This window comes from Chenopodium quinoa, unplaced genomic scaffold (genome assembly GCF_001683475.1).
Source record: "Chenopodium quinoa cultivar QQ74 unplaced genomic scaffold, ASM168347v1, whole genome shotgun sequence".
NCBI classification, from domain to species: domain Eukaryota; kingdom Viridiplantae; phylum Streptophyta; class Magnoliopsida; order Caryophyllales; family Amaranthaceae; genus Chenopodium; species Chenopodium quinoa.
Genome location: NW_018744825.1, coordinates 1,010,211 through 1,082,299, shown reverse-complemented (window position 1 = coordinate 1,082,299; position 72,089 = coordinate 1,010,211). Strand labels below are relative to the sequence as shown.

The window sequence follows — 72,089 nt, the reverse complement described above, 5'->3', positions numbered from 1 at the left end:
CCGTCCGCCTGAATATGACGAACCGGTTTCCTATTTCCTGTAGGATAACGGAATTTTGTGAAATCAAGGGCAGGTGGCTCCCGCTTCCTAGATTTAGGATGAGGAGTCGCCTCTCGCCCTTGAACTGGCTTCCTCTTCTATGAAGTGGAAGGTTTCTTGGCCGACTGCTCCTTGACTGAAGCAGGCGGCTTCTTGTTGATCAACTCTTGGATCTCTCCCTTGAAGTCCCTCATGAAGGTCATGAGTTCGTTCCTTGTGATGGGAGCAGACCCATCAGTCGGCTGTTGCCGAGCAGGCGGTGCGCCTGCTGGCTCGCTTCCTGTTTGAAGATGCTCCCGTTCCCTCCTTTCGGTATGACGGGTACGTCGGGCCCTTAGGGTCCCGTCTGGAGCTGTATGAGTTTCAACTTCAAATTCACTTTCGGTGTCATGGTCCGACTGAACTTGAGGGTCGTTTAGGGGACGCCTCTCTTCAGGAGTCGGTACAGACTTGGATGCCATCTCTGAAGTACTCTCCCCACAGACGGCGCCAAATGTTTTGGGGTTTTCTGATGTCCTGCGGGAGAGTTACAATTCCGAGACTGGAACCGGACGCCTGTACCTGCAAAATAACGGAGACTCCTGAGATCTCCGCCTCCAACGGTCAAGTTAGTACCTGATTAAGGAGTAATTAATACGGAAATTAAAGTAATAAGATCTCTCTAGGTGAGAGTGTTTAATGTTGGTAATCTGCTTTGTTAGCGAGATTAGCCGGTTATTAGTGTTCCGTAATGTTTCTGTTCTTCTCTGTTCTTCAGGTGAGATTAATTGCTTGATCAATTCCTCAATTGCTTGATGTTTGCTCGATGTTTTCTTGATCCTCTTTAATGAGGATTAATTAAGTATTTATAGTCTTGAGAAGCGTGCCACTCTCTAGGTTTAGGGTAAACCTAGGGCTGACCGGGCCTCTAGACAGGATTGGGCCTTGTTGGCCGGTTTTCCCATTTGGCATGGGTGGACACGTGGCGTGCCTCGATTGGTCCGTAGAGGACGTATCTGTGATTGACACGTGGCAGGCTCCTATTGGCCTACGTGAAGGACACGTGGCGGAACCTGGTTGGTCCACTTGTCAGACGGTGATTGGTGGATAAAAATCCCCTAATCAAATACCCTTTGGTTTCTTTTAGGTATCCCACAAATAAACACTTGTCTGATTTTGGGTGAAGTTTTTCAGAAATTAATCTTTTGACATATGCTTCGCAACCCCAAATCTTAAGAATAGACAACCTCGTAGGTTTCTTTGTCCATAATTCATATGGAGTCTTTTTGATAAGTCTATTATATATATATATATATTTTTATTCCCCGTCCCACGGTCATATTTGTGCTTATTTAAGCTCTGCGGAGCTATTTTTTTATTACTAATATACGTTTTCTAATGTTTTTGTAGAGTTGGTATTATTTTGTAGAATTTGCAGAATGATGATAATTCCCGAGCTTATTGAGCCACTACATGATATTGGAATTTGATCGTATTTTATAACATATTATTTTAAGCCCAAGGCCGAGTTAAAGGAATTTGATTCAGTGACTGAGGGCTCGATTAAGTGAAGAGGTCCAAAATTTTAATGGTTAATTATATCATGGACCAAACAAGTGTCACGGACCAAGTAGGAAAGAAAGAAGAAATTGCCCAAAGCAAAAGAAGGCCCAAGGCCCGATCGTGCACGCAAGCTTCGTTATCCTTGCTTAAGTCGGTTTTGTGAATAGGGATTGTGGGGTATATAAATACCCAACATTCACGCAGCTTGGGGGGAGCTTTTTAGGAGTTTGATTAGTTAACTTTAATTTTATGGAACTTTTGCTCAGTGTTTCTTTAGCTTTAGTTTTATTTACTTCCGTTAATTAGTTAGTTTGAGCATTGTTATAGTTTTTTTTTTATGGAGATTCTTAGTTTTGTTTTCTTAGACTACTTTTGCAGCTTTTGTGAGATTTTTAATTAACTTTATATACCTTGCCTTGCTTTTTTTTTTTTTTTTTTTTTTTTTGCTGAGTTTTATTTTATCCGTTATTCTTAGCTTTTCATTGTCATTGTTTTCATTCTAGTATTATTATTGTTATTACAGTTTTATTATTATTTTTATTATGTTTAATTTAATTACTTTGATTATTTTAATTTTAATTATGTATTAGTAGTTTAATACTAGGGTTGTGGGGATCCATAAATAATATGAAGGGGTAATTTATTATTGTTGATTATTGATGATTGATTAATTTCCTAGTGATTGATTTAATACTATGCAATTAGATTTGGCCAAGTTTAATTGTGTGAGTTTTGCAATATTGATTCTAGATTCGAGAGATGAGAATTGATGTTTAGGCTTAGTTTCAATAGGCATGTTAATTTATAAATGGTTAAGTCAAGATTCGAGAGATGCGATTTAATACCGGTAGATTAATTATGTGATTATAATACGTAGCGAAAGCCCTTTATGATCTGATTAATTTATGCATTGATGATTGATTGTTGTGTTTTACCCTGGAATATTATTTATTGGTGAGCCTATACCCTAGGCCTTTTATTATTGATTATTCCCTTAGTTAATTTGCTTAGTTTAATTATTCACAAAACCAATTTGGTTACTTGATAATTTAGATTATATTAATTGATTAGGAATAAAAAGACTTGTTTCCCTGTGGATTCGACCCTACTTCCCTATCTATTTTAGTAGTGTCTTTAGGAATTACTTTTGATTAGGTGATACGACTTTAGCCTGTCACTTTTCGATAGCTTTTGACGGAGCTCGGTTTAGTGTTAGTGTCGCGGTTAGAAGTGCATGTCCCCAGAAAGAGATAGGAAGTTCACTAAGACCCATCATAGATCGGACTATGTCTAACAAGGTTTGATTCCTTCGTTCGACACTCTGTTCCATTGTAGAGTTTCGGGAGGTGTCAATTCTGAAAGAATACCATTTTCTTTCAAGTGATCGTCGAATTCGTGGCTCAAATTACTCGCCACCTCGATTCGATCAAAGTGCTTTGATTTTATTGCCAAGCTGATTTTCAACTTCACTTTGAAACTCTTTTAATTTCTCAAAAGATTCATATTTGTTTGACATAAGGTAGACAAAGCCATATCTACTATAGTCGTCGGTGAAGGTAATGAAATATCGAAAACCTTGCCTTGCGGGTGTACTCATTGGTCCACATACATCCGTATGTATAAAGACTTAATAAGTCACTAGCCCTTTCTCCTAACTTGGAGAATGACTGCTTTATCATCTTGCCTAATAAACATCATTCGCAATTTTCAAACGACTCTAAGTCGAATGAGTCAAGAATACCTTTATGAAGAAATTTCTTGATGCGTTTGATGTTAATGTGGCCAAGACGATAATGCCAAAAGTAGGTTTGATTCGACTCAATGGTCTTAGCTCTTTTGGAGATATCGTTAATATTATAAGCTTATTTTTCTAATCATATGTAAAATATGCAATTTTCATAAAACATATAAACAAGACATTCGAAACAACCATTGTCATAGTCTTGTGATCAATATAACCCGGTGTCCAACACCATAGATCAAAGTATGTTCAAAAGCATGATAAACAAAGATTAGTTAATTACAAGCCATAAACAAAATGTGCCTACAAGCACGATCGAAAGACCATCTTTATCGTCCGCTGGTAGTGCACACCCACTTGTGAAGCCCTTTCACTTGGTCCCTGAAATAGGAGCATAGAGTGAGTTTAACACGGTATCCAATACCTATGAATAGATTTATACACAAGTGTTAATGAAGATACCTGAGGTAGATGAAACATTCCTCTCCTCCTCATCCTTTTAGAAGATCTTGCATTCCCTCTTGTAGTGGCCTTGCCCACCACAATAGAAGCATCGCATATTCGTCTTGTTCTTGAACTCTCTCTTCCTTGCTCTTAAGGGCCTTTCGGTTGTTCCATAGGAGGTGGCTTGGTGAAAAAGCTGCACCACCTCTCTTAAAGAGCGTGTCTCCTTTCTCGCAACTATATGCACTCTAAGTGCATCATAGGCCGAGTGGAGTGAAGCAAGCAAGATATGACCCGCCATCTCATCCTCCAATGAGATTCCGAGAAGCTCCATGTGCTTGAAGAGCCTAGTCATTCAAAGCACATGAGGTCGAAGGGGCATACCGGGTCTCAATTTCATATTGTAGACCCTTGACCAAAGCCGGTGCCTCTCCTTTGCAAGAAAACCTTCTTCCGGTGGCTTTATCTTTATGTTCGAGAATGACCTAGTCACATCAAACATGAGTCCATCATAGTTTCCATTCAGACTCTTGGTGACTGTCACATTGATAACGTCCTCAAGTGCTTTGAGGAACATGTCCGGAAAACAGAAGGAGAGCTTTTCCTTCCAAGCTTCCGGGATGGAATTAGCCATTAGTCGTGAGACTTTCTTGCAATCGGAAGACTGTGCATCATGAGTGTTTTGGGGTTTTCTAATGTCCTATGGGAGAGTTACAATTCCAGGACTGGTATCCTTGCGCTTTTACCTGCAAAACAACGGAGACTCCTTGTGGTGGGAGTTCCGCCTCCGACGATCAAGTTAGTACTTGTTTGAGGAGTGAATAGTGTGGAAAAGTAAAGGTTGGAAGATTAGATTCCCCTAGGTGAGGAGTGATCTGGGTGTTTATGTCCTCTAGGCGAGTGTAATTAATTGCTTTACCCCCTTTAATGAGGATTAATGAGTGTATTTATATGCCTTTGGAAGCGTGCCAGTCCTAGGTTTAGGTCAACCTAGGGCTGGTTGGGCTTCTTCTGAAGACTGGACCTAGGTGGCCGTTTTTCCCATTTGGCATAGGGGAGGCCATGTGGCGTGGCACAATTTTTCCTAGGTGGACTGATCAACACTTGACATGTGGCAGGCTCCAATTGGTCCATGTGGCAGACACATGGCGGGGCCTGAATGGTCCACGTGTCAGACGATGATTGGTTGAGGGAAAAATCCCCTAATCATTTGCCCCTCATAGGTGGCACGTGACTGGTCACATGTCACCTGTGACAGGTGTCGGCCTGTAACAGGCGACGACCTGCTACAGGGTGTTGCCCTATGATGGGCTGAGCGTTTTTCCCGCTCAATTTTTGAATTTGGAAGCGACTCTTCAACTTACATAGATTCTCTATATAAGGGCCTTGACCGAAAGTCTTGTTCTCACTTTGCATTTTCTAAAAGAGAACACTCGGACCTTTGCACTTGAGCTCTGACACTTTGCAACTTTTGAACTGCCGATTATTTCTGACAAGCCGACTGCTTTTTCCTTCTTTCCAGAACTCATATTACTCAGGTAACCGTCTGCTCTCTTGTGTTTTCTTTACTTTCTATTTGAAAATGAGACCTCAAAAGCATCCGGCGTGACCTAGGTTAGCAATCAGCCGGTCACCGGGGACGGCTGAGTCTAGGACTAGGGGTGCCGCCTGCGGTACTTCACAATTTGCGCAAGTCCCGGAATCCAACTGTCTTTGTATATATGCAGGACAGTATGGCAAAGAAAAAAAGAACAACGAGGAGTGAAAACTCTGATGGCTCTTTATTCCGAGTTCAAATTAGTGAGCTGTCGGACCAGCCGCCTGATACCGCAGGGACCCAAGGTGGCCCTGCTGCCGAGAGCTCTGAGGAGGGAGCTAAGGTGGCCCCTTCCCACTTCACTGTTGACCTGGCCAGTTAGCAGATGGCCCCTGAAGAAGAAGAGGGGTCGGCCCCCTCAGGGAGAGGGGAAGAGTCGGACTCTTCTGATAGTGAGTCTAACTCTAGCTCTTCAAGCCGCCTATCTATAAACTCAGAGGAAAGGCATTCTCGTTTGCATGAGGAGAGACTTTCTTATGCGACTGATAAGGGGGACAATTGGGCAGAACCATCCGCCTCCCATAGGGAGCTAAATACTCCTTACTACTGTCACGTTCCAAAGGGCCGAATCAAGGCCATGAAGGAACGAATAGACTCTTTTCTATCGGACCATGTGATGGGTCCTGATTTTCAAGTTTTTGTGCCGGATGCTAAAGATGCAGTCGTCTGGCCCGCGGGGCCTAGCTACGGGGACACCTGCTTTGGCTGCTACGAGGTGGCCTTAAGGCTGGTCTGCGATTTCCCTTGCATCCGGTCGTTCAACAAATCCTCGATGGATACGAGGTGGGGCCATGGCAATTAGCCCCGAATTCCTGGTTCAACATCCTTGGCTATGTAGCCGGATGTGAAATGCATGGGGTGGAGCCGAATTTTGAGGCGTTCACCCATATGAACTATCTTAGCCGGACCCCCAAAGCAAGCGGTACCGGTTGGTACCAAAATACGAGCCAAAAGGGCTATTTGATGACGAGGGGGAAGGAAAATAAATGGAAGGACTGGAGAAACACCTTCCTCATAATTGCCAGTCCGGACAAGCTGCTGAACAAGCGCTATAACAGGTGGAACAAGGATCTGCCTCTTCTAGCAGGCGGTCGCAGCATGCCGCTTGTCCCCCGCAAGGCTAGGGAAGAGATCCTTGACCGAGGACTCTTCAAAGTAGAGATTAGGGCAAACTCTGCTACTGGAGTACGAGAGCAGGTGCCCCTAAACTGCGTCCCTAAGTTTCAATGGCTCTATGACGAGTATTTTCTGGCCGCCTGCGGCCTTAGCAGTCGGTCCTCCAGAGGTAGTCGACCTCTTGAGCATATGTACGCATCTTTTGCTTTATTTTCGAATTTTTTCTAACTCTTTGTGGTTCTTATTTTTAGCTGAAGCTATGGACCACATCTCTGCGTCAAAGAAGGCGACCGCCTTGCTGCGGACCTCCATCATGCACCAGAAACGGACCTCTTCTAATTCTCCTGCCAAGGAGACGCCCATAGTGAGTTCTGAGCCTTCGAACTTGTCTTGGAAACCTGCTTTTATCAGTATTGACCATTCATCTTTTTCGCAGGCGGGCACTTCCAAACTCTCTTCCTCCCAACAGCCGGACTCAAAAGTTCGGAAGACGACTACTGGGAGTACACCTGGATATGCCAGGAAGCAGTTGGCTGACAAACTGTCGATCACCCCACAAAGTGTGGGTAAACCATCACAAGTCCTTAGGGATAGTCGGCCGCCAAGAGGTATAAAACTGGCTATGCTAGACTTAACTTCTTTCTTCATTGCTTTCTTCATGTTTTTGATGTTTCTCTTTTCTGGATGCAAGCGGCCCTCAAAAACCAGACTTGGTCCAAATGGCCAAGTCTATGATTAAGGCCGTCCCTTGACCTAGATGGCATCATGGGTCTCTCTTTTCCGAGGTAGACTTAGATTTTTTTTTTCTTTTTTCTTTTTTATTTTTATTTTTTTATTTTTCTTTTTAAACTTTGCCTGCCGTCTGTTATTTTCAAGTCTGACGCTTGTTTTCCCTTTTTCAGACTGTGCTGCTAGTACACGGCCTCCGCAGGCCGATCAGCGCCAATAACAAAGAGGTAAAGGCTGCTAAAGCTATGGCCTCCTTTGAAGTTGATAAGGCAATGTTTCAAATTACCCAAAATGAAATTTTGACAACTGATATTCTTTATTATCAAGCTCAGGCCACTTTGAAGATCAAGGGCAAGTTAGAGGCGGCCAACAAAAGGAACCAAGAGATGGAGCAGGCGGTCAAAAGCCTCAAAGATGAGCTGCGGCCCCTTAAAAACATCGCCCATAAGGCTGAAGGTCTGTAGACGTCTCTAGACACACTCAAGGAGCGCCTGGAGAAGTAGGAGGCGGCCATCACAAAAGAGCTCAAAGCTAAGGCCGAGTCTGAAAAGATGGCTTTAGCTTAAGCTATGATGGAGGACTCGGCTCAGATCATGAAGATGACCTGGACAACCCTCTTCCCAAAATCTCACTATGCCGCCTGGGATAAGAAGTTCAATGCTTGTACTGAAGAATACAATCGAATGATCATGCAGCAGGCGGTTGGTGAAGACGAGGCGGCCGACTCCAACTCTGAGGAGGAAGAAGAGGTGGTGGCGCTACAACCAATTAAGGTGGATGCATCTAAAGCTCCAGCCCCTGAAGACAAGACGACAAAGGAGGACGCTTTGAACAATCAAGCGCCCATTGTTGAGCTTGATTAGGCGGCAGTTAACACCGAAGCCCCTCCCAATGCTTAAAGCTTTATGTCTTCAAACTTTTCTCCGTCCTGCGTGCCGTTTGTTCTTGTATCACTTTACCCGGCCAAGGGGCCGGGGTTTATGAATATTTTGCTGGTCTTTATGGCCGGCTGTTTATATATGAATGTGGCGACCATCTTTCGGCCGTCTTTGTATACTGAATATTTGTTCATACTTTATTTTTGCCAAGTGTAGGGGATCCTTACTATCCGCTTGCATGTCATATTGAAAAATTTGTAACTTATTGCGAGCCAAAGATTGCGAACAGGTACTAGGTACCGACTGCCTATTCCCCTGGACGACTGATTGTCTTGGTTCCAGGTTAGACGATCAGTCGGCCATTTACCCAGTCGGATCCCCAACGTATTTTAGTAAACACGTTAGGTTTGTTTAACTTTTTCAAGTTAGAAAGGAACATGTTGTTTACGACCAGCCCGCCTGTTTGTTTAAATAAGAATAGTTCTTGAGTCCTTGTTTTCCAAAAACAGTCCACCCACGAACCAGCTTTTAAAACCTGTTTGGTTTGAGAAGAAATCATCTTAGTAGGGGTCGTGGTACGAGAGCTTTTGTTTGCCTTTGGACAGGCGGACTCTTCATACCTTTTTGGATTCTTAATAAGTATGAGAGAGTGACTTATGAGTAATCTTTGAGATTACTCATTCGTCAGCTTCTGAGCTTGAGTAGTAGAGGTACCAGGCGGCGGAGGCCGGCTGGTTCCCTTGATTCGCCAATTTTTGTTGGCTATTTACTCAAGAGGTACCGGCTGTACTTATCCCAAGTAATACAGTCGGCCATCCGACGCGGATGTTAACTGCTAACACTTGTTTGGTTTAGTATTAGAGTTATCCTTGTCTCAAAAACAACTACGTGGTTGCCCTTGGGGACAGTCGTCTAGGTGTTGTGTAATTAGTTTATAGAGCAATGTTCCACCCAAAAGGGAGTTTCTCTCTGCGATGAATTTCATCCGGAAGGATGCCGCCGGACGCCTGCTATGATTTTGGGACAGGTCGTATTAATTTAAAGATTGGATCAGTTGGCTTGGCGCCTGGTCTGATCATTCGGCCAAAGGCCTTAGGTAGTTCATGGTGAACTAAGTATAGGAGAGTAGCCGACTGTATAGCTACAGGCGACGTGCCCCTCTTAATTGAATGCATATTTGAGTAAAATGGAGAGTAGCCGACTATTTTACCAGTTGGCATGCCCCTCAACTGATGAGAAAATGGAGGGTAACCGGCTGCTATTGGAGTAGGCGGCATGCCTCTTAGTATACAATATAGATGAAGCAAAATAGCAAACTTTATTAGTAGCTCTCGGCTATTTACATCATTTAAAAATAATACTTCTTTATATTATCTACATTCCAGGTTCGAGGTCAGGGTTGGCCGTCTGGTGTTTCCAGGCGGTAGGTGCCGTCCCTGACCTCTTCACAGATTCGGTAGGGTCCTTCCCAGTTGGGAGTTAATTTGCCTGACTCATTAGCCCTACCGACTGCTTCCATCTTTCTCAGTACAAAGTCCCCCACTTTGAGTGGACGCCTATGTACTCTTTTGTTATATGACCTTGTCATTCTCAGGCGGTAGATTTCATGTCGTAGGGCTGCATTGCCCCTTCGTTCTGGAAGTGAATCCAATGCCAGGCGCATAGATTCCCAATTCGCCTCTTCGTCATACAACATTATCCGAAGAGTCGGCTCGTAGTGTTCAATTGGTATAACAGCTTCTGCCCCATAAGTTAGGAGGAATGGAGTCTCTCCAGTTGCCCCTTTTTCAATCGTCCTAATGGCCCAGAGAACATGTGGTAGTTCGTCTTCCCATAGGCCGCCTGCTCGTTCAATCTTCTTCTTTATACCGTCTGAGATGATCTTATTAAAAGCTTCTACTTGGCCCTTTGCTTGTGGTCGGCCGACTGATGCAAAGAAGTGTGAGATGCCTTGGTCTCCAAGCCAATTTTTGAGAACAGGTGTCTCAAATTGGGGACCATTATAATAAACTATAGACATGGGAATCCCAAACTGTGTGATGACATTTTTCCAGATGAATGAGATCACATCCTTCGTCTTAATTCCCTTTACAGCCTCTGCCTCTACCCATTTGGTGAAGTAGTCGACTGCCACAATTATGTACTTCCTGCCGCCTGTGGCAGGCGTATAGGGACCTAGGATATCCATGCCCCATTTAGAAAATGGGATGGGACTGTGGATGGCCGTTAGGTCGGTGGCCGGTTGATGGATTAACTTGCCAAACCTCTGGCCCTTGTCACATTTTTTCACCATCTCCATGGCGTCTGCTTCTAAGGTAGGCCAGAAGTAACCCTTTCGCCTTGCTCGTTTAGCAAGTGACCTGTCGCCTACGTGTGAAGCACAATACGCTGAATGTAGGTCTTCTAGAACCTGTCGTCCTCTTTTTGGGGTCACACACTTTAAGAGGGGCAGAAGATAACCCTTCTTAAAGAGCTCGCCCTTGCACATTTCGAAGTTGGACGCCCGTTATTTCAGTAGGGCAGCCTGGGATTGATCATTCGACAATTTGCCGTCTGTTAAATACGCCCTAATTGGGTCCATCCAGGTTGAACTTCGATCTAGAACTCCAACAGGTTCCTCTTCAATACTTCTCTTTTCCATAACTTCCCAGAAGACGGTTCTTGGAGTGTCACAGGAGGCCGAGGATGCCAACTTTGAGAGAGCATCCGCTTAGTTGTTTTCGGACCTGGGTACTTGAGTTAGATGAAATTCCTCAAGTGACCCGGCCGCCTATCGTACCGCCTGCAAATATTTAATCATGGCCGAATGGGTTGCTTCGTATTCGCCGTTATATTGACTCACTATCAATTGTGAGTCAGAGCAGGCGTCTATTCTTCTTGCCCCAGCCGCCTTACACATGCGGATACTGGCCAGTAAAGCTTCATATTCCGCCTTGTTGTTCGAGGCTTGGAAGTTAAAGTGTAGAGCATATTCGTACCTGTTGCCTTCTTGCGACTGACACAACCATTCGATGTGGAGCTCCCTTCCACATAGACCTTCTAGATTTGGTCTGGAATTTGAGAATCAGAGGGCCGAGTCATCTCTACAATAAAATCAGCAAATGCTTGCCCTTTTACTGCTTTTCTAGGCTCAAATGTGATTTCAAGGCTCTGAATCTCTATCGCCCATTTGATCATTCGGCCTGACGACTCCATGGTTGTTAGTGGCCGCTTGATAGGCTGATCTGTGTATACGACTACTGAATGTGCCAAAAAGTAAGGCTTCAATTTTCTAACTGCCATGAAGAGAGCAAGACCGAATTTTTCCACTAGGGGGTACCTCAACTCAGCATTTTTCAGCACATGACTGACAAAGTAGACCGGGAGCTGACAACCGTCTCTTTCAGCAAGGAGGATGGCACTTAGAGCATGGTCAGACACTGCGAGGTACATGTAGAGCACTTATTTGGGCAAGGGACTGACCAGCCTTGGTAAGGAGTGCAAATGAACTTTCAGTCTTTGGAAGGCCGCCTCAGCATCCGACCCCCATTCAAACCTAGATTTCTTCTTTATTGCCTGAAAAAAGTAAAGGCACTTATCGCCTGACCGGCTCAGAAATCTTCCCAGGGCCTCCAAACAACCTGTTAACTTCTGAACCTCTCGGATAGTGCGAGGCGACTGCATGTCGATGACCGCCTGCACTTTCTCAGGGTTCGCCTCTATACCTCTCTGCTTAATGAGAAATCCGAGAAACTTCCTAGACTCAACTTCGAAGACACATTTCTTGGGATTGAGCATGACATGGTGCCGCCTGAATGTGGTAAAGGTTTCTTGGAGGTTGGCTAGATGGTCCGTCTGAAGCTTAGATTTCACAATCATATCATCTATGTATGCCTCGACATTCCTTCCAATTTGGTAAAAGAAAACCGTGTTGATCATTCTTTGAAAGGTGGCTGGGGCGTTCTTCAAACCAAACGGCATGATAGTGTAGCAATACAACCCTTGATCAGTGACAAAGGCCGTCTTCTCTTGATCCTTCTTCCATAAAGGGATCTGATGAAAGCTAGAGTAGGCGTCCATGAAGCTCATTAAGGCGTGGCCGGCTGTTGAGTTGACCAGACTGTCGATCTTAGGCAATGGATAACTATCTTTGGGGCACGCCTTGTTTAAATCAGTGTAGTCCACACACATTTGTCAGGTACCATTCGGCTTCTTTACTAGTACAACGTTTGCAACCCAGTCAGGGAAATAACATTGCCGAATGAACCCTGCATCAAGCAACTTTTTAACCTCGGCGGAAGCCGCCTGACTTCTTTCTTCACCATGGTTTCGTTTCTTTTTCCGGACTGGCTTCTTTTTCGCATCCACAACTAGTTTATGCACTGCCAAGTTTGGACTGATACCTGGCATCTCATGTACCTCGAATGCAAAGATATCCTTGAATTCCTTCAAGAGTTGGTGAAGATCATCACCCAGCACTATAAGAGCAGTCGTCCCAACTTTGATTGTTCGGTCAGGACGCGAGTCGTCCAAGACGACATCCGTATGCTCACTAGCCGGTTGAGGGCGGAACTCGTCTGACCACCCCTCTGCCAGTGATTGTTATCGTTTTTCTTTTCTTTCGGCCCCCAGTTGGGCTGCCTTTCTTTTCTTGCCGCCTACTGCTGGCGCATTCTCCTTGATTTGTTCAAAGTCATTGTTCTCTTCACTTGGGCCAGCAGCCGCTACAGTGGGTTTAATATCAGAGAGATAACACTCTCGTGCCATCTTTTGATCTCCCCTTAGGGAGCCGACTGTTCCATCATCCTTCTCAAACTTGAGCAGCATAAGAGAAGGAATGATGACCGCTTTTGAGTTGTTCAGGGTGGGCCGCCCTAGTTACATGTTGTAGGTCGAGAGCTCTTCCACAACTAGGAATCGGACCACCATGTGACGGCCCTCCCCTTTCTCACCCAGGCGAATGGGTAAATCCACCTGTCCCACTGGGTGCACGACGCCTCCTCCAAACCTTACTAAAGGGTGAGATACCGGGTGTATGCAGTCAGTTTTATACTTGAGCTTTGCCAAGCACTTGTTGCTGATGAGATCAGAGGAACTGCCGGTATCTATGAGGATCCGACCAACTCTTTGGTTGGCCACTTTACATTCAATGACAATGGGGTCGTCATGCGACCCCCTAACCCCTCCCAGATCCTATTATGTGATGACAATTTATGGGAATGTACTCTTGGTGGTCCGTCCTTGATTGACGGAGCTAACATCCAACCGCCTGATGTTATCTTTGTTGCCCCTAATTGTGGGGTCGCCTCCTGCAAAGCCGCCTGCTATGGTATAGACAACGCCATCATCAGTATCAGAACTGTTAGCAACCTAGTGATTCTTCTTGGCCGACTGCTTTTGTTTGGGGGGAGCATTCCCCTTGGACTTCTTGACATATGAATCAAGATCGCCTTTTTCTTCCAGGCGGTCTAGGAAGCGCATGAGGCTTATACATTCATTGGTTTCATGACCAACGTCTTCGTGGAAATTACAGAATTTGTTTTGGTTCCGATTACTCGTAGAACCTTTCATGGGGACTCGCTTCTCAATTGTCATCCGGCCCTTGATTTCATTGAGGATAGCTTGGCTATCCTTGTTGATCGCATACTTGGGAGAGTATGGTTTGTATTCTTTCTTCTTTTTGCTGGGACGGCTGTTTAGAGGAGTCGGCCGCCCAGATTTCCTTTCTTTTCTTCTCATCTTTATTTTCCGACTGCTTTGGTCGGCTCTCTTTTTTGTCGGACCTCCTTCCGTCCGACTACTTCCTAGTGTTACAAAGGTCAGTCGCCTGTATGTAGGCTTCAGCCTCAATTAATGCTTCTTGGAGAGTGGCGACTCTCTTTCGGACCAAGTCAAACTTGAAGGTCGACCCATCCCTAAGACCTCTGAAAAAGTCAGCATAGGCTACCTCATCCGGCAGCCCTTGTATCTGAATCCTCATCAGGTTGAACCGCCTGATGTAGGAACGGAGTCCCTCCTTCTCTCCATGTTGTATGGTCCCTAAATCAAGGGTTGTCTTTTTAGCAGGGATGTTCATGGCAAAATTGGAGGTGAACAGGTAAGAAAGGGTCTAAAAATTATTCACACAACCAGTCGATAGGTTGCCGAACCATTGTTGAGCAATGCCCTTCAGAGTGGCTGGGAAGCACTTACACCATGTGGGATCATCCAACCCTTGGAGGTACATAAGGTTGGTGAACGCCATCAGATGGTCTTCAGGATTCATAGGGCCATCATAGGCGCCTACTAATACATTCTTTACTTTGGTCGGTTGGGCGGCCTCAATTATTTCCTAGGAGAAGGCGGACGGCTGCTCTCCAAGTCTAAGCAACCTAAGTTGCCAGTCCAAAGGCTGGACGTTTCTTGCCGCCTGTCCTCCAAACAGAGTAGGCTGCATGAAAGATTGAGGTTACGGCACGTATGGTTGGGGTTGGTTATGCGGTGCCGACTGTTTTTTATGGGATCCAGACCAACGGGAGGTGTCGCCTGTCTGGCTCTCATAATTTGATTGTGAATACCTCATGGAGGTATTGTGCAGACTGTCTTGAAAATCGAAAGTAGAGGCCGACTCTGACAGTCGGTCACTCTTCTTCTGCTCTAGTAACAATTGAGCATCAGAGTACATTTTCTTTGACCCATCCGCTTGAACATGACGAATGGGCTTTCTCTTCCCTGGTGAGGGAAAGTGGTACTTCGTTAGGTCGATCACTGGCGGCTCCCACTTCCTAGACTTAGGGTCAGGAGTCGCCTCCCGACCCTGTACATGCTTCTTCCTCCTAGACTGGGAGGGTCTTCTAGCCGACTGCTTCTTGGATGGAGCAGGCGTCTTCTTATTGATGAGATCTTGGATCTCCCCTTTGAAGCTATTCATGAAGGTCATGAGTTCACTTCTACTGATGGGGGCAGATCCCTCGGCCGCCTGTTGATGATCAAGTGGCTGGCCGGCTGGTTTACTAGATCCAGCTTGGCAATCCTTTCGTTCCTTCTTTTCAGAGGAACGAGTTCGTCGAGCTCGTAAGGTCCCGTCTAGGGCCGTATGAGTCTCAACCCCGACCTCATTTTCAGTATCCTAGTCACTATAGACCTGAGGGTCGTCCATAGGACGCTTCTCGCTTTGATTCAGTACAGACTGTGATTCCATCTCGAAAGTACTCTCCCCACAGACGGCGCCAAAATGTTTTGGGGCTTTTTGATGTCCTGCGGGAGAGTTACAATTCCGGGACTGGTATCCTTGCGCACATTGAGGAAAAACCGCCCAAAACACACCCTTGGGCTAGCCGGGCTGCTCACACAGCCAACATGTGGCTGCCTAGGTGCGTGTGTGGGCTTCTTAGCCTCGTTGATGCGCTAGTGTGTGGAAGTGTGGTGCACACTTGGTGCTACGATGTGTTTGCAAGGCTGCATATGGTGCAGCACTAGGGGAAGGAAGCCAGCCATGCTAGCAGGCCACCCGCAAGCTGCCAGCACCAGTGGGGTATGCTGCTGGCTGGGCAAGCCAGCACCCTAAGCATGCAAGCTACGACCCTAGGTGCCTAGCCCCGTGGCTTTGATGCTAGGCACTTGGGCGTGTTATGGGCTATCATTTTGCGTAATTGGGCCGTTTTAATTATTTATTTGATTATTTTAACGAGGCTAGGCCTCGGTTCCTCCGGCACTTGCAAAATAATTTTGCAAAATGTAGGTTTACCGGCCTAATTAATTGGATTAATTAAGTTGGATGTAGAATTTAGTGGGAGCTTTGTTAATTAATTGAACTAATTGGGTTTAATCACATAAAATGGTTAACAACTTTAACTAGTTTTAATTAGGCACGTTAATTGGATTAACCACCTAAGTTGGTTACTAGTTTGCGCGTGTTATGCATTGTTACTTGTTTATCGGTGTAAAATGCATGGGCCATTCACATATACTGAATGGATGAATGGAATATATATTGTTTCACAAGTTTTGTGAAAATGGCAACTAATGGAGCTCGACTAGGATAGTAAATATGGACTGCGATGTGTTATGTATTTTTGTAAATATAAATACGGTATGCGTACCGTTGCGTATTTTGTACCTTAATATTTAGATTATTCCTAGTCGTAGTAGCTACTAGTTGCATAGATTGGCGGAGATGTCTCGAAGACGACGTTTCTAAGAAGACAAGCCAAGAAGTTGCACCGGAGACCCTTGAAGATTTGAAGACTCAAGGGGTCATGCTAGTTGCCAAATGCATCTTATACTTATGATTTATATATTATTGTGTTTATATATGATTGAATCATATGATAGATGCATGTTTAGGATTTCTAATGTTGCGATGATTAATTAAGTTCACTTAAATCAACCAACATAAAAACCCTAGGTTCCTATAATGTTGAGCAAAACTTGCCATTCCAAGAACGACACTTACCGAACTAATGCGCGTGGTGATGGGCTACGCTAAAGCGAGGCATCACCGCTTCCCTAGGATCGTAAGGTATACTAGGTATACAAGTTATCTTGATTAAGCTCAACGATATTAGTAAGGAGTCCTTAGATGTCGTGGCAATGGAGATAAAATGTCAAAGAAGCATTAGATGAAACGTTTTATCGAACCAATGAAGATAAAATGTCAAAGAAGCATTAGATGCGACATTTTATCGAACCAAGAGTAGCTTAGAGCTATGAGCAATTGGATTACTTACCTTAAAATATTAAGTGTTAAGACAAGCTAAAGCATGCTTAATTACTTTTTGATTTTTGGGATCTTGGAATCATTTTATTCTCTCCTAAAAGGGATAAATGTTAATGCGTGGATAAAATGCTCAATAAGATTGAAAATTTGTATGAATGCTTTAAATTTCAAACTTATTGGTTTATGAATGGTTTTTCATTTCAAATTCTTTCAATTGTAGAAATATGTCTGCAAGTAACTAAATCAACAACAACTCTATGTGCCCGGAACTCCCTAACAAGTTGGCTTTTAGCCTTAACTTGTTCAACTTCAAGGAATGGGAAGAGGAACTCAGGAAAACTCTTCGGAATTGTTCCTTGGAGTACACTCTTGATACTCCCATTCCAAGCTTCTTCTCTAAGGGAATCATGAGCGGTGAGGCTCATGATAAATGGTCTTCCGATTGCAAGAAAGTCTCACGACTAATGGCTAATTCCTTCCCGGAAGATTGGAAGGAAAAGCTCTCCTTCTATTTTTCGGACATGTTCCTCAAAGCATTTGGGGACGTTGTCAATGTGAGAGTCACCAAGTGTGACAATGACAACTATGATGGACTCGTGTTTGATGTCACTAGGTCACTCTCGAACATGAAGATAAAGCCACCGGAAGTGGGTAGTCTTGCTAATGAGAGGCGCCGGCTTTGGTCAATCTACAATACCAAATTGAGACCCGGTATGCCCCGCCGATCTCATCAGGTTGGAATGACTAGGCTCTTTAAGCACATGGAGCTTCTGAGAATCTCATTGGAGGATGAGATGGCGGGTCATATCTTGCTTTCTTCACTCCACTCGGGCTATGATTCACTTAGGATGCATATAGCTGCGGGAAAGGAGACACGCTCTTTAAAAGAGGTAGTGCAACTGCTTCACCGAGCCACCTCTTATGGAGTAACTGAAAGGCTCTTGAGAGCAAGGAAGAGGGAGTTCAAGAACAAGGCGAAGATGCGATGCTTCTATTGTGGTGGGCAAGGCCACTACAAGAGGGAATGCAAGCTCTTCCAAAAGGATGAGGAGGAGAAGAATGTTTCATCTGCCTCAGGTATCTTCATTAACACTTGTGTATAAAGCTATTCATAGGTATTGGATGCCATGTGTAACTCACTTTATGTTTCCTTTTCAGGAACAAAGTGAGAGGGCTTCACAAGTGGATGTGCAACTACAAGCGGACGACAAAGATGGTCTTTCGATCGTTCTTGTAGGCACATTTATTTTGTCTATGGCTTGTAATTAACTAATCTTAGTTTCTCACGCTTTTGAACATACTTTTGATCTATGGCGTTGGACACCGGGTTACTTTGATCACAAGACTTAAACAATGGTTGTTTTTTGAAATGTCTTGCTTATATGTTCTATAAAATTGCATGTTTTACATATGATTAGACAAATTGACAATACCGCCAAAAGAGCTAAGACCATTGAGTGGAATCTTCACCCAAAATATGACAAGTATTTTTTTGTGGGATACCCAAAAGAAACCATGGGGTATTACTTCTAAAACAAATCCAAGAACAAAGTGTTTGTTGCCCGTGATGGTGTCTTTTTGGAGAAGGAACACCTTTCCAAAATGACAAGTGGGAGGAAAATCGAACTCGACGAACTTCGAGAGGTCGAGCAACAAAGTTAACCTAACAAAACTAGATAATCAAAGTGCTTTAGAAGCAGCTAATGACATTGGTCAAAGTCAAACCGATAATGCAAATGCACAACCTATTACCCTGCGTAGGTCGCAACGACCAAAATCTCAACCAGACAGATACCTTGGTATTGTCTTAACTGAAGATCAAGACATCCTAGTTATTGATGGAGATGAGCTAGCAACATACAAACAAGCTATGATGAGCCCCGACTCTGCAAAATTGCAAGAAGCCATGAAATCCAAGTTGGACTCCATGTTTAAAAATCAAGTCAGAGATTTGGTAGATTTTCCCGAAGGTTACAAACCTATTGGTTGCAAATGGATTTTCAAGTTGAAAATAGACAAAGATGGAAATGTATTTATATAAAAACCTAGAATGGGGGCAAAAGGTTACAGGAAAATTCACGGCGTTGATTATGATGAAACCTTTTTGCCATTCTCCATGCTTAAGTCCGTCCGGATTATCCTAGCGATTGATGCATATTATGATTATGAAATATGGCAAATGGATGTCAAAACCGCCTTAATTAATGGGATTTTTGAAGAAACTGTGTATATGACACAACTAGAAGGTTTTGTTGATCCAAGCAACACTAGGAAGATACGCAAGCTTAAGAAGTCCATTTATGGACTAAAGTAGGCAAACAGAAGCTGGAATCTGCGATTCGATGAAGCCATTAGTAAGTTTGGTTTTATCAAGAATCTAGATGAGTCTTGTGTTTACAAGAAGATCAGTGGGAGTGACATTGCATTCCTAGTCTTATATGTCGATGACATATTACTCATTGGAAACAACACTAAACTTTTAGAGTCCGTAAAGGGCTGGCTTAGTAAGTACTTTTCGTTGAAGAACTTGGGAGAGGTGTAGTACACATTAATCATCAAGATCTATAGGGATAGATCTAAAAGGATGATTGGATTGAGCCAAAGTCCTTATATTGATAAGGTACTGGCACGATTCAACATGGATGGGGCCAAGAGAGGGCATCTACCCATGTCACATGGCATAACTCTCAATAAGAAGCACTTTCCACACACACTTGATGAGCGAGAGAGGATGAATCAGATTCCATATGCTTTTCTTATTGGATCGATCATGTATGCCATGATATGCACTAGGCCAGATGTATTATATAGTGCTACGAGCCGATACGAATCAGACCCAGGAGAGGCGCATTGGACTGCGCCCAAGATTATCCTAAAGTACTTGAAAAGGAACAAGGATAAATTCCTAGTCTATGGTGGTAGTAATGATTTGGTTGTTGAAGGTTATACTAACGCGAGCTTCCAGACTGACAGAGACGACTCCAAGTCGCAGTCAGGGTACATATTCTACCTAAATGGAGGAGCGTTTAGTTGGAAGAGTGCTAAGCAAAGCACCACTTCAGATTCTACAATTAAAGCCGAATACTTAACAGCTTTGGAAGCAGCTAAAAGAGACAGTTTTAATTCGTAAGTTCATTAGTGAACTTGATGTTGTACCCTCCATCAAGGGTCCAATAGACCACTATTGTGATAACAATAGAACTATTTCTTAGGCCAGAGAGCCAAGGGAACATCAAAAGGTCAAACATGTCAAGCGGTGATTTTCACACGATAAGGGAATGGAAGTCCGAGGGTGAAATTAGAATTTGTAAGATTGGAACGGACGACAATGTTGCCGACTCATTGACTAAACCTTTGCCTCAAGTGAAGCACAACAAGCACATTGAGGCAATGGGAATCAAGCATGTTGGAGATTGGCTTTGATTTCCCTGTATATGTGTTTTAATTAAACTTGATGTCTTAATGTAAAACACTATGTTGAACCATTCGGTATTGGAGCAATTAAATTTTCTGCAAATTTATTATTACTCCATTTCTATTTAATTATGGTTTAGAATTAAATAATGAGTCTATTCGATTTCTGAGAATATTCAAAACCGGGGTTCAAGACAATGTCTTGGATAAAGAAACACCTGTTAAGTGAACATTGAATATGTATATTGAAAATTATCCCTAATCAAGGTCATTTAAATGATGGACGATTAATGACCACCTAAGATTAGTGTGTAGTATGATTTACAACACCGTTTCTTGTGCTGCGAGGACATGATAGTCATAAATCATTTGCACAGGTACTAGTTTGGAACTGTACCGGATCAACCTATGAGAGTACTTTAAGAGATTTATAACCGTCATAAGTACATTTCTCATTATAGCTATCGGAGCCTTTTTCCTGGACCATGAGTATTATAAGTTCTCTTGTTTGAGTACTAGTCGTTTTGATGTTGTCAAACGTTTGCCGTAAATGGGGATTATAACGGCAACACTCGGGCAACTAGGTCCTCTTAGTAAGGGAAGCTAACAATACAAGACTAGGTATATCCCCCTATTAATAGTAGGGAATAGGTCTTTGTTGTTTACAAGGCCTCTCGAAGAGCGAGACTGTGAAAATGCATGGCTGTGCTCAGATGGATTTTAGAAATCATCTGCTTATTGACAGTCGAACTCGGAAATCGAGAAACACTTCCGGACGTAATAAGGATGACTAAGAATCTTACCTTATAGTTCATGAAGAGACGTTAAGCGACATAGGAAATGGGCTATACACTAGCTGCATACTTGTCCGGAAGGAAAAGTGGGAGATTGAAAGGAATGGTGTCCTTCCAACAAGTGTATTATTCTGATAGAGGGTTCGGAATTATTAGAAAGTTAATTCTTCAGTGAGGTCAAGTGATCGGAATGCCTAGGTGGAGGTCGCTTTCGATCAATAATATTAATGTGTAATTAATATTACGGCTTAATATTGACTAAACCCTTTGTGTTGCACCCCTATCGAATAACCGATCCGAGACGAAGAATCAATCCGACTGATTATATGAGTCATTAAAGTATTACGAACAAAGACGTCGGATGTCGAGCTTAGAAAGTCAAAACCGAGCGTCGCAAGTCGAGTCGAGTTTAGAATTCGACGAGACGAGAAATCAAGCAAGCGGCAAGTTAAAATCAAGCCGTAGCCTTGCACTTGCCTAGCAATGCAAGTGCTAGGCTAGCTTAAGATGCCATGCGCATTACAAGGCATACTGCTAGCCTAGCATGCATTGCGTGCTAGGCCAAGCATGCTAGCAAGGCTGGTGCACTAGGCCACAAGCATGCTAGCAGCTAGCGCATGCTAGCGTGCTCGACCATGAACCAAATCGCATAGCACTCGCACAGCAACTCGCTATGCCTGCTTGTGCTATTGGTTGTGCATGCTGGGCATCGCATAGTAGCAACGCTCTCGCTAGCACGAGCATCGCAGCAGCGTGCTAGGCATGCAGGGCTGCGCGTGCGTGCTAGCGTAGCGGCACCAAGCACCACGCCACTTGTATGGCAGCACGCACCAAGTAGCAGCAGCATCACATGCGTGTGCGCTTGCTAGCTGTGTGCTAGATGGCTTGCTGCGCGTATGCTGCGTGCTGGCTGGCTGGGCTGCCTAGCCTTGGTGCTAGGAGCCAGCTGGCAACTTAGCAGCGAAGGCAGGCTACCAACCAACCAAGTAGCGAGGTGGTGTGCGGTTTTGTGTGGGGACCGATTTCAAGGGCTTGCTTGGTGAGCAAGGGGATTTGGTCCCCCCCTTGAATGGTCCTCACCTATTCTCTCCCTCCATGTGACACTTGGATATTATTGATTGCCTTGCTTTTTTATTTTGTTTTTGATTAAAATAAAATAGAGGAAAATGCAAAAATCCCACATTAATGGGAGAAGGGAGATCAAGTCTCCATTCCCTATAAATACCCAAGTTTTAGGTTTGGGAAATATCACTTGAGTTGAACTCAATAAGGCATCTCATCATTAGTGAGAAAACCTTTAAGTATCTAATACTCTAGTTTTATTTGGTCAAGTCGCGACTAACCTTCGGGATTAAGACTGCTCGGCTCGGGTCGAGGGTGCGAGCCCTCGGAGGCCTACGCACTTGCGTGGCTCGAGCTTTAAAGTAAGAGCTCGTGAATCGAGCACACGTCAAGGGTAAGAATGTATTTTCTCTTTCTCTCTCTTATGTTGTTAATTATGTGATTGCATGTTTAGTTTCTTTAATTAGTGGGCGGGCCTTTGGCGCGTTTCTCTTCCTTGTAGCGTTGGATGCTACAAAACCCAACAGCAGCATGCTACGCATGCTCGCATGCTGCTGGTGCTGGGAGCTTGTGGTGGCCAGCTCGCATGGCAGGCTTACTGCCCCTTTGTGCCACACAAACCGCAGCAACAAGTGTGCACTAGCTTGCACACACCACACATTAGCGAATCAATGGGGCAAGGCACCTCACACACATGCACCTTGGCAGCCAAATGTGGGTTGTGTGAGCAGCCAAATGTGGGTCCTTGCCTCGAATTGTTTGCACTTGTCTCGGGATTTTATAATCCTGATTTATGTGTGATAGAAATTAATTCTAATTGTTTTAGATTCAATTTAGAGCAGAAGTGAAAATATAACAAGTCCAACTTAATTAAATTCAACTTTAGTGCACAAACCAAAATAAAATCAAGAACCATTCTTTACGTTATTTTAGGTTCATTCTGATGCTACAAATTTAAGGGCTATACTCACAATTAATTTAACTATAAATTAATAATGAGATTTGACAAAATTAAAGGCGCTGGAAAAATAAACCCATTCATCTAATGAAAATTTTCCAACACTAACTTGTGTATAATTGAAAAATTACATCTTCCACTATGAAGATTAATTAAATTTCAATCACGAGTTTTGAACTTTTAGGACTTTAATCAATCAAAATGACTAAATCCATAAATTAATTCAACATGGAATTTAGCAATCAAAATTCCAATCAAATAAACAATTAAAGATTGGATCTTTAACATTTTAAAGGGACTTCAAAATTACAAATTCACCATAAACATTCACACTTGAAGCAATTTATTTACAAAAATGTGAAAATTTCAAGTTTATGTGAAAAATGAACTCACCAAATTAAGCACCAATTATGACTTCATAAACATGCTTAATAAGGTTTATAATTGCAGTAGATTAGTGATGCAACTATACATTTAATCTACCTTTAATATGCCATAATTAATCAAGGTTTAAAGATTTAAAATTTTTCGTCAAAAACGAAAACCCCCTCAAAAAACATGTTTTTGGGTGGATTTTGGCTTCTGTACAGACCTTAAAAAAGGTGAAAAACGATTTAGAACATCGATTCCACCCAAAAATCACTATTTTTGAGTCAAAATCTGGGTTCATTGGCTAAAACTTGTATAAATACGAAATTAAAACTAATTAAAACGAGCTTATAATCTAATTAGAAAGCAAAACAAGAATTTAAATCCATTTTAAAAAACCTGAATTAATTATTAGTAACAATAATTAAAATGAGCGTGGCTCCGATGCCGCTGTTGGGTTTCGTAGTGTCAGACTCTACGCGGAAGAGAAACCCGCCCAAGACCCGCCCACTATTTAAAGTAACTAAACATGCAATCACATAATTAAACAACAAAAGAGAGAGAAAGAGAAAAGACGTTCTTACCCTCGAAGCCTGCTTCGCTCGATCACGAGCTCTTACTTGAAAGCTTAACCTCGCAAGTGCGAAGGCCTCCGACAGCTCGCACCCTCGACCCGATCCGATCGGCTTTAATCCTGAAGGTTAGTCGGGAATTGACCAAATAAAAACTAGAGTATTACAAACTTAAAGGTTTTCTCACTAATGATGAGATGCCTTATTGAGTTCAACTCAAGTGATTTTTCCAAAACCCAAAAATTGAGTATTTATAGGGAAGAGAGCCTTGATCTCCCTTCTCCCATCAATGTGGGAAAATTGCATTTTTCCACCAATTTATTTTAATATAAAACAAATTAAAATGCAAAGCAATCAACAAGCTCCAAGTGTCATATGGAGAGCAATGGTTGGTGAGGACCACCAAAGGGGGGGGGGACCAAAAAACCTTGCTCCCCAAGCCAAACACCAAGCAAATGGTCCCCTCCGTTGACCGGGTTGACCACGCCACATGGCTGGCTAGAAGCCTACCTTAGCTGCTAAGGCTGCCAGCTGGCGCTTAGCACACTGCTAGCCAAAGCACAGCCAGCCAGCCAACACACAGCTAGCCAAAACACTGCCAGCCAGCACACATACGCGTTGCTGCGATGCTGCTGCTTGGTGCGTGCTGCTGCTATGCTAGCATGTACGCATAACATGCTGCGATGGCTGGTGCTACTTGGCTAGCAAGCATGCACAACCACGCATGGCTTGCGATGCTGCGTACTGCGCTGTGCAATGCCTAGCATGCTGTAATGCTCATGCTAGCTGCTGCATTACTTGCGGCTGGGTGCGTGGCCTAACACACTAGCACGCTAGCATGCTTGCGGCCAGCAGCACTAGCCATGCTATCATGCTTGGCTTAGCACGCAATGCATGCTAGGCTTGCCGCATGCTTTGTGATGTGCTTGGTTGCTTAGGCTAGCCTAGCACTCGCATGGCTAGGCCAGTGCGAGGCTACGGCTTAGCTCGAACTTGTCGCTTGCTTCATTTTCCGTATCGTCGAATTCTAAACTTGACTCGACTTGCGACGCTCGGTTTTGACGCTCTATGCTCGTCATCCGGCGTCTTTGTTCGTAATACTCTAATGACTCATCTAATTCTTTGGATTGATTAGTCGTCTCGGATCGGTTATTCGATTGGGGTGCGACCCGAAGGGTTCAGTCAAGATTAAGCCGTAACATTAGTTATACATTAATATTACTGATCGGAAGCGGCCTCCACCTAGGCATTCCGATCACTTGACCTCACCGAAGAATTAGCTTTCCAATAATTCTAAACCCTCTATCGGAATAATACACTGGTTAGAAGGACACCATTCCTTTCACGTATTTCCTGACCCTATAAAAGGGAGATGTTTCCTTTTAAGAAACACAGACATTAATTATTCAACAAGAGAGATTAGGTTAATTAATCAGATAGAGCATTAATTACAGAATTAATTACACATGAGAGTGAAACACTTGGATATTGAGGCTGTCTGTGATAGCCGGGTGATCATTTATGTCCATAGAGAAACGTGATCCCACTTTACATTCTACATCTTATATCTTCCGAACATGTTCTAACTTGATCGTCGGAGGCGGAACTCCACCCAACCGGAGTCTTTGTCATTTTGCATGTACAGGCGCCCGAATCCAGTCTTGAAATTGTAACTCTCCCGAGGGACACAGAAAACCCCAAAATAGTTGTAACGTAGACTCTTTGTGATTAATGTTTGTAAATAAAATCAACTAACTTAGTATTTAAGAATCGCATTGCATATATTATTTGGTAATGAAATTGTGAAAAAGGAAGAGCTAGTAGAGGCTGCACTAGGGATAGGATGGTGATTCCCCTCAAAAAGACGTTATCTTAGTACCCTTGCTCTCGAACTCATTTGTGGTTTAGTAGACCAATTTGAGCATGGGTAAACTTATGATTCATGCTAATTATCCCTTGAACATTACTTGGGAGAAATGTATGAACGAGGTTTATGAGTTTTCCTAAAACTCATTGGCAACTCCCTATTAGTTTCTTACAAAAAAGTGTACTGATAGAATCAATTCTAATTCAAGGTCCCCCAAACAGTTAAGAATTCAAATCCTAACACACCTTCAAAAGTGTAAGGTAGGCTTTTTAAGATGGACTTAGAGGAAGTGGGATCCCTAACGACGGGCTACCCTCCTCACAACCTGCTTTATTATTTTTCAGCATTGACAACCCTTGACCGAGGAACTCAGGAAAATAGGACTTCAACAGTGCAAGCATTAGATGAAAGTAAGCATTCTAGCCTTGTAAAGTTATCATGCTTATTTGGTATTTGACTAATGCTTTACTGTTAAACATATATGTCCTAGCATCTACATCTCCATAGATCAAACTTCTTGAAGAAGTTCTAGCTCTTTGTGAGAGAGTAGAATTGCAAGAAGCGCCAGGTGCACAGGTTAAGCTATCTTTGGAACTTATGGCTCAAGTTCGTTTACTGGGAAATAATGATCCTATTGTATGGGAGGACTTATCCATCGCCTATCAACCATGTGCTGTTGAACTGGCCAACAAAAGATCATCTCTCCCTCCATCAATGATTTCTGATATATCCAAGCAAGTGTCCCAAGTTTTCCAGCAACGATATCTTTTAAGGAAGAAAAACTCGGGGCTAGATGTGGAGATGGATCACTTGCAAACTGAGATTGATGAGCTTATGGAAGAAAAGAAGAAACTTTAGGACAAGAGAGCTTTGGCTGAACAAAATCCCTTGGATCACAGAAGAGAGAAGAAATAATTGAAGCGCAAGATATTAGAAAGTGCTTTAATAGTTCAAGAAACTTTGTTGCAGTTTGATCGCCATGGTAATCAAATGACGTTAATGAACAAATGCAAGATTCTATTGGCTGAGGTTAAACTTAAAGAAATGGCTAAAAAGTCTCTTTGTCTGTAAACAATATAGTTTATTTATCAAAAGCCTCCAATGATAGATGCTTTTGTTGTAAATTCTTATAATGTTCCCATATAATTGGGTGGTACTGTTTTAAGAACTTTCCATTAAGTTCCTTTGGAAACATTTTCGCATTTAACTCTTGTAATAGGTATGCATTCCCAGACATGACTTTATGAACTCTGAATGGACTTTCCCATTTGGAAGACCATTTACTAAAGATATGATTTTTATAGTCATGCTCAGGAAGTTTCATCTTCCATAGTAAATCTCCTTCCTAAAAGATTTCATGTTTCACCTTTTTGTTATACGATTTTGCTACTTGTCTCTTTGTGGGCTTTGATTTTAGCTAGCGGTTGGAGTCTTTCACCCTTAACATCCATCAACTCAATGGACATAGATTGTTGATAGTCTATTTCGCTTATACCCATCTGTGTTAGCTATCCATGTGGACTTAGCAATTAACTTCGTTGGTATAGCAAGTTCATGTCCATACACTAATTGGTAAGGAATAGTCCCTATTGCATCTCTCTTTGATTTTCTATATGCCCAAGTAGCATAGTGTAGGAGAACATGCAATTTTTGGGATTCTCATTGATAATTGACATTCATGTCACTTTTAGGAGTCTTTTTAGTGTCGATTTCGTGTTATTTTTCCAATAATTTCCCTTGTTTGAACCTTTATTTCACTTATTTTCCCTTTCTTATCTTTTGTCTTTTAATTTGATTATTTATGTTGTATTTAATAGCTTTTAGTTTAATTTCGTTGTTTATTTTATATTTCTTCGTTTCTAATGTTTTTAGTTTAAGTTATTAATTTTAGTTTATAATAATTATCTCACTTTTCTCTTTCTATTTTTTTTAGTTTCAAGTTTCGAGTTAGTATATTTCTTTTTTTTTTCATTTGATTTTACTATTTGCTATTTTTTTATTTGATTTTATTATTTTATTTTTTTCCCAATAATCGTCGTGTTTTGTTGTTTTGTAGGAGTGTTCAGGTCAAAACTCGTATTCCAAGTTTGGAGTTAAACTCAGGTTTTGAGTTCAAGTGTAACATGCTACAAATCCTTCCTGCTTCCATAACAAAACTCACTCCCCTATGCTGCCACTACTCTTCTTCCCTCTGAATCTACACCACCTCAAACCATTAAACATCACCACACCATTCCTTACCATCCCCCACCATAAACCAACAACCACACACAACACTCCCCTGCTCCCAATTCCCCTCCAAACAGCCTCGCACTTCCCTTACCCAAAATTACCACCCCTGCATTTCCCTCACTCACAACCTTTCCCATCTCACGCATCCTCACAACCAGCCACCATTCACCATCGAACTTAGCCTAGAATCCCGCCATCACCAGCCCATTTCAACAACAACAACAACAACAACAATAACAACAACGCCATCAACAACACCAAAACCGCCTAAACCAACCACACAAATCAACCCGCAACCACCTTACCATTCGCCCTCGCAAGCAGCGGCGCCACTCCACCGCAACCAGCAGCTTGCCACCGTTCACTAAACACCGTCCACAGCACCTCCAATTCGAGTAGCTTACTGAACAACCCGCACCAATAGCTAAAAGCCTGTATTCAGCCCAAAATCAATTGGGATTTGAAGCGGGCGCTTCTTGTAATTGAACGATCGCTCCACGTTCATCCAATTTCTTCAAATTAATGCAGAAATTTCAGCGCGGTCGCTCCAATGGGTTGCGGGGCTGCTCCTTCATGGGTTTGTCTTTCTTAAATCTCACGTGATTTGCGCGTGAATGGAGGTTTTTATTAAAATCGAGCGGCTAGGATTTAATTAATGATGATGGATGGTGATGTTGAGGAATGAATGGTGAAAAGCCGAAGAGAAGTAGAGAAGAAAGGGGATTGGGGGGGAAGGGATGACAATATTAGATGGATATCCGCTAACCCGATCCACTCGATTAAAATAAATGGACGAAAATCCGAATTAAATAGATGAAAAGCGGGTGATAGATGAAGTGGATGATGGATTGGATAGGATGTGGATCATGATTTTGTCACCCGCTAACCATCCATCCACCCGTTTAACATATACTTCCTCTGTTCTTGTATAATTGACCCGCTTTGACTTTTATACTATTCACCACCCTCCCTTTAACCATCTTTTGTGAATAATATCTAAGGAAAAGCGTATTTGTTTCGGGGTTTCAGGTATCATGGGGGAGAGTTACAATTCCGGGACTAGTACCCTTGCGCCTGTACCTGCAAAACAACGGAGACTCCGGGTGGAGGGAGCTCCGCCTCCGACGATCAAGTTAGTACTTGTATGTGGAGTAAAAAGGTGCGGAAAGTAAAGGGTGATCTGGTTCCTCTAGGGGAGGAGTGATTAGGAAGTGCAATTAATTGCTAAGTCAGGTCTAGCAATCAGAAAGCACGTGCGTTTTGGCTTCTTTAGGTGAGAGTAATTAATTCTGAATCTTGTTTAATGAAGGCTAATTACTGTATTTATAGCCTCAAAGTACGTTACCAATACTAGGTTTTCAGGGAAAACCTAGGACTGATTGGGCTTGCCTCGGGATTCAGGCCTTTGGTGGCCGTTCTCCAGGTTGGCAAATTATGGGCCACATGGCGTGGCCTGATTAGCCCATGTTGGACCTCTTAGGGTGGCAAGTGGCGGACGCTGATTAGCCCACATGGTGGACTGGTGGTAGGTCCAGATTGGTCCATTTGTCATGGGTAATTTTACCCTAAAAATTTGCCCCTCGGAAGTAGTAATCTCTATTTCCAGGAGGGATTGTTCCTTTCAAAAGTTAGACTCTCGAAGCTTGCTGGGTCGACATCTTGTCCAGTTCTAATGGGAGATGGAATTGATTAACTTAGAAAATTTTGATACCTTGGGCGGTATGACATTTTCAAAGTTAATCAATCATAATAATGATTTCCGCCGAATAGACAGAGTATGCTCTACGCTTCAGTTTTCAGGCCTCAAACAATGAGGCATAATATGAAGCTTTACTAGCCGGAATCCGCATGTGCAAGGCGGCAGGGGCAAGAAAAATAGACGCCTGTTCCGATTCACAATTGATAGTGAGTCAGTACAATGGCGAATACGAAGCAACCCATCCGGCCATGATCAAGTATTTACAGGCGGTCCGACAAGTAGTCGGCTCCCTTGAGGATTTCCATCTGACCCAAGTGCCGAGATCAGAAAACAACCAGGCGGATGCACTGTCAAAATTAGCATCATCCGCCTTCTATGATACTCCTCGAACTGTTTTTTGGGAAGTAATGGAGAAGAGAAGCATCGAGGAAGACCCTATTGGAATCCTAGATAGAAGCTCAACCTGGATGGATCCAATCAGGGCATATCTGACAAACGGTACCCTGCCGGATGATCATCAACAGGCGGCAGCACTGAAAAAACGAGCAACCAGTTTTGAAATAATAAAGGGAGAACTTCACAAAAGGGGGTACCTTCAACCCTTCTTAAAGTGTGTTACTCCAGAAAAGGGACGAGAGATACTAGACGATCTTCACTCTGGTTACTGTGCTTCCCATGTAGGCGGTAGGACGCTTGCTCAACGGGCAAGGCGGCAGGGCTACTTTTGGCCTACTTTAGAAGCAGATGCAATGGAGATGGTGAAAAAATGTGACAAGTGCCAAAGGTTTGGCAAGCTAATTCACCGTCCGGCTACTGACCTCACTACCATTCATAGCCCACTACCGTTTGCTAAGTGGGGCATGGATATTCTGGGTCCATATACGCCTTCTACAGGCGGAAGGAGGTACATACTTGTTGCCGTCGACTACTTCACTAAATGGGTAGAGGCGGAGGCTGTAAAGGGAATCAAGACGAAGGATGTAATTTCATTCATTTGGAAAAATGTCATCACTCGGTTCGGGGTTCCCATGTCTATGGTTTTTGATAATGGTCCCCAATTTGAGACGCTTGTTCTCAAAAGCTGGTTGGGTGACCAAGGAATTGCACACTACTTTGCATTTGTCGGCCGTCCACAAGCAAACGGCCAGGTAAAAGCCTTTAATAAAATCATCTCAGACGGTCTCAAGAAAAAGATTGAACGAACAGGCGGCCTATGGGCGGATGAATTACCACATGTTCTCTGGGCCATTAGGACGACTGAAAAAGCGGCGACTGGAGAAACTCCTGTCCTCCTAACTTATGGTGCGGAAGCTGTTCTTCCAATAGAACACTACGAGCCGACTCTTCGAGTAATGCTATATGACGAAGAGACAAACTGGGAAGCCATGCGCCTGACATTAGACTCACTTCCTGAAAGGAGGGGAAATGCTGTCTTGCGCCATGAAATTTACCGCCTGAGAATGACTAGATCATACAACAAAAAAGTACACAGGCGTCCACTCAAAGTGGGGGACTTTGTACTTAGGAAAATGGAAGCAGTAGGAAGGGCTAATGAGTCTGGCAAACTAACTCCCAACTGGGAAGGACCCTACCGAATCTGTGAAGAGGTCAGGGACGGTACCTACCATCTGGAAACACCAGACGGCCAACCGTTGCCTCGAACTTGGAAACAGACAGTTTGCATACTTAATATTCAATTTTGTACTAAGAGGGGCACGCCTACTAACAAACAGTCGGCTACTCTCCATACTCAGTTTTCATTTTTACTTAAGAGGGGCATGCCTACTGACAAACAGTCGGCTACTCTCCATGTTTAATTTTTATTCTTATCGGCTACCCTCCTCTTACTTAGCACCTACGTTCACCAAGAACTAACCAATTCCACAAGCCGAATGATCAGTCCAGTCGCCAAGCCAACTGATCCAATCTTTAAACTAATACGACCTGTCCCAACATCATAGCAGGCGTCCGGCGGCATCCCTCCGGATGAAATTCGTCGCAGAGAGCAGCTCCCTTTTGGGTGGAACATTGCTCTATAAACTAATTACATGGCACCTATACGACTGTCCCCAAGGGCAACCACGTAGCCGTTTTTGAGACAAGGATAACTCTATCACTAACCAAACCAGTGGTAGCAGTTGGCATTTGAGTCAGATGACCGCATGTATTACTTGGGATAAATGCAGGGGGTACCTCTTGAGTTAATAGCCAACAAACATTGGCGAATCAAAAGGTTCAGCCGGCCTCCGCCGCCTGGTACCTTTACTACTCAAGCAGGAGTGACAGCGACTAAGTAACACCAAAGTTAACTAATAGTCACTCTCTCAAACTTAGTATGGAGCCTAAAAGGTATGAGTCGTCCGCCTGTTTTTAGCAAACACGGGCTCTCAACCACTACTCCTGCTAGGTTAATAACCTATGAGTTAAAAGCCAACAATCATTGGCGAATAAAGGGGAACAACCGGTTCCCACCGCTTGATACCTCTACTACTTAGTTACTTGGCGACTAGGTAACAATCATGTTTACTTGGTCACTCCTTAAAAATTTTAGTATGAAACTAAAAAGGTGTTCATACAGCACCTGTTCACACTAGATTTAATATGGCGGGAAACAGTCGGCCTAGACAGCCTAAAGTCTCTAGCCTAAAAGCATGACAAGTAGGAAACAACTTTCCTACTTGGTTAATTTTACAAATGACAGGACCGCCTGCCTAAAGGGGATCCAGTCTTTAAAATGGTTCGAATACCGATTGGATAAATGGCCGACTGATCGTCTAGCCTGGAAACAGACAACCAGTCGTCAAGGGGCATAGGCGGCGTGACTAACTATCCGTACCTGTCTGCAACTATCGGCCATGTAAAACAGTCGGTATAGTGTACAATTGGATATCAGAATAATTCAATACTTGAACAAATTTGAAGCAAAACAAAAAAAAAAATTCATTAAAAAGAAGCCGGTCATTAAAGACCGGCAAAATATTAAGAGCCCCGGCCCCCTGGCCGGGTAAATACAAACAAACGGCACGCAGGCCGTGGAAAGAAGACATAAAGCTTAAGAAGGGGGCAGATCTTCAATATTAGGAGCTGCCGCCTGGTCAGCACTCTTCTTGCTGGACTCGGCTTCAGCTGCATCCTTCTTTGATGCATTACCCCCAAGCGGCACAAGCGCCACTACCGGTTGCTCCTCCTCCTCCAACGCCTCTTCCTCAGCAGCCGCCAGGATCTCTTGATTATATCTATCAGAACACTGGCGGTACGTTTTTTCCCATGAGGCAAAGTCGGCATTGGGGAAGAGGCGGCCCCAAGTCATGCGCTGGATTTGAGAAGAGTCTTCCATCATCTCCCGGACCAGCTCTTTCTTTTCTTGCTCGGCCTTTTCTGAGAGCTCCTGAGTAAGACTCTTCTCCTGGGTCACCAGGCGTACCTTTACGCTCGCCAAGGATTTCTCTAAGGTTTCGTATGAGGACATCTTTTGGCGAAGAGGTCTCAGCTCGGCCTTGAGGTTGTTGATGGTCGCCTCCAGCTCGCTATTCCTCTTCTAGGCCGCCTCTAACTGAGCCCGGATAGCGGCGGTAGCCTGCGCCTGATAATAAAGAATATCAATGGTCAGAACTTCATTTTGGGCAATTTGAAACATTGCCTTATCACAGTCAGAGGCGGCCATAGCTTTTGCAGCCTTTACCTCTTTGTTCTTCCGGTCAAGCGGTTTGCGAAGGCCGTTCACTCGGAGCAGGGCCTAAGTAAAAAGGGGAACAGGCGTTAGTTTCCAAACAAAAAAGAAAACAGGCGTCGTGGAATTCAAATACTCAAAAATATGCTAAGTATACCTCAGCAAGGACCCCTGCAATCTCGTCTAGGTCAAGGGTGCCGACACCCCTGACCGCCTCCCTTTCAGCTGGAGGAACAGCCTTGATCATAGACTTGGCCACCTCGACCAAGTAAGGCTCCTAAGGGCCGGCTGCATCAAGCATAAACAAACGGATTAGACCTAGTAAAGAAGGGAGCAAGTCCAAAATTTACAAGGATAATTTCATACTTCTAGGTGGCCTAGCTGGAGTTTTGGAAGAAGTGGCCGGCTTCTTCTCAGCCGCCACATGTTTCCTGGCAGAACCTGGAGAGCTCGCAACAGTCGTCCTCCAGGCCTTGGGGTTCGGCTGTTGGGAAGAAGAAGCTCTTGGAGCGCCCGTCTAAAAAAGAAGAAAAGAGTCAGTATATGCATAAACACAACTCCAAAAAGAGGGTGAAAGGTTCGAAGCCCACCAAGGGTGCCCCCTTGTTGGGGGAGTCGGTTGAAGACTGTTGCATGATGGAGGCCCGCAACATGGCCGCCGCAGTCTTGGAGGCGGTAATTTTGCTCATGGCGTCCGCTGCAAAAACAAATAGCAAAGTTAATAAAAGTCATAACAAGAAATGAATGGAACAACAGAGTATTCGACAGGCCGGCTACCTCTTGAGCACCGACTGCTGAGGCCACAGGCGGCCAAAAAGTACTCGTCGTAGAGCCATTTGAAGCTCGGGACGCAGTGCAGGGGTACTTGCTCTCGTACCCCTGAAGTAGAGTTCACCTTCGACTCTACTTTGAAGAGTCCTTTATCTAGGATCTCTTTATTAGCCTTGGGGGGAACAGGCGACATGCTGCGGCCGCCTGCAAGAAGGGGCGGATTCCTATTCCACCTGTTGAAGCGCTTGTTCAGCTCTGTGTCTGAACTCTCAATGATAAGGAAGGTGCTCCGCCAGTCCTTCCATTTGTTTGCTTTACCTCTTGTCATGAGGTAGCCCCTGTGGCTCGTCAATTGATACCAGCCGGTACCGCCTGCCTTAGGGGTCCGGCTGAGGTAGTTCATGTGGGCGAAAGCCTCAAAGTTCGGCTCCACCGCGTGCAGTTTGCACCCGGCCACATAGCCGAGTACGTTGACCCAGGAGTTCGGGGCTAACTGCCATAACCCCAACTCATACCCATCCAAGATCTGCTGAACAGCCGGATGTAATGGGAAGCGCAGCCCAGCCTTGATGGCCACCTCGTAGCAGCCAAAGCAGGTGCCATCATAACTGGTACCAGCCGACCAGACGACTGTGTCTTCTGGATCCGGCACGAACACTAAAAAGCCGGGGCCCATTGTGTGGTTTGCGATAAAGCTCTCCACTTTCTCTTGCATGGCTGTGATCCGGCCCCGAGGTACCGTGCAGTAGTAGGGGGTATTTTGCTCTCGGTGAGAGGCGGATGGCTTCGCCCAATCGTCCCCCTTCTCAACTGCGTGAGAAAGCCTCGCCTCTTGTAGACGACTGTTTTTCTCTTCTGTGTCCAGAGAAGCATGGCCAGAAGAGCTAGACTCGGAATCGTCCTCTGACGAGTCCGAAGAGGACGACTCCTCCCCTCTCCCGGAGGGGCCCGCCTCCTCTCCTTTAAAAGGAGCAGGAGAGAATGTAGAATTGTCAACTGTAAAATGGGAAGGGGTCACTTTGACTCCTCCCTCAGAAGTGCCGGCTTTCAAGCCGCTTTGTTTCACTTCCACATCTGGCGCCTGGTCAGATGTTTCACTAATCGGCACCCTGTGGGAGGAGCCGTCTGAGTTTGAGATCTTGGCAGTCTTTTTTATTCTGGCCATCATGCTCTGCATAGACACAGATACAGTCGGACTTTGTATAAAGGGCAAAGATGGGTCCAGAAAAGGGCAGGCGACACTCCTAGTCCTAGATTCAGCCGTCCCCGATGACCGGCTGATCACTAACCTAGGTCGTGTCGTGTGCTTCCGTGGTGCCATTTCAAAAAAAGAATAAAGTAAAGAGAAAATTAAGAGTAAGAGAACCGACGGTTACTTGAACGAGTGACGATTGATGAAGTTCTGAAAATCCTTTGCAGTCGGCTTGTCAGAGCAGGCGGTAGGCAGAAAGGGTCCAAAATGTCAGAGCAAGTTCAGGGGTCCGAATGTTCTCTCACAAAGTTTTCAAGTGTGAAAATGACCGAAGTCAACACTCCTTTATATAGGCGAAGTGAGAAGGCGAAGGGTCACTTCCAGAATTCAAAATTTTGGCGGGAGAATCTCTCGGCCTCTCGCCGAGTGACACCTATAGCAGGTCGTCGCCTGTTACAGGGCGATACCTGTCACAGGTAACACGTGACCAGTCACGTGCCACCTGTGAGGGGCAAATGATTAGGGGATTTTTCCCCACCAATCACCATCTGACAAGTGGATCAATCAGGTTCCGCCATGTGTCCGTCACATGGGCCAATAGGAGCCTGCCACGTGTCAAGCAATGATCCGTCCACTATGGACCAATTACGACACGACACGTGTCCCTCCCATGACACCTAGGATAACCGGTCACCTAGGCCCAACTTACGTGGGAAGCCCAATCAGCCCAAGGTTAACCTAAACCTAGATTGACACGTTTCCCGAGGTTATAAATACCTCCCTTAATCCTTATTAAGGGAGATTACGCAGATTACACACATTAAACTCTCTCACCTAGAGAGACCCAATCACTTTAATTTCCGCATTAATTACTCCTTAATCAAGTACTAACTTGACCGTCGGAGGCGGATCTCCAATCATCCGGAGCATCCGTTTGTTTTGCAGGTACAGGCGCCCAGTTCCAGTCTCGGAATTGTAACTCTCCCGCAGGACATCAGAAAACCCCAAAACAGGCGGCATGCCCCTCTAATGATAGAGTCAAATACTCAACGGAGAGTAGCCGACTTTAAAGGTACAGTCAGCGTGCCCCTCTGAAATAGTACAAAGAATTGAACTAATTTCAAGTGTTAGGGCAGATGGATCACTTAGTTCCCTTCCGTGGAGGATGGATGATGTTGGGACGCCTCCTTCTTTGATTGATGACTCTAATTTTTTCGAATGGGGACAGGTGGTCATGTTAAACTTGTTTTTATGCGGTTTGTGACCTTGCTATTTATTTCCATCCAGCCCCACTCTGTCTTTACTCATGCTATTTTAGGAGGTTGTTTTGCCCCAAACACTCGGCCGACCAGGTCAGGGTGCCGCTTGAACTTTAACAATGATGATGATAATTGGAGATCTTAATTGACGCTCAATCTACCCAGGCCAAGCGGACCAGGTGACGCTTGCTCTTATTTGGTTTTCAAGATGAGTAGCACATGTGCTACGTATCCAGACATCTCAAAGCTCAACCTACACATTGGCCGCCGGTCTTTAGCCCCTTAGTGAGTTTGTTGTATGGCCAAATGCTCATGAGTTTATACAAGTAGCCGCTTGGTGAAATTGCTCAATTTCACGGTTAAGTGTGGTTCGCACGAGGGTTAGTGTCATAAATGAGGGTCAGCTGCTTTCATAGCTTCAAGACTTCGTTGTATAGAGGGTCGGCTACTATTCATGCCGCCTCTCTTGCCGGGCTTAATAACCTTAGGCAATATTTTCATCATAATAGTACACTTGTGGCAACAAATATGCATGCGGGCAGCCATCTAGCCCCACTCTCGGTATATTAAGGTGCCCTACGCTAGTTCCGCCATACTTTGGCCGGCTGGTTTTGCTAGGTGTGCCGACTAACATTGCATAGAGGTGGCCAGCTGTTATCATGCCGCCTGTTTTGACATGATTTGCCGGCCATTTATTGGGGTTGAGGTCTCGTGATGCTGTGGCTAGGAACAGGCCGGCTGCCACGAGGCCGGGTGGTAAGGGCTAACTACCGCCTGTTCTTGAGGGGCAGGTTTGGGTGCCTCCTATACGTGACCATGCATTTTTTTTTTTGCATGGTAACCCCACTAATCATAATAATGATTTAATAATTATTTTTATTATTTTTATTTTTTTTTAATTTTTTTTTGCATGGTTACCCCACTTAGCATGATAATTTTGAGCGTCCTATTTGCATGGTGCGCCTTTACTATGCGTATCAATTTGAGCGGCCGTGGGAGAAATAGCCGGCATCCTCTTGCCTTGCATCATAATTTCTGGTATGAGAACATGTATACTCTCAAGCTCCATTTTACTCTGTGGTTGCCGCCTGGTACAGTGTCGGAGAAAGAGCTTTTTGGTGTTGAACGATCTCGGGCACCATTAACAACCAAGGTGGGCAGCTGTAAAGCCGAGAGTTTGAGTTCGGCATTGTACTTGTATGAAGAGATTGGTCAAGGATGGAGGCGCAAGTGCGAATAGGACAACCTTCGTGGCCGGGCTTGTGTACACAGCCGGTTTTACATTGGTCTTGTGGGCTGCTCTTGATGGTCGCTCAATCACTGAGGTAGAGTGCCGCTTGTATTCAAAGTTTAGTTTGATTATGCTAGGCATTATTTAGACCAAAAAATGATCAGAAGACTCGGTCCTCTTGACAAAAGCATAGACCCATAGTAGCTCATGCCCTTTAAACACAATGCCGGTTGTTTTCGGTGAGTTCTTGTGGCTGCCGCCTGCTTTGGGCTTGCATGGTGCCAGTTGTTTCCTCAAATTTTTCATTCCGACGTCTATACATACATACGACCTCTCCCCACATTGCTTGTGCTAGTGCCGGCTGTTTTATTAATCCTAGGGGTGCCGAGTCGGGGAACATGCTCATGTATTCAATGTACTCATAGCCAAATCTTGTTTAGAGTCATCAAGATGCTGCGTGGCTTACTAGTCCGGCTGCCGCCTTCTAGCTTTGAGGAGCATTACCTGGGTGCCGACTGTTCAGCAAAGATGCCCACGCTCCGCCTCGCACTTGCTACTCAATTTTTACTGTTTCAACGATTCAAGATGAGGCGCCTGGCTGATAATAGCCGGCTGATCCCATTGATTGTCATTGGAGCATCATGAATATGAAGCCGCCCCTGCTCTCGCATGAACAAACCAATTCGGTTCGTCCATAGGAGCGATTGAATATCTAGACAGATGATGCTTGTATTTCTAGGCGCTTGTATTTGGTAGCTGCTCTTGATGGCTTAACAGCCAGTGGTACAATGCTTCCCATACATAAATACAGCTGCCTAGCCACGAACTCATTCGTCTTGGCCTTTAGAGTTCCTTGTTTTTGAAGTGATTAATCCGACTGTTTGATGGCTCGGATTGGGCTGTTTTGTCAAACACATTATACTCACCTTTTCAAGTGGTTTAGTGCTAGTTGTTTTAAACTTAACCAGCCAAGCTGTACATTATGTATCCACCACTCTTTGAGCTTGATTTTCACGAAGAAACTCTTTCCTTTTTGGTGAACCCCCCACAAAATTCAAGAGAGGTGCAAGTACATCAACAAATAACCAAGCACAATCTGAATTCTTTTTAGCAAGTGCAACTTGAGTTAATTGAAGTTGGTGAGCAAAGCAGTGGACAAAATAAGCTTCTTTACACTCATTCTCTATAAGAGTCCTAAGGCCATTAATAGAACCTTGCATATTACTTGCCCCATCATAACCCTGACCCCGTACTTGAGAGAAAGACAAAGAATGCTCCATTAATAAGGATTCAATAGCAGTTTTGAGAGTCAAAGAAGCAGTGTTTACAACATGCACAATACCAAGTAAACGCTCACACACTTCTCCCTTTCTATTAACATATCTCAAACAAAGTGCCAATTGTTCCTTGTCAGAAACATCAGCGGACTCATCAGCAAGGATAGAAAATAAACCACCATCAATATCTTCAAGCATTGCTTTAGTGGTCTCTTTTGCACATGCATTTATGATATCTTTTTGGACTTTAGGAGAAGTAAGTTGACAATTACTAGGAGCATTTTTGAAAACAACTTTAGAATATTCAGGATTACCCTTGGAAATAAGGGATAAAAGTGAAAGAAAGTTACCTCTTCTTAAGGAACTTTCTTTTTCATCATGACCACGGAAAGGCAACCCTTGGATTAAAAGCCATTGGATAGATTCAATTGAAGCTTCAAGTCGCGTCCTATATGCATTTGTACTCTCAACGGTTTGTTTTGTTAAGGCTTGTGTGATGCTTGAATTTTGTTTCTTGAACAAATCCATAGCTAAAACAGCATTATTATGTGCACTCAAGTGTTTACCGACATGTTTTCCTTATTAAATCCGATCGATTCCATGATATGAAACCATCACTAACAAAAGCATCACCTCCAAAGGCATTTTCATCCTTGAATAGATAACAAGGGAAACAATAGGCAGCATCCTTTTCCACACTATACTCAAGCCAAGTCCAAGTATCAAACCACTTAGCACAAAAGCGACGATTTTTGCCAAAAATAGAATTTTGAGGAAATGTAAAGTCTTTGGGCTGACAAGGCTTTCTTTGAATGTAAATTCTTCTCACTAAATCTCTATCATCTTTATGAAATTGACTCATTTTTCTCCTCTTTCCTGGATCTTGTGGAAGATTAGCAAATTCATGTTCACTTAATCTTTCTCCAAAGATTGGGGCATTAGGAGAACATTGGCCTTGTTCATTTTGAGGGGAATTTTGAGTTGAATAATGAGATGGAGATGAAAGTTGCTCACTTTCTTGAGGTGGAGTTATAGTTTGTTCATTTTGTGTTGGATGTGGAAGAGAAGTTGGAGTAGGATTCTTTTTAGCAAAGAAGCTAGTAATGTTTTGCATTTCATTTGGAGTATGTTTTCTCTTCATTCTGAAATTTGAATAAATATTGAACTAAATCATGCAATATTCCCCAGAAAAATTATTTGAATAAATATTCAACTAAATGGTCTAAATCAAGCAATTTCACATAATGACATAATCACATAAACATATTACACAAAACACAATTACACAAAACATATTTCACATAAGTAATAACTAATAAGTTCAAGAGATTTCAATTACACAAAACACAATTTTGGAAATTTTTTTGCTATTATAAAATTAAAATTTCACACCTTTAGCCTTTGCAAATAATTTCTCTTAAAGTACATACTTGCACACCAAAACATCATCACTTGCAAATTGCAATGCAAAAAGTACTCTCTAAATTCTAAATGTATATGTTTTCACAAGTACAGTATACTATTTTGCATCAAATTAATAAATATACTTCTCATATGAAGAGTAAATTCAATGGCGGATCCAAAAAATTTGAAATGGGGATTCGAATATAAGATCAAATCGACCAATTACAGAAAATCAAAGTTCAGTACCATAGTTAAATTTACTATTTGAATTACAACCTACAAATTCATTTTCCACATTCTAACATTTCGCAACTCAGCATATTTTTTTAATAACTACCATATATACAATCTATGCTTTACCTATTGATTAAAATTTATAATCATTTGCAAAGTAATAATCATATTTGTAATGTACAGGGTAGTTAGCAAGTAAAACAAACCCAAAAATCATAATTGTGTCACAAAACAATACTCCCCTTAATAAACACCAAGAATCATTAGATTGTATTAAAGCAAAATTAGAGAATAAGATATCAAATCCAAACTATAAAGTATTCTAACCTTTTCCGTGAATATAAATCACAACAATTTAGCCAGTGGAAAATCGAAAATGGCGGCAGCAGTGTGGTCAGAGCGGAGCAGGGGTTACCGACGGCTACGAGACAGGATGAAAAGTTGAGGGGAAAATGTGCACAAAGAGAAGAAGGCTAGGGCTTGAAGTCTCCTCTAACTGATTTTAATTTTTTTTTTTTTTTGTTTTTTTTTTTTAAATAACTTAAAATTTTTTTTTGGGCCTGGTGAGTCACTTGACTCACCAGGTCTAAGCCCAAGTCCGCCACTGTGTACATACGTTGATGCATATGTTGCGGATGCCGCTTGTTTAGACATGGCTGGTTGCTTTGGTGGTAAGGGCCGCCTGTTTGAACATGGCCGTCTTCTTATTGCGGCTGCTGCGAATGGCCGAATGGTCATGTGGTTGTTGAGATAGCCGCTTGTTTTTAATGGTCATTTTCAAGGCTATCACACGCATTTGGTAGTGTGCCTAGCGTCGCTTGTTTTTTACTCGAGAGCCGCCTCCTTGTTATGATCACCCGAGGCTACCTTGGATGATCAGAGCCGGCTGTTTTAAGTGTCATGGCATGCGTAGGTAAGAATAATGCCGGCTGCTATCACCAGAGGTTGGCTTGTGTTGAGCTGCCGAATATATTAATTTTATGCTTGAGAATAAGTAAGAGCTAATATAATAATAGTGAAGCTTGATGATATAATGTTAGTGGGTTGCCGCCTAACATTTTTATCACCTAGTTATGTTTCCTTGCAAATTATAGTGGACCAGCTCACTTAGGCAAAGCAATCCACTTGATAATTTTATTCTGGCACTTATGAGGCATACTCATGGTTATCCGGCCACTAAGTGTCGGCTGCGCTATTGTTAACAACAGCGAGAGTACCGTGGCTTTTATACATAATAACACTGGTATTTTTATCGATTCTCATTGAATGGAGTTGAGAACATGGAACCGGTCATAATGAGCTCGCATGGTGCCGGTTGACTTGCTTAGTATACATTGTCTTACAACACTCGAAAATTGCTCTGTTTTCATGGAGTTGAAAACTTTTCAACTCGAACTCGGCATTTGGCCGTGTATTTTGGAGTTAGCTTGGCACGTAAAATGTCGCTTGTTTACGTGGAGTTGGGAGGCTAGGTTGCCGCCAGTGCTAGCTAGTTGATAGTGGAATTATGGCCGCCTGCTAGCTACGCTCTTGGAGGTGTCAACAAAGAGTAGCAGTAGATCACACGAGAGACGGTTGTCTCCTCTCATGGAGTTGCCTATATCTAGCCGCCTACTACACTAGGCTGGTTGAATGATATATACCAAGTATATTATACAATATATACTTAAGTAAATGTTGCATGCTTCTTTTTCCACTTATTGAGTTTGGAAGATGCGTGGCAAGTACATGCAAATGCCGTATAGCAGTAGCTTCTTTTTTCTTTTTCTTTTTTTTAAAAAAATCATAATCATAATAATGATTTGATAACAATAATAGCCTACAAGCTTGACCATCCGACTCCCGGCATCTGGCCGTATGACGGCTGCAGTTCTTGGCTGCCAGGTCGAATGCTCTGAGGCTGGTCTTCCCGGCTGTGGCCATTGAGTGTCATGCTAGGCGCATGTAACTTTAATTGGGGGTGATTAGACCTGGCCGGCTGTGTGTGATGCCGCCTGTCTAACCATGGGACAAGTACGACCCCATGATATAAGACTTGAGGACTCCTTTATCAGCCAAACGGTCCAACAGCCGTTTAAGGCTATAGCATTCGTTGGTATCGTGGCTAATATCCTCATGGTAGTTGCAGTATTTGTTTTTGTTCCTATTTTTGGCGGAACCCTTCATAGTAGCCGGCTTGTCAATGGAGACCTGGTCCTTAATCTCCATGAGGATGGAGTAATAGTATTTATTAAATTCGTACTTTGGGGAGTACATCTTTGCGTCTCTGTTTTTCTTCTGGGACAACTGTTCTGAGGACTCAGCCACCCATACTTGGTTTCTTTTCTTCTTTATTAGCCGGATGTGTAGGCTGACTCTCTCCGTTGTCAGACCTCTTGGGGTCTGACTGTTTACTAATGTTACAGAGCTCAGTCGCCTGTATATAGGCGTCCGCCTCCATCAGTGCTTCTTGGAGAGTAGCTACCCTTTTCCTGACAAGGTCAAATTTGAAGTTCGACCCGTCCTTCAGACCTCTGAAAATGTCTGTGTAGACTACCTCATCAGACAATCCTTGAATATGAATTTTCATCATATGGAACCGCCTAATGTAGGAGCGTAGCCCCTCCTTCTCCCCTTGCCGGATAGCTCCCAATTCGAGACTTATTTTCTTAGCAGGAATGTTCATGGAGAAATTTGACGCGAACAAGTATGCAAGCGTGTTAAAGTTGTTGATACACCCGGCTGGCAAGTTGCCAAACCATTGCTAGGCGAGGCCCTTCAATGTGGCCGAGAAACACTTACACCATGTGGCATCATCCAACCCTTGGAGGTACATGAGGTTGGTGTATTCCATCAAATGGTCTTCAGGATTGGTAGTGCCGTCATAGGTCCCTACCAATATATTTTTAACATTGGCCGGTTGGGAGGCCTTCGTTATTTCCTTGGAGAAGGCGGATGGTTGTTCTCTAAGTTTGAACAACCAAAGTTGCCAGTCCAAAGGCTGGACATTCCTTGCCGCCTGTCCTCTAAAAGGAGTAGGTTGTATGAAATATTGTGATTGCAGAACGTATGGCTGGGGTGGCACATACGGGGCCGCATGATACTTTTGGAAACCAGAGCGGGAGGGGGTGCCTCCTGTCTGGTTCTCATAGTTTGATTTTGAATACCTCATGGAGGTATTGTGTGGGCAGTCCTGAAAGTCAAACGTGGAGGCCGACTCCGACAGTTGGTGGTTCCTCTTTTTCTCAATTATCATGCGAGCATCAGAGTATGTCTTCTTTGACCCGTCCGGCTGAACAAGGAGGATGGGTTTCCTCTTCCCTGGAGAAGGGAAGCGGTACTTTGCTAGGTCGATCACTGGTGACTGCCTTGCCCTAGATTTTGGATAGGGGGTCGCCTGACGATCTTTCACAGGTTTCGTCCTCCCAGATTGGTGATCGGTGGACAATAGGTCGTTAGTTTACTATCCTAGATCAAAATTACAATTTATATCTTCTATCCTAACTCTATAAATTTTACTTTAGATAGCGGTAAGGTAGGGTCGATTCCCAAGGAAACGGGGGTTTAGCACAATTAATACTAAATCTAGGCTAAATTGCTAGTAACAAAAAAGAGGTATTGAGATTTGTGTTTGAAGAATCCTACGGACAAAGCATCTACTATAGAGCCTAGAATAAACTAAAAGCAATGGGAATAGATTAAACACTATTAAATGCAAGTAAATGGACTAGATTAGAGAGATAACAATGACAAAAGCACTAGGGAGAGGGGGATTCAATCATGAACAAGGAATACTAATGAAAACCGATAAGGAACCAATTCTAGGAGTATAAACTCTACCTAAGATAGTTCACTCTCATTCAACTACTCAAGAAAATCGATGAAATCATTCACACCTAGATTAAATCATTCTCATACATTCAATCAAGGGCTAGACTCTTGGGATTAGAGGTGCACACACTAACTCCAAGCATATTTTAGCTCAAGTCATCAGCTCAAAAATAAATCCCAATCAATAATCAATAGATACTCAAATACACATGATTTTCACCCCCTTCCCTAGCTAAAAACCTAATCTAGAAGGAAGGGAATAGCCATAACAACTAACATAAGCATATATTCAATATCAAAACAACCTAGCATGATTCTAACTTGAAAGGAAATCAAAGAAACTAATAAAGCTTGAATATTTATGAAGGAAAACTCAAGTAAGAACAATGAAACCAAGAAAATCAAAAACTAGAGAAACAAAAGTAAATATTGATATTATAAGGATGAAAGATTACCAAATCATCAAAGTAGTAGCAACAATCTAGAAGAAAGCTTGAATATTTGATTACAAAGATTGATTCTTGAAGACTAGTGTTTTCTCTCTCTAGAAGACATGGATATTCTCTCTCTACAAATGATTTTAACCCAATGGAATAGTGAATGCCCCCAAAAACTCAAGCTAAAGACTATTTATAGTCTTCTACCAAAATGAGGAAAAATGGCAAGGGAGAGGGCTCTCCGAAAAGGCTGTCGCGCCCTCTCCAAGCAGGGTAATAAGCTCGTCAAACCCAGATTGTCGCGCCCGCGGGGGAAAATACCGCTCCCGCGGCTATGCTCATCAGCGCGCCCTCTCCATTTTGGCATCTCCACTTCCTTGGCCAGCTCCCTTAGCATCTGTACTCGAACTAGTGACCCATGATTCGCCCACGAGTGCTAGGAGCTATCAAAACACACGAAAAGGAGGTAAAAACTAAAAGAAAAGACAAAAGGGAAGGGAAAACACGAGAGGGAGTTAAAGTGACTATAATCGAGATAAAAGGGGTGAAAAGAGGCATAAATAAGTGACAAATCCGGGGGAAATCTCTAATGAAAGAGGGTAAAATGGTCGCATAAATGCCACACATCAAAATCCCCCACACTTACCTCTTGCTTGTCCTCAAGCAAGACCAAAAAGAGAAAGATAAAACAAACACCACAAAGACAAACATAATATGGCATGGCTTTGGAAAAACAACATTAGATTTCATAATGGACAAATGCTTTATTCGGACTCAACCATGTTAAAAACATCAAAGAATATTAGCTATTCTCAATTACATGATGCATGCACGCCTCAAGATGCTAAAAATTGCAAGAGTCAAGCCTCAACTAAGCATAAAGAACTAGTGAGTTGTCTTCCGCCCTAATCCCCTCTAAAACGGTCCGCGTTCTCCCCACTAGATTCAAATCGTCCCCCTAGATGGTTCCTCATGATTCCACGAAGGAACCAGAAAAAGATTCATTTTGAGGAGGTAAAAGATCATCCCGACATCTCAACTATGCACGCTCTTTCCACAGAGTTGAAAACCATCTCCCTCCACCGTGTTGACCACGTACTCTTAAAGTCAAAGGGGCTTCACAAGGGTTGTAATGACACGGCTCAAGGTAGAGGTAGGGAAAACATTTGAAATGCTGGTGGCAAGTCCTAAATGAAGCACAAGAATTACAAATCCTTATAAACGAAACTCAAGTCACAACCACAACTCAAACGAACACCCATAATTTCAATTTCATCGCATTATCAACCTTATTCTATTATATACAAAATAGGCAAGCTTTCTCATTCCCAAATGACACCCTTTTTTTTTTAGTAGCAACACTATTTTCCAATCTTCCTTACATATTCAACTCTAGAATTTAAACCAATTTCACAAATGATTCATGCTCATATTCATGACGCTCTTTCACACTAGCCTCGCAAACCCATTGCTTCACTAATTAAAAGGGTTGGTAAACATAGGTCGCTAGGCTTGTAATGAGGTTGAGACAAGAATGGGAAAACATTAGGCTCAAATTGGTTGGCAAGAAGGTTGATGCAAAAAGGAAAAGCCAATTTGTAACTAAATAAAAGAAAATATAAAAAAAAAAAAGAGAAATAATGCCCTTTTCCTCCCCTAAAAGTCCTAGGTCACGATCTCGGGAGCTAGTAATCAACACAAGGAATCAAACATGCATAGTCAAGGATCCTAAAATGCCGCTCAACAAATTGATGAAGGCTTGAATAAAGTGAACCTCACAAGGGATGAGAGAAGTAAGCAAATACCAACTAGAGGGCTTCAAATCCACTACAGGGAGCAACTCCGTCTTACCACATCCCATGAACTAGGGGTTCAAATGCCCTCACAAGTTCTTACCCTTGCTACCTTTACTAAGGCTCGTCTAGTTCAATCAACAACAATCTCAATATGTGCATCTCATCACATAGTTAAGGAAAAGGACAAACATTCTAGGATGCATCATCACGGAGATAGAGTCCAAATGTAGCAAGCAAGTTCCAAAATACAACCATATCATCATGCCATAATTAAGCTTATCACACAAAATAAAGTAGAACAAAAGAAAGGATGAATCAAGAAGGTTCATATAAGAGGCTTAAAGATTCAAATAAATCCCAATCGACATACAAGTGATCGTTCGGTCTAAATACCAACGATCCCAGGTTCCTTGGAACCGCATGCAAACATCCTCGAACCATTCAACTCCTTCCTAAGCTAAATCCTAAACTAAACACAACACGAGAAGAGAAAAAAAGAAAAAAAAGTAAAGAAAAAATCTCACGCATGTCTCTCAAAGAAAGAATAAAGCAACCATGCAATTTACCGTGCCTCCACATGTCGCTTCCAATTTCTTCCAAGCTACAAGAGAGAGAAAAACAAGGCGAGCACTACAAAGAAAAGAAAGTTAGTACAAGAGAGAGAAAGAAAATCCATGAACTCAATTCTTTGGGTATGACCTACTACCCAAACATACCATCATCATAAAATCATCATCATCATAACATTATCATCATATCATCATCATCATAGAAATGGACATCATAGACACCAAACAACAACAACAACGCTACCAACGACACCTACACCCAAAACCCCTAAATAGTCCCTTGAGTCCTAGGTGCCTTCCCCCACACTTACCTCAAGCATTCCCTAACACTCTCCTTTGACTCAAACACCCCCCACACTAGAGTAAAGCATCGTCCTCGATGCGGCAGGAGGACATGTAATAAAGGGGAGGGAAAACAAAGGGAGGGAACAAAAAGAACAAGGGGGAAACTAATGGCCACTAGGGCCGGCACCATCGTTATCCGCATTCCAATTGTTATAAGAGAAGCCCGAGGGGGGCCCATAGGGGTCCCAACCTCCGGAGTGGCCAGGTGGCCATCCATAATGACCTTTGAAGAGGTCAAGTTGGGATGCGGATAACTGGTCATATGGCTCGGGTTGGACAAGGGGTGCGGGGTGAGAGGGATCGACATAGGAGTAGTTAGGATCACCCCTGTAATCACTCCCACCCGAAACCCGGTAATCATAATGACTGGACTCATCAGGGAAATCACGCCTAGGCACAATAGGGTTCGAGGTCCCTTGCCAATAGGGGTACGTAGGTTGGTTGTCACCCCCCCAAGATGGCACGGGCCCTTGTAGGGCCGGCACATATGGGTAGTTGACCGGGGGGGTGACATCCCCTCTACGTACACTCAAATCATACAAAGCGTTGGTTTCGTAAGAAAGATGTTGGTGGGAAGCAAACGTACCTTGCATGCCAAGTTGCATGCTTTCCATTTGGGCTCTCATTGCCTCCATTTGTTGTTGGTAGTCGAGTTGATGATGTTGTTGTTGCCTTCTTCCTTGTTGTTGTTGTTGTTGTTGTTGTTGGTTGAACTCATCCTCCGCACTCTCATGGCTTTGACCGGACCCTTCACCCATGACCATTCTTGCACTAGGAAGGACACCTGAATCCTTCTTTACCCACCACGGGTAATTTTCCCCTTCCCTCGTGAAGGAGGTGAATCTCGGCTTGGGAAGGAAACAATGGTGTTCATGGGAGACAAGTAAGCTCCAAGTCCGTCCTCGATCCTCGGTATCAATGATGAATTTCATAGTTTTTAGTTGATCGAGGTCGAGCAAAATATCATTCCCATCACTCTTCCCCACGGGGGTGCAAGATTCCAGCTTATCCAAATGCCCCAAATTCTCGGCTATCCGAGTGACCATCCCCCCAAAATGAATTTCACCCTTCCTTGTGCCCGAGAGGACACCTTCAATGCATTTAGTGAATAGAAACCCGAAGTTCATTCTGTGCCCAATCTCCAGCTGCATAGCAAGCCATAGAATTCGGATTTCGTCGGTGGTAATTTTCCCCAAATCTTGCTTGTTGAAGACCATGTACCCGAGAATTCGATGCAAAAGTCTGATGGCCGGGTGCATGATTTGGCTAGCTAGGGAATACTTGGAGTTGAAGGCGTCCATCCTGGAGATGACTTTCCACCAATGAAGGGGCTCATAAGCATGGAGGCCTGCATGCTCTAGGAAGAACATATCGGCATCGGGGTTGAAGTCAAGTAGTTGGTTAAACTGGTGGAGGGCGAAGGTTTCTTTTTTGTTAAAGAGTTGGAAGGAGACGAAGAATTATTATCCCCCGCGGCATGACATTCTAATGAGGCAAGAAACTCAAGGGTGGGCTCTTTGTAGGTTCGATAGGCACTAGTCACAAAAGAGCTTAGCCCGAGATTGTTGAACAAGAACCAACAATCCTCGTCGATGCCAAGCTTGGTGGTGGTGGGTTGGTGGTAGTGTTTGGTTGGTCTCAATTTCCTGTTTTGGAGGTTGTCGTAGATGGGTTTATGGCTTTTATTGTGGAATTTAAGGGGTGGTAGAGGTGGTGGAGCGGTTTGTGTTTGTTCATTTTGTTGGGGGTTTGAGGAGGATGAACCTTGAAGTTCCTTCCCGCTCTTTTTTTTCTTTGAACCAAACACCATTTTTACCATACAAATATACTAATCACCAAGAAAGTCGCCTCACAATTTACACCAATAATCAACTACAACAACTTCCAAAACCAATCGAATACCACAAAGAACGCTTCCAAATAAACACCAAGAACAACTCACAACCAAGAAATATATAAGGAGAGACAACTATAACAAAAAACAACTCAAAAATCAATAATGTTAAGATGATAGATGAGTATAAAATGGGAGCACAACCATAAAAAATTTCAACATGAAGATTCACAAACAAATAGTTTTCTTAAACAAGCATACACTTCAAAATCAAAGGAAATAGAGAGTAAGAAAGAAATATATACCAACAATGAGTTCCAAGATGTACTCCTACTAGCCTTTGAAGAAGAAGAGAAGCCCACCTCCAAGAATCCCTCAAAGGAGAAACCAAATCCCGCACAACGGTAGAACCGAGATTTTTGTGTTTTTGATGGTGGAAATTGAGATTTTTGTTGAGAAACTTCAAGTAGAGTGAAGAAATTTGATGAATTTTGATGATTTTGGGGGAGGATTTGATGCAAATTGAGTTAGGGTTTGAAGAGGAGTGAAGGGTAGAGAGAGAAAGAGGGAAAAATTCTAGGTTGGGGTTGTAATTTGTTTCGGGCATTTGGATGAGAATAGAATCAAAATTGTAGACCCGTAGGGCCTCGCCCGCGGGTATAAGTGCCGCGCTCGCGGGGCTTAGCATCTGAAGATTCTGATATGTTTTTCGCGCCCGCAGGATGTAGAAACGCGCCCGCGGCAATGACTGTCCGCGCCCGCGGGGCTTAGTGCCGCGCCCGTGGGGATCCTGTCCGCGCCCTCTCTCAACCATCTCCCAAGCATCTCCATTTTCCCTTGGAAAACTGAAGGGGGACTGCCCGCACCCGCGGGATTGCCTGTGCGCGCCCTCTCCAGGATTTCACCTGGCATCTCCAATTTCAATTCTTCCATTTTCCTTCTCCTCTCCAAACTCAACTTAATAGATTAAAATCCCAAAGATCCAAGTACTTGATGGAAGAACAAACACACACACAATAAGAGATTAAAGAAAAATCGTCCAAAAATAATCAAACACAAGAAACACAAAATCAAGAGAGTTGAGAACTCGGGTTGCCTCCCGAGAAGCGCTTCTTTATAAGGTCATTAGCTTGACCATGACACATCATCATCAAATAAGCGGCTTAGGATCCGGTGGATCGAGCCTCATGCACTCAATTATGCCAACTTGGTCATTGCAATGGTAGAGCTTCAAACGGTGGCCATTAACCATGAACTTGTTCCCCTCCGCTTCCAACTCAAAGGATCCGTAAGGAGTAGTCTTCGAAATTGTGAAAGGCCCCGACCATTTGGATTTTAATTTTCCGGGAAACAACCGAAGTCTCGAGTTGAACAACAACACCTTGTCTCCAACCTTGAAGCTCTTGTTCCTTATGTGCCGGTCGTGCCATCTCTTAGTCCTCTCCTTGTAGAGCCTCGAGTTCTTATATGCATCGTACCGGAGCTCCTCAAGTTCGTTAAGCTTAAGCAATCTCTTCTCTCCCGCTAAGGACATGTCCATGTTAAGCTCCTTGATCGCCCACCAAGCCTTATATTCCAACTCAACCGGCAAATGACAACCCTTCCCATAGACCAGCTGATAGGGGGTCGATCCTATGGGGGTATTGTATGCCGTCCTTATAGCCCAAATCGTGTCATCGAGCTTTAGAGACCAATCTTTCCTAGACATGTTCACCATCCTTTGATCTCTCTATTGGACACTTCCACTTGTCCTTGAGTTTGAGGGTGGTAAGGGAGAACAACCTTGTGATGAACTCCATATCGCTTGTGGAGAGCTTCGAGTTGTTTCTTGGAAAAATGAGAACCACCATCGCTAATTAGAACTCTTGGAACCCTGAATCGCGGGAAAATAACCTTCTTAAGGAGCTTGAGCACAACCTTGTGGTTATTGGTGAGGGAGGGTCCACTTGGTCACATAGTCCACCGCCACCAAGATATAAAAATTCCCACATGAAGAGACAAAAGGCCCCATGAAGTCGAATCCCCAAACATCAAAGGGTTCAACCTCCAAGATGTTTTGTTGGGGCATTTCATCTCTTTTGGTTATGCCCCCACTTCTTTGGCATTTGTCACACCTTGAAACGAACTTATGGGTGTCTTTGTGCATTGTTGGACACCAAAGAAGAGATTGAGAGATCTTTGCCACGGTCTTTTCAAATCCTCCATGCCCTCCACACGGCATTGAGTGGCAATGTTCAAGAACTCCCTCGATCTCATGATCCGGGACACATTTCCGAAAGAGGCCATCTCCACATTGCTTGGACAAATAAGGATCATTCCAAAAATACCTCCTCACTTCTTTGAAAAATCTCTTCTTTTGTTGAGAGGTAAACTCCGGGGGAAAAGACAACCGCTAGCATTTCCTTTTCCGTTGTGGCATAATTCCTTTGAGTTTCGTCAAGTGTTCTACTTGCATAGTAGATGACATAGGATCGACCTTCCTTCTTTTGTCCAAGCACAGCACCTACTGCAAGATCACTAGCATCACACATTAGTTCAAAGGGAAAGCTCCAGTCCGGAGCTTGCACAACGGGAGAGGAGATGAGGGCTTCCTTGAGTTTTCGAAATGCCTCAAGGAAAGCCTCATCAAAATTTAACACAACATCCTTTTTGAGTAACTCGGTTAAGGGCTTGGCGATTGATGAATTTTTTTTGATAAACCTCCGGTAAAAACCGGCATGCCCTAGAAAAGCTCTCACTCCTGTAACGGAGGTGGGAGGGGGCAACTTAGCAATCACCGAAACCTTAGCCGAGTCGACTTCAATGCCCTTTTTTGATACTTTATGGCCTAAGACAATACCTTCCTCGACCATAAAATGGCATTTTTCCCAATTCAACACTAAACTCGTCTCTTGACACCTTTTCAAAACTTTTTCAAGGTTAATAATACATGTGTCACAAGACAAAGCCGCCAATAGTAAAATCATCCATAAAAACTTTAATCTCATTCTCAAGCATTTCAGAAAAAATGGAGGTCATGCATCGTTGGAAAGTTGAGGGAGCATTGCATAACCCGAATGGCATTCTTCGGTATGCAAATGTCCCATATGGCCTGGACACGTAAAATTAGTTTTCTCTTGATCAATTAGATAGATAGGAATTTGGAAAAAGCCGGAATATCCATCAAAAAAGCAAAAGAAAGCATGATGGGAGAGTCTTTCTAACATTTGGTCCATGAAGGGGAGAGGAAAATGATCTTTCTTAGTGTTTTTGTTCAACTTCCTATAATCAATGCACATCCTCCACTTGGTCACCGTCCGGGTGGATATTTCCTCTCCTCCTTTCCCTTGACAATGGTCATTCCACCCTTTTTAAGAACCACGTGAACCGGGTTAACCCACTTGCTATCGGAGATAGCATAGATTATACCCGCCTCACGCAATTTCAAAATTTCTTTCTTGACAACCTCTTGGAGGCTGGGGTTCAACCTCCTTTGAGGCTCAATAGAGGTGGATTGATCATCCTCAAGGTGAATACGATGCATTCATAAAGAAGGGCTAATACCCTTGATATCATCAATGCTATACCCTATCACATTTCTATATTTTATCAAAACTACAATCAATTTTTCCAAATCAAGACCATCAAGGGAAGCATTGACAATAATAGGGTATTCCCCTTCATTGCCAAGATAAGAATATTTCAAAGAAGGGGGAAGGGGTTTGAGTTCTACCTTGGGAGGAGGCTTAGGACTCTCCTCAAAATTTTCCTCCTCATATTCTAGCTCTTGATGCTTATAATCACTCGCTTCCTCCTCTTTGGCTTCTTCAATGGCGATGGCAAACTCCTTTGCTTCTTAAGAGAAGTACTCTTCCTCGCATGTGAGAGCTTCAACCATTGGATATTGAGGACTCATCATGACCCTTCCCAAACGATCTAGTTCTTCATTCACAACATCAACCCTATAGCACTTCTCAACCATGGGGGTCTTAAGGAGCTTAGAGAATTCAAAGACAATTTTTTCATCGGCCACCTCGCATGTAATGGTGTTGTTCTTGCAATTGATTACCGCCCCCAAGGTCTTAAGAGCTTCACGATCCAAAATCAAAGGTATATCCACATCTTCTTCCATATCCATCACTACAAAGTTACAAGGCACATAGATATGCCCAACTTGAATAGGGACATCTTCAAGCTCACCACAAGTTAGCTTCACCGAACGATCGGCCAATTGAATGGTTTTCCTTGTGGGGATCATCTCAATGTTAAGATTTTGAGCAATGGATAGAGGGATCAAACTAACACTTGCTCCAAGATCGGCTAAGGCACCCCTAGCTTCCATGTTCCCAATCTTGACCGGTAAGGTGAAGCCTCCCAGATCCTTTTGTTTCTTGGGCATTTTGTGTTGAACAAGTGCACTCACTTGATGTGGAAGAGTGATAAGCTCATCATTAAGCTTCCTCTAGTTGGTTAGAATGTCTTTCAAGAACTTGGAGTATGAAGGCATTTGTGTGACAACCTCAATGAAAGGGAGGTTAATGTGTAAGTTCTTCATCACACTTAAGAACCTTGCGAATTTGTCATTCAATTTTCTCTCCGCAAGTCGAACGAGAAAAGGAACCGGTCCATCAAGATTTCTAGCCTCACTAGAAGTTGAGGATGTCACCACATCCTTAGACTTCTTTTTCTTCATACTCTTCTCTTTCTCATCAACCTTCTCTTCTTCAACTTCTTTATCTTCACTCACCCTCTCTTCTCCTTCCTTTTTTTCCTTGCTATCCCCTTCCTTGGGCCCCTCATAGGATGTACCCGATCTCAATGTGATTGCCTTGCAAGAGTCGGGTTTCACAATGTTGGAAGGGTTGGTTTGTGATTGTCCGGACAAAGTAGAAGATGAGTTGAAAGGAACCCTCTCGGCCAATTGAGCTAGTTGTGAATTAACCATATTGTTATGAGCCTTGAATTCTTGCATTTGTTGATTCATGGCTTAAAGTTGTTGAAGAATTTAAGTTTTAGTAGAATCGGGTTGAGATGCTTGCTCTTGACTCCTTTGAGTCGCTTGACTTTGATTGTGGTATTGGTGTTGGTTATTGTGTTGGTTGTTTCTTGGGTAGTTTCCTCTTTGATTTTGGATTTGGAATGGAGGTGGGTTTTGATGTTGGGGGTTGGAATTGTATGGTTGTTGAGCTTGTTGATTCCATTGTTGAGGTTGTGTTACAAATCCGAGTGGTGGTTGTCTCCAAGCTACTCCTCCTCCATTTCCCCTATATCCTTCTTACCTTGTGTTGTATGCCGCTACCTGCTCCGGGCTTAAACCTCCACAATAGGATGTGTCATGGTTTGTACCACCACAATTTTGACAAGAGAAAGATTTGACTTGGGAGGAGCTTGCACCACTAGTGACATTGGTGTTCAACTTTGCGAGCCCCTTTGTCAAAAGCTCAATTTGATGTTGCAATTGATCAACTTTTTTCAACTCATATTTCCCACCTTTCTTTGGCGCATTCCTCCTTCTACCTCCCCAAGAGTAGTTTTTGACTACCTCTTCAATTGTTGCTTCAACTTGATTTTGAGGGACTTTGATCAATTGCCAAACCGCCCCCGCATCCAAATTAGCTCGAGACATCGGTTCCAAGCCTTCATAGAATAACCTCATGAGTAAGCTTTGATTGTATTCATGGTGGGGACATGCTTGCACAAACTCTTTGAACCTCTCCCAAGCTTCACTAAGGCTTTCATCCGCCTCTTGTTCAAATGATGCGATCTTCCTCCTCATCTCGGTGTTCTTCTCTTCGGAAATAAACCTTTTCAAGAATGCTTGGACAATTTCCCTTCATGTTGTGAGAGAATTAGGCTTGACTTGCTTGAGCCACTTCTTCGCTCTCCCCGCAAGAGATTTTCGGAATAGGTGCATCTGAATGTATTCTTGAGAAACTTGGTTGGTTTGTATCATGGCACAAAGTTCAAGAAATCTATCAAGATGCTCAATGGGGTCTTCACTTGGAGAACCCGAGAATTGCTCCGCTTGAACCATTTTTTGTGTATTGAGGATGGATGGTGAAGTTAGTTTCCGTGACGGGTAGCAATATCCCACTGGTGAGCTCATAATCTTCCGGATTACCAAACTCACGAAATAAAACATCCACTTGTTGTCCCGCCATTTCGTCGCCTTGGGAATGTGAGGAACAAGAATCACTCTCACTATCAAAGATAGCACCAAAACCTCGTCCCTCTTCTAGATAAAGTCTACGGACTTGTCTCAAGGTGCAGTCGATTTCGTGATCAAGGTTGTGAGTAGGTGGTCCTTGAGATCTTCTTTGCATTCACCAAAGCTAAGCAAGCAATTAGCAATGACTAGCAAGTGGAAAAATAACAAAATAAAAAGCAACAAATCCACTAATAATGCAAATAAATGTGCAAAACAAGCCGCTTCCCTGGCAACGGCACCAAAATTTTGATCGGTGGACAATAGGTCGTTAGTTTACTATCCAAGATCAAAATTACAATTTATATCTCCTATCCTGACTCTTTATCAATTTTACTTTAGATAGCGGTGAGGTAGGGTTGATTCCCAAGGAAACGGGGGTTTAGCACAATTAATACTAAATCTAGGATAAATTGCTAGTAACAAAAGAGGTATTGATATTTGTGTTTGAAGAATCCTACGGACATAGCATCTACTATAGAGCCTAGAATAAACTAAAAGCAATGGGAATAGATTAAACACTCTTAAATGCAAGTAAATGGACTAGATTAGAGAGATAACAATGACAAAAGCACTAGGGAAAGGGGGATTCAATCATGAACAAGGAATACTAATGAAAACCGATAAGGAACCAATTCTAGGAGTATAAACTCTACCTAAGATAGTTCACTCTCATTCAACTACTCAAGAAAATCGATGAAATCATTCACACCTAGATTAAATCATTCTCATGCATTCAATCAAGGGCTAGACTCTTGGGATTAGAGGTGCACACACTAACTCCAAGCATATTTTAGCTCAAGTCATCAGCTCAAAAATAAATCCCAATCAATAATCAATAGATACTCAAATACACATGATTTTCACCCCCTTCCCTAGCTAAAAACCTAATCTAGAAGGAAGGGAATAGCCATAACAACTAACATAAGCATATATTCAATATCAACACAACCTAGCATGATTCTAACTTGAAAGGAAATCAAAGAAACTAATAAAGCTTGAATATTTATGAAGGAAAACTCAAGTAAGAACAATGAAACCAAGAAAATCAAAAACTAGAGAAACAAAAGTAAAGATTGATAATATAAGGATGAAAGATTACCAAATCATCAAAGTAGTAGCAACAATCTAGAAGAAAGCTTGAATATTTGATTACAAATATTGATTCGTGAAGACTAGTGTTTTCTCTCTCTAGAAGACATGGATATCCTCTCTCTACAAATGATTTTAAGCCAATGGAATAGTGAATGCCCCCAAAAACTCAAGCTAAAGACTATTTATAGTCTTCTACCAAAATGAGGAAAAATGGCAAGGGAGAGGGCTCTTCGAACAGGTTGTCGCGCCCTCTCCAAGCAGGGTAATAAGCTCGTCAAACCAAGATTGTCGCGCCCGCGGCTATGCTCATCAGCGCGCCCTCTCCATTTTGGCATCTCCACTTCCTTGGCAAGCTCCCTTAGCATCTCTACTCAAACTAGTGACCCATGATTCGCCCACGAGTGCTAGGAGCTATCAAAACACACGAAAAGGAGGTAAAAACTTAAAGAAAAGACAAAAGGGAAGGGAAAACACGAGAGGGAGTTAAAGTGACTATAATCGAGATAAAAGCGGTGAAAAGAGGCATAAACAAGTGACAAATCCGGGGGAAATCTCTAATGAAAGAGGGTAAAATGGTGGTGTAAATGCCACACATCAATTGGGAGGGTCTTTTAGTCGACTGTTCTCTTGCGGGGACAGCCGTCCTTATTTTGATCAAGTCTTGGATCTTTCCCTTGAAACTACTCATGAGGGTCATGAGTTCGTTCCTAGTAATGAGGGAAGATCCCTCGGCCGCCTATTGATGTTCAGGCGTCGGGCCAGCTGGTTTATTAGGATCAGCCTGGCAGTCCTCCTGCTCCCTCCTTTTAGTGGGACGGGTGCGTCGAGCTCTGAGGGACCCGTCGGGGGCCGTGTGATGGTCGGTATCTTGGTCTGAGTAGACCTGAGGGTCATCCATGTGATGCTTCTCACTTAGAATCGGTACAAACTGTGATGCCATCTCGAAAGTACTCTCCCCACAGACGGCGCCAAAATGTTTCGGGGTTTTCTGGTGTCGTGCGGGAGAGTTACAATTCCGGGTCAGGTACCCTTGCGCCTGTACCTGCAAAACAACGGAAACTTCGGGTGCAGGGAGCTCCACCTCCGACGATCAAGTTAGTACTTGTATGTGGAGTAAAAAGGTGCGAAAAGTAAAGGGTGATCTGGTTCATCGAGGGGAAGAGTGATCAGGAAGTGCAATTAATTGCTAAGTCAAGTCTAACAAACAGAATGCACGTGTGTTTTGGCTTCTCTAGGTGTGAGTAATTAATTCTGAATCTTGTTTAATGAAGGCTAATTACTGTATTTATAGCCTCGAAGTACGTGCCTTATACTAGGTTTTCTGGGAAAACTTAGGACTTATTGGGCTTGCCTCGGGATTCGGGCCTTTGGCGGCCGTTTTCCAGGTTGGCAGATTATGGGCCACAAGGCGTGGCCTGATTAGCCCATGTTGGACCTCTCAGGGTGGGAAGTGGCGAACGCTGATTGGCCCACATGGTGGATAGGTGACAGGTCCGGATTGGTCCATTTGTCATGGGTAATTTTACCCTAAACAGTATTCATACATTATTTTTTTGAATTCGTCTCAATAAGTACTATCGTAATATATATAACTTTTATAAATTTTAATTATGAAGAATTAAATTAATTGGTCGTTAAAGTTTTGCATTGGCAAGCGTAATAAAAGAAACAGTTCAAGTAAAAAAGAATAGAGTAAATATAAAGATTTGAATCTAAGAATTTTGATTAAAAAACTTAAAATATGCAATTGTTTAGGGCAAAAATACCCTGTCCACGTGGCCCAATGGTATGCTGACACATGTCAGCCTGAGAGAGGCCCAAAGGGATCCAATCCTCTACTGACACGTGGCACCCTAACCCTAAAAGGGGAACTGATCCCCTTCAACTATAAATAGAGGAAAATCCTCATTTATTACACATTCATAAATACAAACACAAAAACCGAGCAATATTAATTCCAGAATTCTATCTGAATCAGAGAGAAAAACCTTTACATTCCGCACTTTAATACATCCGAAAATGTTTTAACTTGATCGTCGGAGGCGGAACTCCACCCAACCAGACTTTCCGTGGTTTTGCAGGTATAGACGGTCAACGCGCATTCTTTTAATTGTAACTCTCTCGAGAGACACCAAAAACCCCGAAACATTTGGCGCCGTTTGTGGGGAGAGTACTTCCGAGATGGCAAATTTGGAGGAACGCGCGTGAGCGGTTCTAAGCTTCTGGTATTCAAAGATCGTATTCGTGTTCGTGGCGAAGCATACTTTAAGGGTAATTTCTATTTCCTTTAAGTGTTTAATGCATGTTTATGCTTTATGTTGATTATGCTAGTTAGTCGTAATTATTTATGCATGTGGTTTGGGGCAGGGTTTTGTTTCCACACGGTAATTGGAACACCGTAAAATGCAACAGTTCCGGGGAATATTTAACCAAACTTCACTCATCTTGTAGTCACTAAGGGTATACGATGTATTTTTATGAAAACTCAAAGGTATATGGTGTAATTAAAAAAGTTCATGGGTATATGGTGAATAAACTAAAAAGTCAGGGGCATATGGTGAAAAAACTGAAACATCTTACCGTTAGCTGCGTAATAATCCTTGTGAGCAAATTTCTCCAAATTCTGCTTTGATTCACCAGTACCCATGGTTCGATAATGATAACCATAGGCGTTAACCCATTTACCGACATGTAAATTTATGTGATCCTATTGATTTTGCATAGATTTAATGTTTCTTACCTTGATCTCATTGAGGTTTTCCATTCTTAATTGCCTTTTTGTATATTGACATAGGGTTAAACTAGGTCGTTAACTAGCTTGCCTAAGTCAACTAAATAGAAATCTAGGGCAAGTTCGGGTTAATCCACGGAGAATGGGTAGTATATCACTAAAGTTTCTAGATAAGCTACTTCAAAGCAAGGGTGTGATTATAGTGTGAGCTAAACTAAGCAAACAAACAATGAAATCAAGATAAAATCAAATATTAATAAGCTAGGGATTAGGTTCCACATGTAATCACGATAGAATGCAAAATTGGGGGTAAATCGAAGCAATTGAGCGTTGCAAAGACTAATGGCAATTTCAATCTAAGAGTTCAAAAGGCTATCATCTAATTGTCAAACTAGGTCTCCTTTATTAATGACAAACTAGTTGAATCACAATTCAAACTAATTGATGATTGAAAATCCTAAATCAAGTGGTCATGTCATTAGGATCATCAATGCAATCAAGCTTAGCAATCTTGGTTGATCAATCCTATCAAACTAAACACATGCACAAATCCATTAATCAATTTAATCACAACAATGATCAATTTATCAAAATCCCCAAATTAGCAACAATGTATCAATCATACATGCTTCCCTTACACCCTAGCTAAGAAAACTACTCACTAAGCATATTGAGTTGAAGAAACAAAACTAAACAAATCATCATTATCATCATATATTCAACTAATCAAAGAGAAATTCAAGTAATCAAGCAAATAATCAAAAATCAAATAAATTAAACAATCAAATAAGATCAAAGCAAGAATTAAACCAAAAGAGAAGAATTAAGGAAAATAAATCTCACTAATTATCATTGATTAAAGGAAATTCAAGCTTGATTAGAGCAAATTTGAAGTACAAATCAAGTATCCAAGTGTTTTTCTTTCTACTTTCTCTCTCTAATTAGCCTCTCTAATCTCTCTCTAAAAGTTGCAAAAAATGAAGTCTCACCAAAAATAAAGAGGTTGTACATATTTATAGTTATAAGAGAAAAGAAGAAAATCCGAGTAAAAATTGCATAACAGGGTAGCTCGCGCAGGAGGCCTTGCACAGGCGCGCTAGGCTGCCTGGCCGAGCAGCTGCTCATGCCCTGCCCGAGCTGCTGCTTGTGCGGAGCTTATGCAAGTAGTTGCTCGATGCCTAGTGCAAGGAGTTGCTTGGGCAGGTGAATGTGCTCGCTCGAGCTAAAAGGCCTACCTAATACTGGTCATTCCTTCCTTTAAAAACTCTTGAATTCTTCTTCACGCATAAGATCTTGCCCATGCAACCAGCCCAAGCAACTTTGCTTTGACTTCTAACTTGGTTTTCTCACACTCTAACTTCCCGGACTCAGTTTTGGTGACCTCTAAAGCTCGTGTTGGGCTTCCTCCTCGATATTTGAGCCTCAGATAATCCCGACACACCTACAAAACAAGTCAAACAAAGCAGAAAGCGAGTGAATAGCAAAGAAATGCAGAAAAAGGATAATAAAACCATTAAAAACATGCATTTCTCTAAACTAACACAAGCACACAAAGAAAGCATTTTTTCATAAAAACACGACATAGGAAGCTAAAAATGAGCACAAAACTACGAAGAAAACTACCCTATGAGTGCCATAAATGACACTCATCATATATATAGGTTATAAATTTCAACCCATAACCCGCTTATCTTGGTCTTGGTTCCCCTCTCTACGTCACCTCCGGCATTTATGTATGCTAATACAAGTGCGTTATCCTCAGCGATGCTCCATGCTTGGTTTTTCCTTTGTTCGGCTGGATTAACAACCACTTTTAGAACAATTTTGACTTTTACATCATCAATATCTTCTAAATGTTGTGCCTTCACTAATTCTTCAACATGTTCACCACCCCCCACTATCGGAGTTGCATTGCTACTACAAACTCTTTTTGGAGATTGGTCCATATTATGAGTGAAATGTTCATGCATGGGGAAAATGGGTATTACCAAAAGTTTGTTGAAAGGATGAACTACTTTGAGGGAAATAAGGTTGAAATTGGGGATTATTATTGACATTTGTTGGTCTTGGTTGACTATTATACCATTGTAAAGCAGCATGAAACTGAGGATTACTCAATAGATTTGGATCTAAAGGAGAATAATTTTTATTATATTAGAAATTTGGATTATTTTGAAAATTACGTTCCTTCTGTAATTCAAATTATTTCGATCCACGTTTAAGAGTAATTGAAAGTGAAAGTGAAATGGAGAAATAAATTTGTGTTTTAGTGATATCATATATATATATATATATATATATATATATATATATATATATATATATTATTTTTTTTTTCGTAAATATGAGATTAATCAGACAAAAAAGCTAAAAATGAAAGTGTGTGAAAATATGGTAAAATTGTACTCATGTTATAAAGAATGAAATTTTATGAAATTGTACTCATGTTGAAATTAGGGAAAATATATATTTTTTTAATTTTTTTTTATTATTATTTATGGTTTGAAAGTTATAACTGTTATAAGTTTTACAACCACATAAAACTATAAACCACTCATATCTTGACAAGTGGCATAATGTTACCGTTGCTTTTTGCTCTAGAAACTAGCTTTCAATTTGCTTTTTTCTTTTTCCTTTTTTTTAATTTTTTTTTTAAATTTCAATATTTCCATAAGAGCCAAGGTTATTATTCCCTTACATCGAAAGGAATAGGCCATATCCTTTTATTAAAACAATCCTTTTAGGATATTCAGCATCCACAAGGATCCTATTAGGATACTCAGCATCCACAAGGATCCAAAAGGATACCTAAGAGGATAACATTCCTCAACAATGCTAACGTTATTATTGATGTTGATGCTATTAACACAACCCTGATAATAAAAAAGGACAATAAATACTCAAAGTTCTCAATACGACAATGATAAAATTATATTCTTAATATAGACTAGTAATAGAGTTAAAAGTGAGCATAATATTATTCCAATAAACTAATAATATGTTAAAATAGTTCAAAGATATACATTCACATACAAAAGTAACTACAACATAACTACAAAATTATACATTAAAATTGGATGGCTTAAATAAACCCCACATAAATCCATAGACAAAATGTCAGCTTAACATGAATACCATATATGTACATAGCAAATTTTGTCAACAACTACCATTTAAATGACTACTTTTGCCTATTATTTTTTTTTTTACGAAAAAACTACCACAAAAGCATAAAAACTTTGAGTAGCACTACCACATTTGGTTTTCCGACAATAATCTCTGGTTATGGAGACTTAATTTATAAAATTTTCGTCTAAAAAACTCATTTTTGAGGTAAATATTGCTCTTTACCAACAAGCTAAATAATCTATCTTGTTCTAGAGTGTTATGGGGCTGCCCCTCGAGTTATCCGTTTTAAAAATTGATAAATTTGCTAACGTAAAACAAACAAATAAGGAAGCTTTTCCAAAAGAAGTAAAACAAGTTAGATTGCTAAAGAAACGAGTAGATAAACATATGACAAAAGATACAAATGCATTCCATTAATGAAAGGATAGAGTTAGGTATACAATTGTACAAGTTGAAGGAGAGGTTACCTCCATGGTCATACAATTGGAAAAGATGAACCAATACATGTTATGTGATAAACTACACTATTGCTTAGCTATTAAGCCAAGGGAAACTACGAAAGCTAAGAAGAAAGCTTAAAAGAAATGAAATGTTAATTGTTGAGTTATTTGCTGATGTCTTCTTTCGATCCCTGCACTTCTATTTATAGACACAATGGAGCAGTTAGGGCTGACTCCCAAAACTGTTGTGCGGTTATGCTTCTTGGCGCCAACTCTACTTTGAAAATTAAAATAATCCATTAGCCTTCTAATCTGGTCTAAATGTAATTGGGCCTTAGTGTGATATCAGCCCAATGGCTGTTATTAAACTAACCTAAAGATCCTTCACTAGCTCTAGGACTTCTCCACTTAGTCAGAGTTAAGAAAGTCAATCAAAAGTCAAAAATTTGATTTTTGGGCCTAACAAATGCCCCCTAATTTGGGTGGTTGATGGCGTTTGAAACCAACCAAATTATGACTTTTTGAAGCATAAATATAAAGCATTGTGTATGTTTAACTCTGGAGATACCAAACATAGAATATAACATTACTTAATATTTATAAAAGTAGAATAATTACAAAATAAGAGCATTAAAAACTTATAAGTTTTGAATTGTGTACGCTCTTTAAAACAGGACTTAAGGCTAAATAGATACAAAAATATACTTATTGAGATGCCTTCTAATATCCTGGATCATCTTGGAGCTTCGTCACACGATTTTGCAATTCAGGGTCATCGAGGTAATCATCAAATTCATCGCTAGGTTTTGTAAGGAGCAAGTTGATCCTGTGGTGCTCAAAGATTGATTCATACCATAATTGATAGGCGCACTTATACATTAAGGTGTGCATTTCCCCTTCTATACTCCTGGTAACTTCAACTTCGTAGTAAGTCTTGGGGTAAGGGATAGTCCTTGCCTCCAATTTCCTATCAAAGGTGGGAGGAAATATCCCTCTAATCTCCCTGGCCCATCTCGTGCAAACCAAGGCGGCGTTCGCCTTGTTCTCTTTCTCCTCTAGATGAGGAAGTATGAAATTCTTCAAAAGATCAGCATTTGCACCCACATAAAAAGCACTAGGCCCAGCAGGTCTATCCTCATCCTCTAAAATGGCAGGCCTATCCCCCCGTCGATTCCTGACCCTCTTGTTAAGGTGGTTTCTCTTTCTATTCCTGTAATTTCTCTTCCATTTGGTGCACCTATCCATAGCCAAATGGTGATTCAGGCACTCATTTGGGTACTCAATAGATCCAGGGAGTGTATTGTCGACATTGAATATGCCAACTCCATAAACTTCCCCATTAGGCCCAATGTGCAACATTTGAATGGGATGCAAAAGATCTACCATGGTAAATTCAAAATCCGATTTTTAGAAAGTGGTTGAAGAACTCTGACAAATTGAATTTTTCTTAGAGAGAGATAGTAAGAGAGTGAAATAAAATTAACTTAGTGAAGAAGGAAGATTTTAAAAAAAGTGAATACTCATATTTATTAGACTTGGAAAACGTGTCGTATCGTGTTCGTTTTCGTGTCGGAAATTAAACGGGTTGAGGAAGGTCAACACTAACCCGACCCATTTAATAAAAGTGGCGTGTCGTGTTGACCCAATTAATTAATCGTGTCGAAAACCCTTAACACTAACCCTCTTTTTTCGTGTTCGGTTCGTGTCGTGTTGTAGTGTTGAATTGAAAAATATTGGTCTTATTTAATATATTTATCTATAATTCCATAAATAATTGGGTTTTTGTATGAGGCACGTTGGGTCGTGTTAATTTTGTGTTGAGAATCTCAACACTAACCCAACCTGTTTAATTAAACTATCGTGTTGTGTTGACCCATTTAATTAAACGTGTCGAAAACCCTTGACACTAACCCGTTTTTTCCGTGCTCGGTTCGTGTCGTGTTGTCGTGTCATGTCAGTTTTTGCCAGCTCTAATATTTATAATCACTTTTGCGTCACTCCCTTGACGGTTGAAATCCTCCGTTATTTCAAAACATCATGGTGAAATCACTTTACTCTTCAACTTCTTAAAAGTAGTTTATCCAAAAATCACATTTAGGGGAATAAATTTGGAACTAAACCATCACAGAATTTGCATAGTAACTTCCACTTTCATGTTAATAATTTTACTAATCATTTAATTTTTATTGGGAAATTACAAGTGTCTTTTCACTTAAATGCTAATAAATGCGGTTGTCTGTCACTTGGTAAGTCGTGAAATTAATTATAATTACAACTCATATATTTTAATTTTTAGAAAATAAAAAATATATTTTGTGGGTATAATCACAAAAATTCAATTGTATCACTTGATCAAAAGAATAAAACATTTATAATTTATATTGATCACATAAATTTGAACAAGCCGAAGATCATACATAAACAAAAATTAAAAGTTAAGACATGATAAAAAACATGCGTAGACACTTAGTTCTAGAAGAACTAAGAAAATGTAACACATCATGTTTGAGTACTTAACTTTTTAATCAGAAGTTAATTCAATTAGACAAAAGAAATCAAACAAAGTGAACCCTAGCCTTTGATTAATCTGAAGTGTGATTGGGGCTTCTAGGACACTTGTGCGCTGGTTCATACATATCTGAGGACAAATCAAAGTTGTCTCCTTGCTCTATTATCATCATCCTTCCCAAGCTTCTTGGTGGAGACCTCTTATGTAACACCCTAGATATTCCTTCCCTTTTTAAATACCTATTTTGCTCTTTTTAAAATTCGAGTTAGGAAATTCTAAGATGTTACCGCCACCGTGAAAACGGCTAAGGCAATTATCAAAGATTCACGGCGGAAGACTCACTACAAAAATCATTCAAAACAAGTTAACTTAAAAAGTGAAACCAAACAAAAGTAAAGTCAAACCAAATTCAAACGAAGTTAACCTACAACTTGGAACCATTGTAGGCCCTTATCAACCTAAAACAAATTTTAAAAACCTTTGCGTTAGTCTCACTAGCAAAAAATATGATAATCAAAACAATAAACCACATCATATTCCTATAGAAACTAAGCATGATTCGCTCTTCACACATGCCCATCATGAATATGCTTCATCACCTGAAAATCTTCTCTTTACTTTGTCCCCACTACTTACCATTAGAAATGGGTTGTCGTAGGGCCAAGATAAAGACAAGGCCAAACAAACATACAAACACATAATCAGCAATGCTGAGTACATAAGCGTAAACAGTACACACTAACATGCTTTCATACCATCAACACACAACTTACCTTGTTGCACCTGTTTACAAGCATACAACACAACCAACCAATAAATAGCTAAATAAATTGCTTATTTAATTTTATTACGCATCGAACAGGTTTCCCACCAAATCCCTGCCCCAATAAATTAAGGTAAACTAAACGCACCGTGAGCTAACCAGGTAGGCAAATGCCACATGAAAATGACTGGACGTCCTACGCATAAAATAAAAGGAAAATACAGTGTCCTGTATTCCTAGTAGAAGTTATGATCAAATATAAAGTCGTATAACTTCCCCCATATGTTCATACTCAAGGTATATACATTCCAAGAGTTTTGGTGCATAATCTCTCACTTCACATGATTTACATATTTTAGACTTGGTGATGACTCTCAAACCATAATACAATCAATCATAATAAATCATTCAAGCAATCAAACGCACCAATTTAATTCTTGAATAATTAGTGACCACATAAATTTAATGTTGAACCCTTTTTAAACTACCTCGGCGTTAAATAGCACCTTAAGTGCTTAAAGCACCGCAAATCCTATCCCTCGGTGTTTAGAACACCTTAAGTGCACTTAGGCACCGCAATACATTTTATTCCTGTGTACTAAGACACATAATAGCTCAATTCTCATGCTTAAAGCATCAATAAAAATCATATGAACCATAATAAAATTCCCTTTTTATATCCTAAACCAAATTAAACATTTAGTTTAATTAAACATGCTCTTAATCATGCCAATAATAAAAGTGTGGTTCATATTCAACAAGCCAACATAATTAATTCCAATCATCAGTTCACCAAAAATAATTCATAATTCACACTTCAATCACCAACAACAATCTAATCAACAATTCCAACCAATACCTATCATGATACTACCTTGGAATTAATTAAACAAAGCCTAGCATGCTTCTATACACTTAAATAATTACCGAGTACGCGAACATACCTCGAATATGATCTCAAAATCGCTATGATTACCAGAAATCACTCACATGGAAATCTCCTACAACCCAAAATTACAAAGAGACATTAATACCTATTCAATATAAATTTCCAGCAATATATACACTTTTTAAATCACTTATAAACCCTCTAAAACAAGCTAAATATTAATTTTAAACCCCTACTTTTATTCCCAATTAATGGGTAATTAAAAATCCTTTCAAGAAACATAATTCTAACCTTTGTATAAAAATTTCAGCTTTATGAAAACATGCAAAATTGTTGTAATTATGTTTAAAAACCCTTATTTCAATAATTCCAACCAACTACAATCAATTTCCATTAATATACATTAATTTAGAAACTTAGGGTTTTCAATTTGGGGATTTTAATTCAAAAACTAAATCTGAAAATTATATACATAATGATTAGGGGATTTTGCTCCCACCAATCGGAATGCGCCACGTGGACCAATCAGGTCCTGCCAAGTGTCCCCCAGTTGGAACAGCCAGGGCTTCCCACGTGGCACGCGCTTATTCGTCCACCTTGGACCTGTTATGTCAAGACATGTGGCATACTCCATGCCTAATGGAGAAACCGGCCACCCAGGCCCAACTTCCGAGGGAAGCCCAATCGGCCCTAGGTTTACCTAAACCTAGGATGGGCACGTTTCCCAAGGTTATAAATACCTTCCTTAATCCTCATTAAGGGGGATTACAAAATTAGAGAACAGAAACATTACGGAAAAAACACATTAATTACACACAGTAATAACCGGCTGATCTCGCTAACAAAGCAGATTACCTACATTAAACACTTTCACCTAGAGAGACCAAATCACTTTAATTTCCGCAAAAATTACTCCTTAATCAGGTACTAACTTGACCGTTGGAGGCGGAGCTCCCAGGAGTCTCCGTTATTTTGCAGGTACAGGCGTCCGGTCCAGTCTCGGAATTGTAACTCTCCCGCAGGACATCAGAAAACCCCGAAACATTTGGCGCCGTCTGTGGGGAGAGTACTTCTGAGATGGCATCCAAGTCTGTAACGACTCCTGAAGAAAGGCGTCCCCTAGACGACCCTCAAGTTTAGTCGGACCATGATACCGAAAGTGAATTCGAAGTTGAAGCTCATACAGCTTCAGACGGGACCCTAAGGGCCCGACGTACCCGTCATACCGAAAGGAGGGAACGGGAGCATCTTCAAACAGGAAGCGAGCCAGCAGGCGCACCGCCTGTTCGGCAACAGCCGACTGATGGGTCTGCTCCCATCACAAGGAACGAACTCATGACCTTCATGAGGGACTTCAAGGGAGAGATTCAAGAGTTGATCAACAAGAAGCCGCCTGCTCCAGTCAAGGAGCAGTCGGCCAAGAAACCCTCCACTTCACTGAAGAGGAAGCCAGTTCAAGGGCGAGAGGCGACTCCTCATCCTAAATCTAGGAAGCGGGAGCCACCTGCCCTTGATTTCACAAAATTCCGTTATCCTACAGGAAATAGGAAACCTGTTCGTCATATTCAGGCGGACGGGTCGAAGCAAACATTCACAGATGCTCGGCTACTGCTAGAGCAGAAGAAGAGTGACCGATTGTCAGAGTCGGCCTCTACTTCAAACTTTCAAGACAGTTTGCGAAATGCCTCGATGAGGCATACTCAGTCGTATCATGAGAGTCAGTCAGGCGGCACCTCCCGTCAGTCCGGCTTTCATAGCGACCAGGCGGTACCAAACTTACCATTTGTGTCGCAACAACAGTATTTTTTTGCAGCCACCTCCGTTTGGTGGACCTGCAGCAAAAAACGTCCAACCTATGGACTGGCAGCTACGGTTGCTTAGACTTGGTGAACAGCCGTCGGCCTTCTCCAAGGAAATTACTGAAGCCGCTCAGCCGGCCAAAGTGAAAAATGTACTAGTAGGCGCCTATGACAGCACTACTAATCCAGAAGACCATCTGATGACATTCACCAACCTGATGTACCTTCAAGGGTTGGATGATCCCACTTGGTGCAAGTGTTTCCCAGCGACTCTCAAAGGAATCGCGCAGCAATGGTTCGCCAACCTGCCGACTGGTTGTGTAAATAGCTTCAGGACGCTTGCTTACTTATTTGCCTCCAACTTCGCCATGAACATCCCTGCGAAGAAAACGACCCTTGATTTGGGAACAATTCAGCAGGGCGAGAAGGAGGGGCTTCGTTCTTACATCAGGCGGTTTAACCTGATGAGAATACAGATTCAAGGGTTACCGGATGAGGTAGCTTATACTGACTTTTTCAGAGGTCTCAAAGACGGGTCTACCTTCAAATTTGATTTGGTTCGAAAAAGGGTGGCGACTCTTCAAGAGGCCTTGATTGAAGCAGAAGCCTATATACAGGCGACTGATCTTTGTACGATAAAACAGTCGGACGGGAAAAGGTTCGACAAAAGAGAAGGACGACAGAATAAGTCGTCAAACAAAGATGAGAAAAGAAAAGAGGTCTGGGCGGCTGATTCCTCTAAACAGCCGGCCCAGAAAAAGAAAAAAGAATTCAAACCATACTCCCCAAAGTATGCGTTTAACAAGGATAACCAGTTTATCCTAAAAGAAATCAAGGGACGGATCTCAATTGAGAAGCCGGTCCCCATGAAGGGTTCTGCAAACAACTGGAACCAAGATAAATTCTGTGCTTATCATGATGCTGTTGGTCATCACACCAATGACTGCATCAGTCTCATGCGGTACCTAGACCGCCTGGCTGAGCAAGGTGATCTTGACACTTATGTCAAGAAATCTACGGGGAACACTTCCTTAAAAAAGCAGTCGGCCAAAAAGAATCAGCAGGCCGACAGCTCTGATACAGATGATGCAGTCGTCTACACCATTGCAGGCGGCTTCTCAGGAGGCGGCCCCACTATTAGGGGCAACAAAGACAATATCAGGCGGTTAGATATAAATTCCGTTCACCAAGAACGGTCGTCCAAATATTCATTTCCTGAGATTGTCATCACTGAAGAAGATCTAGGAGGGGTAAGGGGGCCGCATGACGACCCTCTCGTTATTGAATGTAAAGTGGCCAACCAGAGAGTTGGCCAAATCCTCATAGATACCGAAAGCTCCTCAAATCTCATCAGTAGCAAATGTTGTCGAAACTAAAATATCAGACTGATTGTATACATCCGGCCTCCCACCCTTTAGTAAGGTTTGGAGGAGGAGTCGTCCACCCACTGGGACGAGTAGATTTACCCATCCGCCTGGGCGAAAAAGGGGAAGGACGACACATGGTAGTCCGGTTCCTGGTAGTAGAGGAACTCTCGGCCTACAACATGATTCTGGGTCGACCTACCCTGAATAATTCCAAGGCTGTTATAATCCCATCTCTTATGTTGCTCAAGTTTGAGAGGGATAATGGAACAGTCGGCTCCCTAACGGGAGATCAGAGGATGGCCCGAGAGCGCTATCTCTCGGATGTCAAGCCCACTGTTATGGCTACTGGGTCAAGCGGTGAAAAAAACAGACCTTGACAAGGAAAGTGCGCCTGTTCAAGAAGCAGGCGGCAAAAAGAGAAAGGCATCCCAGACAGGGGCCGGAAGAAAAGCAAGAAAATAGCAATCATTGGCAGAGGAGCGGCCGGATGAGTTCCGCCCACAGCCGGCTGGTGAGCATGCGGACCTGATCTTAGACGACTCACGTCCTGACCGAACAGTCGAAGTTGGGACGACTGCTCTGAGAAACCTTGGTGACGACTTTCACAACCTATTGAAAGAATACAAGGACATCTTTGCATTCGAAGTCCATGAAATGCCAGGCATTAGTCCTGATCTGGCGGTACATAAACTGGCCGTGGATCCGAAAAAGAAGCCGGTACGGCATAAGAAGCGGAACCATGGCTAAGAAAGAAGTCAGGCAGCAGCCGCCGAAGTTAAAAAATTACTTGATGCAGGGTTCATTCGGCAATGTTACTTCCCAGACTGGGTTGCAAATGTGGTGCTTGTTAAAAAGCCGAATGGCATCTGGTGAATGTGTGTAGACTACACACACTTAAACAAGGCGTGCCCCAAAGACAGTTACCCTCTGCCTAAAATTGATAACCTGGTCGACTCAACAGCCGGCCATGCTTTGATGAGTTTTATGGACGCCTATTCTGGTTTCCATTAAATTCCTTTATGGAAGAAAGATCAGGAGAAGACGGCCTTCGTCACTGATCAGGGGTTATACTGTTACACGGTCATGCCGTTTGGTCTTAAGAATGCCCCGGCTACCTTCCAACGAATGATAAACACTGTGTTCTTTGATCAGATTGGGAGAAACGTCGAGGCATACATTGATGATATGATTGTCAAGACTAAACTTCAGAAAGATCATCTGTCGGACCTCCGAGAAACTTTCGCCACACTCAGGCGGCACCATGTCATACTCAATCCCAAGAAATGTGTATTTGGAGTTGAGTCTGGGAAATTTCTCGGATTCCTTATCAATCAGAGAGGAATAGAGGCGAACCCTGAGAAGGTGCAGGCGGTCATTGACATGCAGTCGCCTCGTACCATCCGAGAGGTTCAGAAGTTAACAGGTTGTCTGGCGGCCTTGGGAAGATTTCTAAGCCGATCAGGCGACAAGTGCCTATACTTTTTCCAGGCAATTAAGAAAAAAGGCAAGGTTCGAATGGGGCCGGATGCTGAGGCCGCCTTCCAGAAATTAAAGGTTCACTTGCATTCCTTGCCGAGGCTGGTCAGCCCTTTGCCCAAAGAAGATCTCTAAATGTACCTGGCCG

At 42.4% G+C, this 72,089-nt stretch overlaps 2 protein-coding genes across 2 annotated transcripts; both read right to left on the bottom strand.

The window, feature by feature from the left end:
- Nucleotides 1-38,833: 38,833 nt before the first annotated feature.
- LOC110704210 (zinc finger MYM-type protein 1-like) lies at nucleotides 38,834-39,658 on the bottom strand. The gene has a single exon (XM_021882006.1). It carries the CDS (start codon nucleotides 39,656-39,658, stop codon nucleotides 38,834-38,836), a length of 825 nt encoding a protein of 274 aa, XP_021737698.1.
- An 11,051-nt stretch (nucleotides 39,659-50,709) lies between these two features.
- On the bottom strand, nucleotides 50,710-51,276 carry LOC110704209. The gene has a single exon (XM_021882005.1). The coding sequence runs from the start codon at nucleotides 51,274-51,276 to the stop codon at nucleotides 50,710-50,712; it is 567 nt and encodes a 188-aa protein (XP_021737697.1).
- Between the last annotated feature and the right edge of the window lie 20,813 nt (nucleotides 51,277-72,089).

Excerpts from the sequence above, each read along its gene's own strand:
- LOC110704210 (XM_021882006.1), bottom strand. The coding sequence starts at position 39,658 with ATGGATTTGTTCAAGAAACAAAATTCAAGCATCACACAAGCCTTAACA.
- LOC110704209 (XM_021882005.1), bottom strand. The coding sequence starts at position 51,276 with ATGGTGAACATGTCTAGGAAAGATTGGTCTCTAAAGCTCGATGACACG.